The 72089-nt window shown below is 36.1% G+C and overlaps 2 protein-coding genes across 2 annotated transcripts; one reads left to right on the top strand and one right to left on the bottom strand.

Moving 5' to 3' along the window:
• The first annotated feature begins 40898 nt into the window (after positions 1-40898).
• LOC147393080 (reticulon-like protein B22) lies at positions 40899-50050 on the top strand. The gene is made up of 4 exons (XM_086455291.1): positions 40899-41206; positions 41904-42045; positions 48412-48481; positions 49749-50050. Exons 1-4 carry the CDS (start codon positions 41031-41033, stop codon positions 49862-49864), a joined length of 504 nt encoding a protein of 167 aa, XP_086311417.1. The 5' UTR covers positions 40899-41030; the 3' UTR covers positions 49865-50050.
• Positions 50051-51337: 1287 nt separating this feature from the next.
• Positions 51338-57654, bottom strand: LOC147393079 (bZIP transcription factor RISBZ4-like). The gene is made up of 6 exons (XM_086455290.1): positions 57345-57654; positions 53710-53833; positions 52641-52848; positions 52406-52481; positions 51958-52083; positions 51338-51868 (listed from the first exon to the last, which is right to left on the bottom strand). The coding sequence occupies exons 1-6, from the start codon at positions 57543-57545 to the stop codon at positions 51536-51538; spliced, it is 1068 nt and encodes a 355-aa protein (XP_086311416.1). The 5' UTR covers positions 57546-57654; the 3' UTR covers positions 51338-51535.
• Positions 57655-72089: the final 14435 nt, after the last annotated feature.

Below are 72089 nucleotides of genomic sequence, written 5' to 3'. Positions count from 1 at the left end.
CTTCAGTTCTCTTTCTGATTCACATTCGTTTGAAGAGAAGCTCTCTTTTTGGACAGTAACAAGAAAGGAAAAACAAAAATAAAGAAAGGAAAGAAAAAGAGAAAATAGGAAAAAAGGACTTACCTGGGTAGCAGCTATCTTCTTCTCCCCCTCTTGAATGTCCCCAGCAGCAGTAGCTATCTTCTTCTTCCCCTCTTGAATGTCCCCATTTCAACCTTCTATTAGCACCTCTTACAACAGCCCAAACGTTCCCATTTACCTTCTGTTAACAACCCCTATCTTGGCCATTAGAACAGTCTACGAACAGCACCATTACAACCCTATTACAAAGACCATTCCCAACCTTCTGTTAGCTGTCACATACTACCCCTTCTTCATCACGTGTTTCAGCCCTATTCACTTAGCTTCAGTCTGTAAAATAGCCCCTCCTTCATCTTCTCTCTTCCCTTCTCATGCGGACAGCAGCCATTTTATCTTGTTCATTCTTATCATACTCATAGTAGTCCCATCATGGACTCCTCTCATATTTCGTTCTCAAGGCTCCTTTGATACCGGTTCTACTTGAGGTTTTTTCGAGTCATCATTACCACGTTCCTCTAGAGAAGTCGAGTTTTCGAGTTCTTTGAAGGAATCACAATAACCAAGGATTTGGAGGGACTTCTAGTCTTAATAATCAAAGTATGCCTTCATGTGTTTCAAACGTGGCATCAATTTATTTGCTGATTTTTATTTTGAATTTTCTTATTTGACTTAGTTTGCTATAATGTTCATATTAATTTTCGTTTTGATTGAGCATTCATGTCCGCACTCTTAGTCTATGTATGAAGCTTACACACATTAACTTAATTTAGAATATTAATGCTGGAATTTTTGAAAACCTTAATTAGGTGCATGTTTCATGTTTGTGAAATCAAGATAAAGACCAAGTTTGTTAATGAAATTAACACGTGGACTAAGTCATTGATTTTTTGTACACATTGGGAATTCAAAATTGGATCTTTCGATAAAATGGACATTGAATTGATTCATTGATTTGTGTGAGTATGGGAATTTCAAAATTGAATTTTTAATAAAGTTGCCGCGTGAGTTAACTCACTGATTTCTATGTACATTGGAATTTCAAAAGTAATTTATTAATTAAGTGGTCATGTGAGTCAACTCACTGATTTGTGTGAGTATGGGAATTTCAAAATTGAATTTTTAATGAAGTTGCACCTGAATCGACTCATTGCTTTTTTTTTATATACATGAAAATTTAAAATCATTTTTTTAACAAAATGAGCATGAGTCAACTCAATGATTTGTATGCACATATGGGTTTAAAATCGATTTTCTTTTTAATAATAAGCATGTGGATTGACTCATTGATTTCTATATACATTGGCATTCTAAAATTGATTTATTAACAAAATAGACATTGAGTTAAATCATTGACTTGCATGTGTGGATAGGAAACTAAAATCGATTTTTGATAAAATTGATACGTGAGCCAATTCACTGATTTTTGGTGTACATAGGAATTTCAAAATCGGATTTTTTGATGAAATGGACATATGAGTTGACTCACTGATTTTGGTGGACATTGGGGTGTGAAAACATATTTTACTTTTCAAAATGTTGTCAATGAGTCGACTCGCCGATTTGTGTTCACGTGACAAAATGGATTCTTGAAAATTCACAACTTGCTAATTTTGGGGATTTATGGGTTTTTCATTGATTTGGTGATTTTTCTAAAATCATGATTTTCTATTTTTGAAAATTTGATATTTGTAAATTGCTAATTTGGGAAACCCAATTTTGATAATTCTCTAATTGGGAAAATCCCTTTTTCAAATTTCTAATTTTGAACTCCCAATTTAGGAAATTTCTAATTTTTAATTTAGAAATTTCGTGAATTCTCAAATTAGAAGTTTCATATTCTCAGTTTTTCACTTTAGAAAATTTTCACAAATTCCTATTTTGGTCGATTTGGAAAATCTTCACATATTTGGATTTGTAATTGAAATGGTGCCTGCGGACTTTGAAGCATAGACCGAAATTAAGGTTTTTTCATCAATTTTATGCAAAATTCGAGAATCATATGATATTTGGGGAATATTGGCCTTGGGATTCGTTTAACACATTTGATATAATTTGATGATGATGGCGATGATGATTAGACCATAGTCTTGATTTTAGTCTATATCCATTGACCGTAGAATAGTTTAGATCGTAGTAGACCGATCATCTCGATCGGGCGGGTTCGATGCTTAACACCTTTCGAAATCCGTAATCTGACCCCTTACCCATTTCTCTGATCTGTGGACCGACCCGATTTATTTCGGAGTTATTTATGGTTTCTAGACCTAAATTAGGTGGCAACTCCTCATTCCTTAAAAATTCCCCATTTACCAATCGGACCCCTATTCACAATTTGGTGGAAAAAGGGTCGAGGCGATTTCAGTGGCGACTCCACTGGGGACTTTAGGGTCAAACTTGACCCGATCCAAAACTATCCTTAGGTTGACCTTTTGCTCGAGTCAACCCAGTTGACTCAAAGAGACTCTTAGATTATGTTAGATTTTGTCTTTTCTTTCATTAGTTTGTGATTGGATGTAATTAATTATTGTATGCATTGTGATTGGTTTGATAATGGGATGTATGTGGCTTGTATGATTGGATATTTGTGAAAACGCCGCTGGTGCACTTGTCCCTTTGCACACACTCACGAGCATGCATATTCATGTTTGCATCATAACATGTCCTTATAAACCCCCGTAGCCGAATCCAAGCTAACCTGGTCCTTCGGGATACAGGGGATGACAATGAACGCTATAACTTCAGTATAGTACCTTCAGGTATATCAAACTGGAGCACCACGTACTGCTTGACAAAGTAAAACTAGGATAATATATTGGTGTTTCGGGCTGAAGTAACCTAAGCTTTGTCCCAACCTAGCCTCAATCATATAATGAGCTTAGAACCTTGAACCTAAGTGCGGTCCCATTAGGCCATGATTTGAATCGACCATAAGAACTCCCGGGTTGCTCCATTTAATCTAACCAAAAGGTAAGTGGACGGATCGATCCACACCATTCAAATTAAACCTGCAATATCGATCCGACCCAATTAGTAAAATACACCAATCAGTTTGAATCGATTAAACCAGTTGGCCCAATTGGCAAGTTGATTTAACCGAATAACATCAAACCGGTTCGACCAATTGGTTTTTAGGTTCAAAAACTCAACTTAATCTGTATCAAAGAGATGTAATTAGGAGGTCGAACTAACTAGTCTGACCCAAGGTTCAACCCCAACCAGGGGTAGACCCGTAATTAACTTCTTTCACCCTTGTGGTCTCTATAGACTTATAATGCATTTGGACTCAATGTTTACAACCGGACTTGGGCTAATTTATGTCAAATTCCTTTTTATCATGTGGTCAAGAATCCAACCTTCCGAGCCAATAATTGATCTTGATTTACTTTTAATTAGGTAATAATTGCTCCTAGCTGTTCTAAACCAACCGTGCCACTTTGGGTCCGTGAAAAGAGTCGCCTCGCCAAAGTACCTTTATCAAGTCCAAGTAGTCAATCCTTGCCACAAGAAGAAACAAGTATCATGAATGAAGCAACACTTCGTCAAATTTTGGACTCCTTTCAAGCGCAGATTATTACTTCTGTTCAAATAAAAATTGAGGCCCTGAAGACTGAAAAAAAAAGAGATAAAGTTATAGAACCTCAGGCCGTGTTTGACCTGGTTGAAGATTTTGAAGATGATCAAGTGCCCATTGACCCTGTATTAGCTCATCGAATAACTCAGGTAGAAACTGCATCGAAGAATATCAAGGACCCTGACGATCTCGCCCTTGGATTATGGGCAATGACATTATTTCCTACTTTCCGTCTGCCAGAAAAGTTCACAATGCCAGATATGGATAAATTTGATGGGACTGGATGCCCTAGGACTCACTTGAAAATATATGTCGGCATCATGCAGTTGTAGACATGAGAATTTTCACATTTGAACCTCAATACTACGTTGTTTTGAGTCGCCACCATTCTTTTTTTGTAAATGGGTGTGAATGGGCACCCGAATCGATTATTTTGAAAACCATTTTTTATGGCATTGTAGTGACTCTCAATCATGGAAAAGGTATGGTCTACCTAGGATCTAAGTAAGGGGATTCGGTTAGAGAATGGGGAAGGTGTTAAGCACCCCATTCTCTCCACCTAAGGTGGTTACCTTTAGATTTGCCCATTTTTGAAAAGGATTAAAATAACAAGTAGAATGCATGATATGCATGAAGTGGGTGGGTTTGACTTGAGCGGTATGGAAATGGTTTAGGGGATATAATGGTCATGGGTTGAGGGTCTGGCTTTACATGGAGGATAAGAGGTGGCGGACTGGGTTTGACGGTTGATGTAGTGGTGTTTGGGGTTAGTGGGTTGGTATAAGATAGGATGAGGGGTGGTCGGGAGGAAAAACTTGGAGTTTGAGGGGTCGGTGCAGTGTAGGGTATGACAAGAGGTGGTCGGGAAGAAGGGCCTGACGTTGGTATGGTGCAAGGTATAATGAGAGGTGGACGAGCGGTAGAGCTTGAAATTGGTGATGTGTAGGGTATAATGAGAGGTGGTCGTGAAGAATTTGAAGTTTGGGAGTTGGAATGAATGGAGAGATTGGCCAGTCTGACAAGAAGTTGGGATAGTGGTTGGTGGGTTGTATCTTGTGGTAATGCATTGATGCTCGATGATGTTGGTTCTTTTCTCAAATTGACTCTAACTTTAGAGCCAATAGGTGCTATCAAAACTGAAGGGTTGAAGCTCGGTTCATCCCTTTCTATGACATTGACTGTCGGTCCATTGCCTCCCCCATTATGCGTCGGTAGCGGGTTCTGATTGATATTCTGCTGAGGTGCTTGGGTTGCCGGACCATCCAAGATGATTGTTTTCCTGTCGATTAGATTCTGGACTTGGTGCTTGAGTTGCCAACATTGGTCAGTGGCATGCCCTGGTGCCCCCATGTGAAATTCGCAGAATTGATTGGGATTGTACCCTGGTCCCTTTACCGCCTCTGGGTTTGGCTGCCTCTTAGTAAGATATTCTCCCCTGAGTAGTGCTGGGAGTAGTTCGGATAGAGTCATAGGCAGACGAGTGAAGACTCGAGGGACCCTATTGGGTCAGCGCTGCTCGGTTTGATGATTTTGAGCAAATTGTGGGTTTTGCCCAAATACTGGATTTTGTCCGAATTGAAATACTGGTGGAGCCGGTGCAGCTTGAGGTGGGTTCACCTTGAAAGGGACCTGAGGTATTGGCGGCCTCTGGTTTGAGATGAAAAAAAGTTGAACAGGTTGTACATTGTTAACTTGTACTTCTTCTTTCTTCTTGTTCAAGACTACCGGTTTCCGTTGAGTAGACCCCCCTACTGGTGCCCCTAGACTGGACAAGTCGTAGATCAGACCTGACCGAATACCGTCTTCAACTCGATCCGCCACTTGGACCAATGACGAGAAGCTTGCAGTTGTGTGACCCACTAGATGCGTATAGAATGAATGGCCCAGAGTAGAAATGAATATAGTGTTCATCTCTTGTTCAGTCATAGGTGGTTTTACTTTGGAAGCTGATTCCCGCCACCTTTGCGCATACTTTCACACTTTCCTTTGGCTTCCGAGTCATCTCGGCCATGTCATTCCGGTCTAACCCCATATCTGTATTGAACCTATATTCTTCCGAAAACAATGTAGCTAGATCTTGCCAGCTCTTGATTCGAGAATGATCTAATTGAGAGAACCACGAAAGAGCCGCTCCCGTTAGACTCCTCTGAAATAGCTGGACCAACAACCTGTCATCATCCCCAAACTGGCACATAGATCCGCAATAGAGTTTTAAGTGGGACATAGGGCACCCAATGCCATTGTATTTCTCGAAGTCAGGACATTTGAACTTTTGTGGTAATGATGCATTTGGGTAGAGGCAAAGATCTCTGAACCTCATTCCGCTTGCAGAATCCTTTCCTTTCATTCTTCGGATCTCTTCCTCGACTGCCTCGAGCTTGCTTGCGAGTTTCTCCTCTGTGGTACTCCTTACCTCGGCTGCCCTGAATTCACATTCTTCTTCTTGAATGACTTCATGTCATGGTGGATTGCAGTGAATGTGAATCGGTGGCCCTTGATTGGCAGGGATGGTGGGTGGTAAGGTATTCGGTGCTTGCGGATGTTGTTGTTGTGGTTGTTCGGGTATGGCCTGGTTAGAGCCAGAAGCTTGATGTTGGACGGCCTGGATGATACTTGGGTTGGCCATCAGCAGATCAAGAATCTTATCGTGCTTTTTCAGTGCCTTCACTACCAAATCGAGCTTTGAGGCGAGATCCGTTACTACCTCTGTCGTTGTTTGCTGAGGTTGTTCTGACGTGCTCATGGTTGGTTGCGAGCGTAGAAAGTACGGAGGATTATCGGTTGGCAAGTACTTTTTTCTAGGTCGTTTGGCCACCTGCGGACGAAAAGTTAGGCATTAATATATTGTTTACACAATGAAAATGCATGATAATTTATTTAGGTCAGATTGGATTAAATGGTAAAGTTGCATTAAGAAAGCCTTGAATTTGGTTGAGGTTGAAATTTTTTTTTTTTTTTGTTAGCACGGAGCTGGGGTTCGTCGACACGGAACCAGATATTGATCAGCACGGAGCTGGGGTTTGTCAGCACGGAGCCAAAGATTTGTCAGCACGGAGCTGGAGGTTCATCAGCACGGAGCTGGAGGTTTATCAGCACGAAGCCGAAGATTTATCAGCACGGAGCCGGAGGTTTGTTAGCACGGAGCTGAGGGTTCATCAGCACGGAACCGGAGGTTTATCAGCACGAAGCTGGAGGTTTATCAGCACGGAGCCGAAGGTTTGTCAGCACGGAGCTGGAGGTTTGTCAGCACGGAGCCGAAGGTTTGTCAGCACGGAGCTGGAGGTTTATCGGCACGGAGCCGAAGGTTTGTCAGCACGGAGCCGGAGGTTTATCAGCACGGAGCTGGAGATTTACCGGCACGGAGCCGAAGGTTTATCAGCACGGAGCCGGAGGTTTGTCAACACGGAGTTGGAGGTTTGTCAGCACTGAGCTGGAGGTTTATCGGCACGGAGCCGAAGGTTTATCAGCACGGAGCCGAAGATTTGTCAGCACGGAGCTGGAGGTTTATCATAGATTACGGACATGGTTGAGATTGAAAGATTGATAGGGTACAGGTTGGGGATTCGACTCGAAATGGATATGGGTCGTGAATCCATCTGAAAGTGGGTATGGGTCGTGGACCTAATTGGAAGTGGATATGAGTTGTGGATCCGTTAGGATATAGATATGGGTCATGGACCCAATTGGAAATGGATATGGGGTGTAGGCCTATTAGGATATGGATATGGGTTGTGGACCCAATTGGAAGTAGGTATGGGTCGTGGACCCATTTGAAAGTGGATATGGGTTGTGGGCCAATTCGAAAATGGATATAGGTGGTGGACCCATTTGGATACGAATATGGGTCGTGAACCCATTTTGAGAGTGGATATGGGTGGTGGACCCATTTGGAAGTAGGTATGGGTCGTGGACCCATTTAAGAGTGGATATTGGTCGTGGACCCATTTGGATACGAATATGGGTCGTGGACCCATTTTGAGAGTGGATAGGGGTTGTGGACCCATTTGGAAGTGGTTATGGGTCGTGGACCCATTTGAGAGTGGATATGGGTCGTGGACCCGTTTGGACACGAATATGGGTCGTGGACCCATTTTGAGAGTGGATATTGGTTGTGGATCCATTTGAATATGGACATGGGTGAGGTTGATAGTGGGCCATGTTGGGTTGAAATCAATTTCGATAGGTAGAGTGTAAGCGAGCTCCGTTAGGATCAAACACAAACTACGAGTGGTAAGCCCTAAGTTTAACGATAAAAACGATGTATTTAATCATTTTCAAGCCTTAAAACTCAAAAGAAAAATAAAGTCCAAGAGAAAAGTTGTCAAGACTGATGTCATTGACGAAATGAGCAAAATTTTTTTTTTTTTTTTTTATGATGCAAAGCATAAGCAAAGATTTCCCCCTTTACCTAGGGGACATGTAAAGAAATAAAATAAAAAAAAACAAGCCTAAAACCTATACAACTTGCCTTCGTGGGCTAAAAAAAAAATACAAAGTCATCTCCTTGGATTGAAAAAATTACAATAATGAGAGGGTTGATAACTCATTTTTCTAAAATTGTATCCTAAGCTTCTAATCGTATTGAATGCATGCGGCTATAGGTGGCTTCACGGTTACCCATTCTTCAAACCTCAATGCATACCGAAGTACACATGTCTTAGGTTGGTGATTGGGTTGGATGTGTTCGTCCCCGTACCCGAAATAAGCGATATCGAGTCGTGAAACTACTAAGCATCCGGGTTTAAACTTTTATAGGTAGAGGAGGTTTGTGTAATGGGCTATGCAAGCGTAAGTGCACAAGTGCATTTTAAAAAACAAGTATCAACCCCCTTTACAAGTATTCAACCCACAAGATGTTAAAGAACATATTACAACCATTCCCCAAGAATAAGAAGACAAAATATCAAACAAAACACCAACAACAACAATGTTAGAAACACATATTGAAATTTGTTCATTTTTTTTTTGTAAAAATGGCCAAATGGTCATGGTTTGAACCCGCAAAGTCCCCAGTGGAGTCGCCAAGTTGTAGACATGAGAATTTTCACATTTGAACCTCAATATTACGTTGTTTGGAGTCGCCACCATTCTTTTTTTGTAAATGGGTGTGAATGGGCACCCGAATCGATTATTTTGAAAACCATTTTTTATGGCATTGTAGTGACTCTCAATCATGGAAAAGGTATGGTCTACCTAGGATCTAAGTAAGGGGATTCGGTTAGAGAATGGGGAAGGTGTTAAGCACCCCATTCTCTCCACCTAAGGTGGTTACCTTTAGATTTGGCCATTTTTGAAAAGAATTAAAATAACAAGTAGAATGCATGAGATGCATGAAGTGGGTGGGTGCATATAGTGTGTATGTACCTCATTGGAAAAGGTTTTGATGTTGGTGTTGACATAAGAGATATCTTATGGAAAAAAGACATTCTATGGAGTCAACACACTTTTGCATGAGTTGAAATGTTGGTTTATAATTTTAGAGAAGTTCCATGAAAGGAGTTCTCTTAGATCTATAACCTTAATGCATGCATGTTTAGCTAGAAACTTAGTGTTTTAACCCTATCAAGAGAGTTACACATTTCTTCATCATAGCCAACATGTGTGATGTGTGTGCATAGTGTACATTATGATGCATGATATGAGAATGGGTTTAAAAGGGCTTCAACCTCCATCCTTTCGACCAAACCGCCTCAAGCATTCCATGCCTAAGGTTGAGGTTCAATCTACTCGGGATGAAGGAGGGTTCTCCATTACATCCTAAAGGCTTCTAAAAATAAAAAAAAGAGAAGGATAGAAGAAGAAGATGCAACTTAAAAGATAAATAAATAACTATTGTCCCACCTTGTCCCTTTTGGAAGTCTTGAAATAACTTGAGCTTGTGTAATGGACTTGAGAGTTGAAGGATGTGGTTGAGGGTTGAGAGAGTTGAGGGATGAGAGATGAGTAGAGAATTTGGTAGAGTTTTAGGTTGAGAGATGGGGGCTTGAGAGCATGAGTTGTTCTTAGAAAATGAGGGTATTTATAGAGTTTTTGGAGAACTTTTGGGGATAAAGTGGTCCAACCCTAAAAATAAAGAAAATGGACATGAGATTTAGGTTGTTTCTTTTTGGATTTTCCATTTGTATGAGGGTAAAGATGACATTTGTGAAGAAACCCTAAAAGCATGCTTTGATCCTTGGTTTTTTGGTAAATAGAGGTGAGAGAACAAAAGTACTTTTGGGAGGATGAATGGGGGAGTGACATGTGTAAAGGTGGAGTGGTAGGTAAAAAGTAGATCTTGGTTTATTTGTAAATAACTCATAAAGTAAGGGTGGAAGTGTAGTTTTGAAATGGACCAATGGGAAAACAAAAGTACTTTTGGGAAGGTGAATGGGAGCATGACATGTGTAAAGGTAAAGTGGTAGGTAAAAAGTAGATCTTGGTTCATTTGTAAATAACAAATAAAGCAAGGGTAGAAGTATAATTTTGAAATGGACCAATGGGAGAACTCCATGTATGTACTTGAAGATTCCCACCTTTTGAGGGCATAATGGGAAGTTCTCTCACTTTTATAGATTATTACCAAAGACCAAATAACCTTTTTGGTTTGACTAAACTTTTTGAGAAGGGCATTCTTGAGTTTTCACAAAAGAAAGGTTGACTCTCCAATTAGATGATGCATTGGGTGTTGGAGGCTTATGAGGTATCAACATGTGTCATCTTGTGAAGGGGTGAGAGAATGGTCTTGGAATGGGCTTGGTGTTGGGCTTGGGTTTGGGTTAGGATATGGACTTGGGTTTGGGCTTAGGAGGGACTTGGTGTTAGGTTTGGGTATGGACTTGGTGTTGGGTTTGGATATGGGTGATGGACATAGGTTTAAAGTGGATTAGGGACAAGGTATGATATGAGATGCAAATAGTATGTATGTATGCATGAATATGATGCCAAGTGGCAATGTGGGTCCATTGAGAAGTTTAAGTCTAACTCAAAATAAATTCGAGAAAATTTGGACTTTCCTAACGGGTTCGTGCAAATTGGGGTGTCTACAGCTGCCCCTCTTTGCAGGAGTTGCTTGCAAAGAAGTGCAAAGAATAAATTAGACCATTTATTTGCACGAATCCGAAGTAATTTATTGCATGATGATTAAAAACGCCGGATGGATTGAAGATTTTTGTAAGATGTGGCTACCCAAGCACGGGGTCTGATAGGGCTAGCCTTTTTGAAACCCTTAATTTCGTGGCACGGAGCTCCTTTGAAATCTGGATTGATTTTTTATGTTTTTTTTTATTTTAATGATCGACGTTTTAAACCATGCAATGCAATTTTGAGATATTTTTTCTTTTTTTTTCGTCATTGGTTTTGAATTTCGAACTTAGTTTCTCCTTCATGGAAGTTGTAGGATCATCTTGAGAGAGCTTAGCGTAACGTGACCGTCCTTGAGAGAGACTTGCATGATGGTATGATATTTGAGTATTTGGTATGTTGTCATGCCTCAGATATGGAGAGAATCATCGTTGACCAAGCTGCTCAGATCGAAGCCTTAAAGGATGACTTGATGCCTACTACACTTTCCAGGGAAATGCTTGAGTGGCTCTTTGCCCGCTATTCCTTCTTGTACCCTGCTTTTAATGAGAATGATGTAGCACTATTTGAAATGAATGAAATAGGTTTTTTACATAGTGACCTCAGATATATCTACTACTTTCGAAAACACTTGATTTTAAGAAAAGTCCTAGATTCTTCGTCATAGGCCAAAAATAGTAATTTTGATGATGCATTTTTTTTTTTTAGGTTTTAAAAGATTGCCTTTGTCGAGTAATCTGTGACAGACTGTGTTTGAAAACTCTGAAAGTTAACGATCATGGTGCCTTTGCCAAATGTCGAGGATACAAGTGTCAGCTAATCCTTAACTTCTTTAGAGTCATCCCCGAGATTGAAAATTTTGACTGAGTTGTATCAGTTGGAACCATGAAGACTTCGAGATTTTTACCGTTCACAGTTTATACTCTTGCGGGTCAGGAGTTTTTTTTTTTTTTTTTTTTTTTTTTTTTTTTTTTTTTTTTTTTTCATTTTTGCCCCTGGCGCCAATTACGGTTTTCACCTGACCCGATTTCCACATTTTTGCTCATCGACGCCCTTTTTGGGTTTTCATCGTGCCAGTGGTTTTGATCTTGCCATAGCCTGATTTTTTTACTCACAGTGCCCTGATGGGTTTTCACCATGCCCTTTCAGTCTATGCTTACTTTATAGATTTTCACTTTGAATACCTCATTGATTTCTCTGTGCCCCTCATGGCTTGGTGACTCAAGTTGAGCTACGAGATCGAACACTCTACTCTTCTAGTGGCGCTCTTTCTTGAGTAACAAATCTGGACTCCCCTCTCGAGTTCCTCCGAGGATTTTCATGGTACGGTGACTCAAGTTGAGCTTCAAGATTAATGACTCTACACTTCGAGCCGCTCTTTTTTTTCAAATATTCGATCTGGTCTCCCCTCTCGGGTCTTCCAACGACTTTGGTAGCTTGAAATCTGACTTAAGTAGCAAAATCAATTATACCCTGACGATGTTTTTCATGACATGCTTCCACCGTGATCGAGTTACCTTGAGCCATTCCTTGATCTGAAAGGACTTTAAATAGGACAAAACATAGGCTTAGGCTAGGGTTGTGAAAGGATATAAGAAAGGCACGAATTGATAAAAGAGTTCATTGGTCGATATTCTTTTAACACGAAAATTGAACTCACAAGAAGAGATCTAGAAATGACTAAGCAAAAGCCCGGGGAAATCTTCATAGAATTCATTGCTCGATGAAGAGCTAAAGTCGCTCAGTTATGGGACCGACCTCAAGAAAAAGAGTAAGTTAATATCATCCTCAGGAATCTTACTCCCAATTACGCCAAGTACTTGATGCCTCAATACTTGCCTACCTTTCAATCTCTTCTTGAAGCCGAAAACCAAGTCGAGGATGCCTACTCTTCAGGACTCTTTGGCAATTCGTCCGAGTCAAAACCCAAACACTTCAAACCCAATACAAATTCCTTACAAGTGGCCCACACCTCTTTTACCCTAGCTCCTCAAGCCACTCAATCCTTACAAGCCAAGCCTAGGAGACAATTCTCCAATCTCGGGATGTCCCTTAGTGTTGCCTATCAAAAACTAATGAAAATGGGACTGTTGACACCGTTACAACCCAAGTCGTTGCCTAACCCTCTCCCTCCAAACTTGGATAATGGGCAATTCTGTGAATTCCATCAAATGCCCGGCCATATTCTGGATAGGTGCATTACCCTCCGCCATGCTATCCAAGACCTTATCGAACAAGGGAAAGTTACGATACCTACTCCTACCGCGCCTAATATCAAAACTAATCCTTTGCCTACCTTTCAAAATCAACCCTCTCCTACTCTGAATCTAATATCCATGTCCAAACCTGAATCAGTTGACCTAACTTCTTTTATCCGCTTGATTGGTCTTGATAGTGCATCCTTATCGTGCCAGAATGGGCCCATCTGCCCTGAGACAATGATAGAACAGAAAAGCAAGGACAGTATTGAAGCAATGGATCATCTAGCATCAAACGAGCTTGAATCAGAGCATGAAGGTATGGTAAAAGCAGACGAGCCTGAATTATCCCTCGTGAAAATATCCAAAGTGGCATAGACCCCAACGCTATGTCCTTCCATTCAGAGTCATATCCCCGTTTTGAGTCTTCTTTTAAGTATCAGTTGCGTCATTCTTTAAATTTAGATTGGCCAATTTCATTATGTTAGGATTTATTAATTTTTAACTCTTAGTCAAGTTGGTAGGTCCATGTCTTTCTATTCCAATAAAGTAAAGAAACTTTTGATTATCATGCGTGCAATAATAATGTGAACATAAAATCTAACATGAAGAATAACTCAGAGCTCACCAATTGAACTTGATAAATATTGGAATAGGAGAGTACACTCAAGAAGTGCAAGCTGGTACTACATTATCCTCAGAAGAACATGAGAAAATGATGAACTCACTTGAGAAATTCTACAATATTCGCACATGGCCTTATGAGGATATGTTAAATGCGAACACCGTTTTACCTTCCATCAGAACGGATTGCACCAAAATGGATCAAGACTTATAGTCGGGAGTGAACTTCAAAGTCAAAGATCGTGTAGTTGAAACCATCGACAAAGAGGCTAAGATTTGCAAGAAGGGATCCATCATAAAGGATAAAAGATTTTCTCGGAGTTCTAAAAGAAATGAACAGTCGAATACGGAAAATTCAATCATATTCAATTTTACAAAAAAAAGATTGAAGGCGATTCATTCTAAAAAATAGATCTCGCTCGACAAAGTAATCAAGACATCGAGTTTCCAAAACCTTGATCAAATTGAATAGCATTTCACCGAAGGAGGCCTTCTTTGGTCGAACAATTTTCCTAGCTTTCCAAGAAAGAAAAATGACCATCTTTAGTCCCTCGCAGCCTCTAAAATTACAATCAATAGTTTCCTCTTTCTAAACCACACCAACTAACATTGGGAGGGAAGTCTAGTATGAACTACGTTTTGACCTAATCCCAAGAGAAAAAAAAAGATTTGGGATACGTAGGCAACCTGAGAAGTTACTTCAGGCCGAGTCACAACAAAAAATAAAATATACATTCTCTTAAGAAAAGTGTCATAAAAAAAAATCTCCCAAAGAAAGGACAATACCAAAAAAAGATAATGTCAAACTAGGGGCATTGAAAAAATGAAAAAAAATTGACAAAAAATGCCTAACTAGGGGCATTAGAAAAAAAGAGACTCAAGAGAGTTGTCAAAAAAGGAGAATGTCTGAAAGCGCCCTCGATCCGCGGGGTGCGCGGATCCGCTTTTGACCCTTGAGGTTTGGGAGTCGCCACCTAGTTATTACGGTCTAGGAACCAAATTGACCCTACAATGGATAGAAAGAACTAATCTACTATAGAAATCTGAATCCGGGAATCATGTTACGGGGTTGGAAGGTGTTAGGCACCAACCCCGCCCGGCCAATGCCGGTCTCTACTTATCCCAAATAGATCTACATTGCTAATGATAAACCTAGATTAAAAATAAATAAAAAATTTACCTTTTGATCTGCAAAAGTGTTATTCCCTCAGATCTGGTGAGAATGGCTCCTTGTACCGTATTCCTTGCTTCGTTCTATATCTGGATCTGATTCTTGATCTCCGAGGTAAGGTATCCCTTCTTGGATCTGGGTACTTCGAATTTGTTGTGGATTTTTGGGATGTTTTTGAGAGGTTTTTGGGTGTTTTTTAGGCTAAAATCGGAGTAGGGGTGTTAGGGAAGGAGTTGAGGCTCCAAAATTAGGGTTTTGGGGAGGCTATGGAGGCTTCTTTACCTACTTTTGCTAGGGTTTTTTCTTTGATACGAAAATAGGGTGTGGAGGCTCCTATTTATAAAGTTTTTAGAAGCATTAGGGTTTGATTAGGGTTTCTTTTAGAGTTTTGACTTAGTCTTTAGGGTTTTAGGGTTTTGACTTTAGTCTTATGAGATTGACTTGATTAGTTTTAAATTAGGGTTTGGATTTAGGATTTTGACCTTAGTCTTATGAGATTGACTTGATTAGTTTAGATTAGGGTTTTAATTTAGGGTTTTGACTTTAGTCTTATGAGATTGACTTTAATTTTGACTTCAGTCTTGCTTGATTGACTTTAATTTTGACTTAGTATCACTTGATTGACCTTGACTTCAGTCTTGCTTGATTTACTTTTATTTTGACTTTGGTCTTATTTGATTGACTTTAATATCTTGACTTTAGTCTTGCTTGATTGATTTTAAATTTTTGGAGAACCCCTTTCTATTATATCTTTAATTCTTTGGACCCCCAAATGGAGGGGTCCTTAAAGAAATATCCCACGAACCCTCAACAATTTTGCCTGAGAGTCCAATTAATCGATTTTTTAGGTTCAACTTTTTAAATTAATTTCATTAATGTTTCACTTTAATTATTTAATGTTTTATTTACTAATTTCGAATTTTTTAATTATGAAAATTGTGAAATTATCGTTTTGCCCTCGAAGAGGATTTTTTACGTTTTAAGTCGTTTTTCAATGTTCTAAGATGTTTTGGAATCAGTTTTTCGTAAGGAATTCAATGGGAATGTTGGTTTTTGTCGTTTATGAAATTTTTTGTATGAAATGATCGTGAACTTTATGAGGGGTATTTTCGTAATTTTGTCAAATTTTGTGAAAATTGGCGAAGTGGTTTACTTGGTTTCGATTTATTGTTTTATGTGTTTGAGTGGGTTTTCCTAAGCGTAATGCAGGCTCTAGAGTTGTTTTGATGTTAGGGGTATTTTGATAATTTAGTGATTTTTATCGTGAAGCTTCTTTTTTATTTGCAAGATGATGATTTCTATGTTTCTGGGGTCGTATTTTCCTAGCGTAGTGTGGTTTCTAAGTTTTGTCAGTTCGAGATACCTCATCCGGATTTCTGAAACATATCTGGTAACAAAATAAAGCATTGGAATAAACATCCATCATTGGGAACCTTTACGATCGGGTTGACGACTTGATTAATCAGGCGGATGCAAAAATGGGGTGTCTACAGATGCCCCTCTTTGGCAGAGGGTTGAAGCAAACTAGATAGCAAATCTATCTTGGTAGATTAGTGCAATATCCGAATGCCAAAGCTAGTGACAGTTCATTTTGCAACCTGATTTAGCAATTCGTCGAGGTGTTCGGATCCTTGAGGGTTAAACTCTCCCCGAACTAAAAGGTTGTCAGGTCCTCGAGCGAGAGCTCTCACTGATGGCGTCAGATCCTTGAATTTTAAAGAATTCTCCCTGACTAAAAGAACAAGTGTGCAAGTGTGTGCACTGTGTGAAACTGAGTAAAATCTGAGCATAAACTAAGCACAACTGAGCATAAATTGAGCATAAAAAAATTGAATGTCTTACTTTACCTACCATGGGTGAAAGAGTAATAAACAATTTTTTTTGGAAAGTTTTACTCTACCTACTCGGGGTGAAAGAGTAATGAACTATTTTTTCTAGGAGTCCTACTCTACCTACTCGGGGTGAAAGAGTAATGAATTCTTTTTCGGGAGTTCTACTCTACCTACTCGGGGTGAAAGAGTAATGAACTATTTTTTCTGGGAGTTTTACTCTACCTACTCAGGGTGAAAGAGTAATGAACTATTTTTTCTGGGAGTCCTACTCTACATACTCGGGGTGAAAGAGTAATGGACTTATTTTCTAGGAATTTTACTCTACCTACTCGGGGTGAAAGAGTAATGAACTATTTTCGGGAGTTCTACTCTACCTACTCGGGGTGAAAGAGTAATGAACTATTTTCGGGAGTTCTACTCTACCTACTCAGGGTGAAAAAGTAATGAACTATTTTTTCTGGGAGTTCTACTCTACCTACTCGGGGTGAAAGAGTAATGAACTACTTAAGTATAATCTGAGAAAACCCTCGGCGATATCTGACTAAGCATAATCCGAGAAAGCCCTAGGTGGCAACTGGCTGAGCATAATCTGAGCAAACCCTCGGCGGCATCTGAACATAGTTCCGAGAAAGCCCTCGGCGGCATCTGAGCATAATTCCAAGAAAGCCCTCGGCGACATCTGAGCATAATTCCGAGAAAATCCTCGGCGGCAACTGAGCATAATTCCAAGAAAACCCTTAGCGGCATCTGAGCATAATTCAGAGAAAACCCTCAACGGCATCTGAGCATAATTCTAAGAAAACCCTTGGCAGTATCTGAGCAAAATCCAAGATAACCCTTGGCGGCATCTGAGCAAAATCCAAGATAACCCTTGGCGGCAACTGAGCAAAATCCAAGATAACCCTTGGCGGTAACTGAGCAAAATCCAAGATAACCCTTGGCGGAGACTGAGCAAAATCCAAGTTAACCCTTGGCGGAGACTGAGCAAAATCCAAGATAACCCTTGGCGGCAACTGAGCAAAATCCAAGATAACCCTTGGCGGAGACTGAGCAAAATCCAAGATAACCCTTGGCGGCAACTGAGCAAAATCCAAGATAACCCTTGGCGGAGACTGAGCAAAATCCAAGATAACCCTTGGCGGAGACTGAGCAAAATCCAAGTTGACCCTTGGCGGAAACTGAGCAAAATCCAAGATAACCCTTGGCGGAGACTGAGCAAAATCCAAGATAACCCTTGGCGGCAACTGAGCAAAATCCAAGATAACCCTTGGCGGCAACTGAGCAAAATCCAAGATAACCCTTGGCGGAGACTGAGCAAAATCCAAGATAACTCTTGGCGGCAACTGAGCAAAATCCAAGTTAACCCTTGGCGGAAACTAAGCTAAATCCAAGATAACCCTTGGCGGTAACTGAGCAAAATCCAAGATAACCCTTGGCGGCAACTGAGCAAAATCCAAGATAACCCTTGGCGGAGACTGAGCAAAATCCAAGATAACTCTTGGCGGCAACTGAGCAAAATCCAAGTTAACCCTTGGCGGAAACTAAGCTAAATCCAAGATAACCCTTGGCGGTAACTGAGCAAAATCCAAGTTAACCCTTGGCGGCAACTGAGCAAAATTGGCAAAGGAATGAAGAACTTTTGGGAAAGAAAGAATGAATTTGGAAAAGACTGATCAGAGTGAATTGAATAAATCTGGAAGATATTGAATCTGGAAGAGAAATGATCGAATCCAGGAAGGATTGGATCTGGGAATACCATATTAGTTGATCTCTGGACACAGTCAAATGTGAGATCCGAAGTGCTTTTGTTTGAACCTCAAGGATTTATCCAAAAGTTTTATGAATTTAAAACCTGAATTTTTATTTCTTTTGAACCTCAAGAGTTTTTTGAAGAACTGTTATCAAGAGGGTAACCTTAAGTTTGAGGTTTTTAGGATTAACATTGCTCCAAGAACAAAATATCCCTACTTTGACAATAAACATGGCATTGAAAATAATTGAACACATCATTAAAAAATGCCCCTAGTATAAGGGGGGAAATTACATATCTAGAGGAAAAAGAAAAAAATGCCCCTTGTATGAAGGTTTGAAATATTTGATTACCACAAGCGCAATAAAGATCCAACTTTTAATTTTGATTAATTTTATTAAAGATTTTGAGTCAGGCTCAAGAGAACAAAATGTTTCCTTTTGAGACTCATCATAGAATTCACCATTCTCTCCATTGGTTCACTTGGGGAAGTAGGAATTTTCAGATCGATCGTAGACAAGATACTTGTGGATTCTGAATTTATGCCAGGTTTAAGCTGAGTATTGAACTTGATTATTCAGATTTCTGATGTTTCAGCTCGAACTGCTCTCAACTTGGGATTTTCTTTTGTTTTTCTTTGTTGCTCTAACTTTTGCCTAGATCGCCTTTTCAGATTTTCAATCTAGCGAGCTTGCTCTAACTTTTGCCTAGATCGCCTTTTCAGGTTTTCGATCTAGCGAGCTCTTCTTTTTTTTTCTTTGCTCTAATTGTTGCCAAAGTTGTCCTTTCAGATTTTCAACCTTGCGAGCTTGCCTTAATTTTTGCCTAAGTCGCTCTTTTCGGGTTTTCAACTTAGCAGGCTTCATCATTTTTTATCTTTTTATTTTTTTTCTTTTCCTCTGACCTTCTAGAATTACTGTCTGATCATGTTCTACTACCCTCCTTAACCTTTTCACACGGTACTTAGGAGGACTTTTATAGGTAGGCTTGGGACTAGGCGTAAAATGAAAGGGATTTTGAGGCTCAAAAACCCAAATGCCCCTTGTGTGGCATTTCATTTAAACTTTTTCTTAAATTTTCTTCCCCATTCTTTTGAATTTTTTCTTTTTAGATTTTTTTTTCTTCATCGGGGAATCTATTTTTTTAATTTTGGTGTGGTCGGGCCTGAAGTAACTTCTCAGGTTGCCTACGTACCCCAAATTTTTGGGATCAGACCAAAACGTAGTTCGGATCTTCCCTCCCCTAGGTTAGGTGATCGGGCTAAGAAAGAAAAAGGCATAATTTTTCTTTTTGAAAAATGTTGCAAAGGGGTTGAGAAATGATATATTGAACTGGGTAACAGGAGAATTAATTCGGTCAAAGATGGCCTCCTTAAATGTAGTACCGCTTGATCTGGTCAAGGTTGGTTGGTTCTGGTAGTTCACCTCTATCATGATCTTAAAGTCTGACGACTTTTCCAGACAGTATTTCCAATTTAGACTTTCTGCTATAATTGAGGAGGAGTGTCCAATTTTCTTTGAAGTCTGATAGTTAAATCTTTGACTTGTAAATGATGAGCTTTGACCTTCTTGTCAAATGCACGGGTGACTCTTCTTAGATAAGCTTGCACATGGTACAGGGCTTTAACTCGTTTTCTTTGATCAAGTTTAATTCTTCATACTGCTGACGAACCCAATCTGTTTCTAACAAATGATTTTCTGACAAGACCCTGAGAGACGAAATTTCCATTTTAACTGGCAAGACTGCTTCCATGCCATACGCTAAGGAGTAGGGAGTAGCTTCACTAGAGGATCGAATTGAAGTTCGATATGTCCATAGCGTGAATGATAATTTTTCTAACCAATCTCGATGTGATTGTCACATTTTCCTGATGATAGTCTTGAGACTGTTACTGACTGCTTCAACCGTTCCATTGATCTGAGAACGGTAGGGGGATGATTTGTGCTGCCGGATCTTCAACTTTAAACATAGAGTAATGATTTATGCTTTGAAGTACGACCCATTATCAGAGATTAGTTCAAAAGGTACTCCCATATCGACTGATAATATATGATTTGAAACTCAAGATGTAGTGAGGATAGCACTGATACATTTTTATAACATCTTCTTTGATTCCATTGATATAGACGAGTATCCATTCCATGTTGAACAACACCCAAGCTTGTACCTAGCATACCCTCATATGATCACACGAACAAGTCTTTTGAAATTTCTGAGTCAATTCATTATCCCCTTGTGTTCCTCTAGAGATAAGATGGTTTCTATTTGAATCTCTTTAGGAATTTATTTTTCTTCCGAGGTCAATGACCTTTGTTTTCTTGAGCCCGACTCTTATCTTCTTGCTCAGGAGGGGGTTCCTTATTAGAGGAATTTCTCTTTGAAGCCAGTTATTAGTTAACTCGTTAATGCGCTCGAGGTATTCAAAAATTTCTTTTATCCAATCAAATTCAGAAGGGGCGATAAACACCTCTATAGACTCGACGAACTAACTTGACTCAATAAGAAAGAGTAGACTCAATCTAAGGAGGACATGACCTTACTAGGAAAAAGGACTCGAGTTAACCCAAATGACTCATGAAACTCAAGACTACCCAAAACGGGCTTGATTAGAACTGAGACATTGCTTACAACCGGTAGGATTGAAGCACTATGATTTTCAAAGAACAACTGGATGATATTGAGAAATTTTGAGGTCATTTCTGAATGTTGACTTGATATTGACGTTTTACTCTAACTAACCGGATTTACAACCCTAGCTAGACGATAGACGATTGAGCTTAGATACAATGATAACCCTTAACCTCTTTGAAGGTGAATTTAACCAATTTCAGTGTCACCCCCTTGATAACATTTTAAATGAATCCTGAGATTTTATTGAATTCTGTGCACCAATCCATTAAAAAGTTCATCCATTTAATGATTATTCAGAAGAAAAATAATTTTACTACACTCTTGAAAAATATTGACAAATAATGTTTTCATTGAATAACAACTTCAAACATATTTCAATAATTTTTCATGCAAATATATATCTTTTGTAAATCATTTTTCCTTCATTTTCTTTTCTTTTGGAAAACATTTTTTTCGAAAAATATTTTTTCTCTGAAAAATAGTTTTTTATTTGGAAAGTATCTTCTCTTGGAAAATCTTGTTTTTATGAAAAATATTTTTTGGAAAACGTTTTTTCTTAAAAAACATTTTTTCTTTTTAGAGAATAACATTTTTTTTTTGGAAAATATTTTTTCTGGAAAATACTTTCCCTTTGTAAACTATTTTTCTTTTTTGAAAATTTGATTTTTATTTCGATTTAAATGGCCCGGTCCATCAGGATTGTTGGATCGAGTTGGGCTGGGTCATTTGCAAGAGATGGATTTTTTATTGGGTCGGTGCACCCATTTTGATTTTCAAAAATAACATTTTTTATCCTTGAGGACAATCATACATTCTTGATCTCATCATTCACATCACTCACATACATCATTCATCATTCACATCATTCACAACAATCACAAGGTCTCATAATATTCCATTCACTGAACAACCCGGGAACACCCACGATAAGTTCGAGTCGTGACCTACTGGGAAGGTTTCTAGACTCTAAGCTTACTACGTGCAATGCATTTTTATCTGGCCACCCTTGCCCAAGCACACCTATATACCTTTCGATACGTGGTGACTTGGTTTGATATACCGTATAGGTGATAATCTAAAACCTCAATTTACTTCTCTGAAGCCAAAAATAGCCAGTTTGATCTCCAGTTGAGAGGTGGCGCACAATGCTGAGCAAGGGCCCACTTAAATACCTCTCGTCTAGAATAGACGTAGTCTATCCCCCTCGTACAGTAGGGTACAGCGGGGCAAGATCTTGCTTAGGCACCTGTTTTGACCAAGAAGTGCAATTGATATACTTAGATTATCTTTTATACCTACGGGTACGAGTCAAGAGTTGTAGCTTTCATAAATGGTTTAGCATCCCACGAGGGGATCGACCACGTACTAGTACTACGTTGGCAATCGGGACATGTGACTGTGTGGCTTACAATAAGTCAAAGGCTCAGGTCGCTCCAGCCTGGGTGCATCAACATACTTCTCAGAATCACCTGATCAGATGGTATTGATGCCCCCAGTTTGATATACCCTAAGGTACGTGACTGGAGTTGTGGGTTTCATGAATGACGTCGCATCTCCGAAGAGACCGGGCCACGCACTAGTGCCACGTTGGCTAAATGGGACGTGTAAGTGCACAAAACAGTAAACGTGCATGTGGTGTGTGCAAAACAGGGTGGGGTGTGCCCAGGGCCTTTTTCAAACAAATGGGCCCATGGATCCAATCAAACCAATCATACATTTAATCAAAACCAAAATCATTCAAATCATATGAATATTCAATTAAGATCACATTATTCCAATCATATAGGCAAAGATAAGCACCTTAAGCATATACTTGATATTAGCATTTAATCCCGTATTATTTTCTTATGTATTCCAATCGAAGGTTATTTTGGGGTGACCCGAAATAATTTGAAATTTCTAAGGGTATTGAATTGAGGGTATAATAATAATCGATGAAATAGAGAGGATAGTTTAAAAAACACAAGATGAGCCCGATCAAAAGAAATTCAGAAAACAAAAAAAAAAACTTGAGCATATGTTGCCATTAGCAACATTTAAAAATTTTGATTTCATTATTTTTTGAACTTCCTTTTAAAAAACTTTTCAATCTTTACCAATGGGTTTATTTTTTGAACTTCCCTTTATTTTTTTGATTTCGATTTTTCTTTTTTGAAACAAGTTAATTTCCTCTTTTTTTTTTTTTTGCTAACACACACAATCAACATCATGCTTCCACCAACAAAACACGACTCACACTTTTTTTATTTTATTTTTTTTTAGCTAGCGGCACTCACAAAACATTCTAACTCATTTAATTTAATTTTATTTTTTAAATAAAATTGTTGCCACGTGGGGAGGTCAAAGATGTTAGCAAGATTTAAAATCTTACTAACTTTGTGAAGGAAACAATTCCCAAATTTTGTTTACCAACGACACTCGCACTGCTCGCCATTTTTGTTATTATATATTTTTTTTAAAGTATAGCAGCCAGCACACACAACCTATGCACCATGATCACAAAAACAAAAAAAAATAAATTTTATGTGTGTTGCCACCAGCAACATTAGTTCAGAATTTTTTTTTGTTTCTTTTTTAAATCAAATAGAGGAGCACGTTTGCTTTTTGTTTAAAAGTGTGGCTGCCAACACCATCCACCCATGTACCATGATTACAACAAAAAAAATCTCTCTTTTTTTATATGTGTGTTGCTACAGCAACATCAATTCAAGACTTCTCTGTTTCTTTTTGAAACCAAACAGAAGAGCACGTTTGCTCTTTAGACATGAAAGGCGACAGCGCCATTTTCTTTCCAATATTCGAGAATCGTGCACACGAACGATGGATTAAAACAATAATCGAAGAAAACCTGGCCCTTTGGTGAGATGGTTTAAAGGTAGGAAACATTGTTCCTTGAGTTAAAGAGATCCGAAAAAAAGTCTGAGTCCTCGAATCAAATCGAAAAACTAAATCCGATTTTCAGAAAAAAAACGACACAAATTAAAAAAAAAGAAAATTTCCCTTTGATTGAGATCTTACCCGTTCATTTAGAATCGAGAGTTTCCGGTCGATCAAAACCAGCGAAGTCTGAAGTTCTATTCGACAGATGAAGGAGAGACCAACTTCTAGCGAGGTCGTTCGAAATCGGGTTGGTTTCCAAAGAAATCAATGACTTTATGTTCTGTATCTTTCCATCAACATGAATCAAGAATTCTCTCCGAGTGTTTGAGTTCTTAAACCGATTGGGATGGAGGGTTCTGATCGATCTTTAATTCAAACCGGTCGATCAATTGAAGAAAACTGGTTTTTTTTTTTTAATAATAAAAAAAAAATCGATCACCAATAGCTTTAAACCAATGGGACTGATTTCAATCGATTGGATCAGAGAGACTGATCAGATTGAGTTGGCTCTCCAGCCTGATGAAGACGATGAAATGGGTATAAAATTAATGGGGAAGATGGTGCGTACACTTTTAAAGACAAAGTTTTATTTTTGGCACACCAAACATGCCAACAAATTGTTGCTGTTAACAGAACCTCAAAAGAAATTTTTTTTATTTTTTATTTTTTTAACTCTTTTTTTTTTTTAATTTCCTTCTTGCTGTCAATGGACAGCACCCTAAATTTCTTTTTTTAAAAAAAAAAAAAAACAAATATAAAAAATATTGTCGAAGGATGCATCGCACCTTTAAACAAAAAATTTTATTTTTATTTTTTTTAAACAACGATGCTTAAAAAAAGAATCCTAAAACAAAAAGAAAAAAAAACTTCAACATTCATTAATCATCATTCTCTCCTCAATTAAACCTCTTGATTTTTTTTATTATTTAGGATCATTTTAAATACCCTTCGATTGAGCCACAATAATAAAATAAACGAACATACAAAGGCAGAATATTTAGGTTCCAAGCACATGATCCAACATTGAGCAATATGATGAGAAAGAAAACTAAAAAGACAAATAAATAAACAAATAAACTAACCAAACAAATCTAGATCGTTTTAGCAACACTCCCGTACTTAGGGTTTTTCAAGTTTGATCCTCAATGTCCCCAGTGGAGTCGCCACTGAAAGCGCCCTCGATCCGCGGGGTGCGCGGATCCGCTTTTGACCCTTGAGGTTTGGGAGTCGCCACCTAGTTATTACGGTCTAGGAACCAAATTGACCCTACAATGGATAGAAAGAACTAATCTACTATAGAAATCTGAATCCGGGAATCATGTTACGGGGTTGGAAGGTGTTAGGCACCAACCCCGCCCGGCCAATGCCGGTCTCTACTTATCCCAAATAGATCTACATTGCTAATGATAAACCTAGATTAAAAATAAATAAAAAATTTACCTTTTGATCTGCAAAAGTGTTATTCCCTCAGATCTGGTGAGAATGGCTCCTTGTACCGTATTCCTTGCTTCGTTCTATATCTGGATCTGATTCTTGATCTCCGAGGTAAGGTATCCCTTCTTGGATCTGGGTACTTCGAATTTGTTGTGGATTTTTGGGATGTTTTTGAGAGGTTTTTGGGTGTTTTTTAGGCTAAAATCGGAGTAGGGGTGTTAGGGAAGGAGTTGAGGCTCCAAAATTAGGGTTTTGGGGAGGCTATGGAGGCTTCTTTACCTACTTTTGCTAGGGTTTTTTCTTTGATACGAAAATAGGGTGTGGAGGCTCCTATTTATAAAGTTTTTAGAAGCATTAGGGTTTGATTAGGGTTTCTTTTAGAGTTTTGACTTAGTCTTTAGGGTTTTAGGGTTTTGACTTTAGTCTTATGAGATTGACTTGATTAGTTTTAAATTAGGGTTTGGATTTAGGATTTTGACCTTAGTCTTATGAGATTGACTTGATTAGTTTAGATTAGGGTTTTAATTTAGGGTTTTGACTTTAGTCTTATGAGATTGACTTTAATTTTGACTTCAGTCTTGCTTGATTGACTTTAATTTTGACTTAGTATCACTTGATTGACCTTGACTTCAGTCTTGCTTGATTTACTTTTATTTTGACTTTGGTCTTATTTGATTGACTTTAATATCTTGACTTTAGTCTTGCTTGATTGATTTTAAATTTTTGGAGAACCCCTTTCTATTATATCTTTAATTCTTTGGACCCCCAAATGGAGGGGTCCTTAAAGAAATATCCCACGAACCCTCAACAATTTTGCCTGAGAGTCCAATTAATCGATTTTTTAGGTTCAACTTTTTAAATTAATTTCATTAATGTTTCACTTTAATTATTTAATGTTTTATTTACTAATTTCGAATTTTTTAATTATGAAAATTGTGAAATTATCGTTTTGCCCTCGAAGAGGATTTTTTACGTTTTAAGTCGTTTTTCAATGTTCTAAGATGTTTTGGAATCAGTTTTTCGTAAGGAATTCAATGGGAATGTTGGTTTTTGTCGTTTATGAAATTTTTTGTATGAAATGATCGTGAACTTTATGAGGGGTATTTTCGTAATTTTGTCAAATTTTGTGAAAATTGGCGAAGTGGTTTACTTGGTTTCGATTTATTGTTTTATGTGTTTGAGTGGGTTTTCCTAAGCGTAATGCAGGCTCTAGAGTTGTTTTGATGTTAGGGGTATTTTGGTAATTTAGTGATTTTTATCGCGAAGCTTCTTTTTTATTTGCAAGATGATGATTTCTATGTTTCTGGGGTCGTATTTTCCTAGCGTAGCGTGGTTTCTAAGTTTTGTCAGTTCGAGATACCTCATCCGGATTTCTGAAACATATCTGGTAACAAAATAAAGCATTGGAATAAACATCCATCATTGGGAACCTTTGCGATCGGGTTGACGACTTGATTAATCAGGCGGATGCAAAAATGGGGTGTCTACAATGTCATACTAGGGGCATTTTGGGGAAGTTGAGCCTTATACTTTTTCTTTCTAAATCATGTCCTAAGCCCACCTACTAAGTACTCCTGAATCTTAATTGATTTGATTAAGGTCCAAAGAACCAAAGATTGTCGAGTTGAACATCCGAGATCATCAAAAAGAAAGAAGCCCGCTAAGTTGAAAACCCAAAAGGGCGACTTAGGCAGAGTTAGGGCATAACAAAAAAAAAGAGCAAGCCTGCTAGGTTGAAAACCTGAAAAGGCGACCTAGGCAAAAAGCAAGGCATCTTCATAAAAGGAAAAATAAAGCCCGCTAAATTGAAAATCTGAAGAGGCGATCTAGGCAAAAATTACGGCATCATCAAATGGAAGGAAAGATCCTACCGAGAATGAAAATTCATAAGAAAAGCTTACACAGGAGCTGCAGAATGTAGAAAATCGTTTAAGTCAGAACATTCATTTTTTAGTTGAGAACTCACATTATACAATGACAATGTTGAAGAAACTCAGGAGCCTTTCTTTTGAACATTGCAAGATCTTTAGTAGTGTCTGCTAATGGGAAGTATAGAATCATTGATCACTTTGAAAAGGAAGACCTTACATTCCAATATTTATCAAAGCCCAGCTCAAGTATTTTTCAGAAAGAAATTCGAAAGGGAATGATGATGTCCTTATTGCACATATGATAATCTTAAGAGTCTTGAACATTTAAAAGAATGTCGGTCTTTCTGTCTGTCAGAGTCTGTAGCTTCTCATCCACTTTTCAAGTACAATTCATTCTATCAGTTTCATAGTCAAGTTTCAGATATAAGCCAACCTTGAAACTATGGGCATTTTTGAGAATAACTTTGATTCTGAAGTTTGCATTATTGATCCTATGATCAAAAGGAAAAATCTTATTCAAAAGCTTAAAAGTCCGGTGAAGCCTAATCCTAATTATGAATCCAGATGCATGATAAGCCAGTAAAGGCTCAATCTCTCAATCTTTGAACTCGATAACACCGAGTCTTTAATTAATCCAAGCCCGAGAAGTGAGGCTCCATTAATCCTTAGCCAGAGAAGCGTGGCTCCAACCAGCTTGAGTCCGAGAAACGAGACTCTAACCTTTTTGAATCCTAAAATGAATTAACAGGATTGTTTAAGTTCCTGCAAACCTTAGCCCGAGAAACGTGGCTCCATCAAGTTCGAGTCCGATAAGCAAGACTCCAACTGTGACATGATTGTTTAAGTTCCTGTAACCCTTAGCCAGAGTCCAAGAAACAAGACTCCAGCTTTGTTTGAATCACAGAATGAATTGACAGGATTGTTTAAGTTCCTATAAACCTTAATTCGAGTCCGAGAAACGAGACTCCAATTTTAAGATGATTGTTTAAGTTCCTATAAACCTTAGCTAGAGTCCGATAAACGAGAATCTAGCTTTGTTTGAATCATAGAATGAATTAACGGGATTGTTTAAGTTCCTGTAAACCTCAGTTCGAGTCCGAGAAACAAGAGTCCAACCATTTGAAATAGGATTTTTTAAGTTCCTACAAACCTCAACCTGAGAAACGTGGTTCCGATAAGCTCGAGTCCTATAAATGAGACTCAAACTTTCTCGAACTCTTAAAAAAAAATTTATAGGATTTAATGAAATTCCTAGATCACCCAATTCTGATTTTTATTATCTCGTTGTTCAGACTTGCCATAATTTAATATCATACGAGTATTTTCATTGCATATGTGCATTTCAATCTGAATCATTATCGTCAGTAAGAGAAGATCTCAAAGACTTGACATTCGTTATTATCGAGGAGGGTTTAATCTCAAGGATCCGAAAGACTATTTCGTGATCATCACACCATTGCACACACGTGCACTTTTGCATAAGTCAAGGAGAATTTTCCAAAATTTGAGGATTTGACATTTTTAGTCCAAAGAGAACTTACCTTCAAGGATCTGGACACCCCGACGAACCACCAAACCAAGCTGCAAAAATGAAATGTCATTGACTTTAACATTCGGATATCGTACTATCTACCAAAATAGATTTGTCATCTAGTTTGCTTCCACCCTCTGTCAAAGAGGGGCATCTGTAAACACCCCATTTTTGCATTCGCCTGACTTGGCAATCCGTCACCCGGTTGCTGTGAATTCCTAATGATGAGCTCAAAAGAACTCAAAAACTTGTGAGAAGTCTCGTTTCAATTTCCTTTATCTTCCAATTTTATTCTACTCTTTCTCCTCGATACGCGACATAGAATTACGCACGCTTAGGATCGCTACACCATACACTCAACTTAGCAAGCACGTACACTTAGGCTCGCTACACATTTGGACAACTTAGAAACCTTGCTACGCTAGGAAAACATAACCTCGAGATTTAGAAATAATCACGTTGCGATTGAAAGAAACTTCACGTTAAAATTCACCCAAATGGACAAAAATAAAAAAATGACCGTAACGCCCCTATATGTCCGACTCTTAGAAACCTTGACGCTTAGGAAAACACAATTAAATAATTAAAAAAAAAGACTTCAATAAAAATCTAGAATAATCAAAATTAAATTAAAATTTCAAATTAAAATCAATTAAAATTTACAATCAAATAAAAATTTTCAAATTGAAAATAACCATTAAACTAAAATTAGAATTTAATCGACAATTTAAAATTTCATATCAACTTAAAATTCAAATTAAAATTCAAAATTAAATAAAAAATAAATCAAGTTAAAAGCTAATTAACCAATCGCAAAACCCAACTAAAAACAATCAACAAATCAAAATAAAAATTAATCAACTAATCAAAAAATTAAAAATCGATCAACCAATCAACATTTAAATTAAAATTCGATCAACCAATTAAAATCCAATCGATCAATTAAATTAAATTTAAAACTTAATCGACCAATCAATATTCAAATCAAAACATAATTAACCAATCGAATTAAAATCTTAATTTAATCAACCAATCAAGATCGAAAAGTGAAACACAATTAAACTATCAAATTAAAATCAAATCAAAATTAAAAATTATAACTTAATCCATCAACCAAAATTAAAAATCAAAATTTAATCAACGATTATCTGCCAATGTACCATGTGTTGCGAAGTATGGGATCATGATCCATTTCCTTCTAAACTCAAAAAGAGAGATATTCTCTCTATTGATTTGGTCAAAGAAAGAAGTAAATAAAATAAAAAAGAAAAGAAACAAATAAACAAAGAAAGAGAAATAATAGAAAGTAGTAAGAAGATACTATAAAAGGGAGAGAGCTTTCTCTTTTTAAAGGAGGAGATTTTTTGGATATTTGCGAACCCATAAAAAAGGAGGAGGATATTCTTGAGAGAACACCAAGAGGTCTGACGTTTTTTAGAGAAGAGAGGGCTGTTCTCTGTCCATTTTTTTTATTTCATAACTCACATACGGCAGCCAAGGATATAAAGAAAAAATTTTGAAAAGAAAGAAGAAAGATAAAGGAAAAAGAAATAAGAGAGGAGAGGAAAGACTGACCTGGTTTGTCTTCTCCAATATCTCCCTTTACTGTCTCCATGTAACCAGCAACCTCATCACTCTGAACCACTCTCTTAATCCTCAATCTTTCCTCTCAGTCGTCCATTCGCTTCTTCCTTTTCTCTTCAATACATGCTCCTCCTCTTCAGTTCTCTTTCTGATTCACATTCATTTGAAGAGAAGCTCTCTTCTTGGACAGCAACAAGAAAGGAAAAAACAAAAATAAAGAAAGGAAAGAAGAAGAGAAAAATAAGAAAAAAGAGAAAATAGGAAAAAAGGACTTACCTGGGTAACAGATATCTTATTCTCCCCCTCTTGAATGTCCCCAATAGCAGCAGCTATCTTCTTCTTCCCCTCTTGAATGTCCACATTTCAGCCTTCTATTAGCACCTCTTACAACAGCCCAAACGTTCCCATTTACCTTCTGTTAACAGCCCCTATCTTAGCCATTAGAACAGTCCACGAACAGTACCATTACAGTCCTATTACAAAGACCATTCCCAACCTTCTGTTAACTGTCACAAACTACCCCTCCTTCATCACGTGTTTCAGCCCTATTCACTTAGCTTCAGCTTGTAAAACAGCCCCTCCTTCATCTCCTCTCTTTCCTTCTCATACGGACAGCAGCCATTTTATCTTGTTCATTCTTATCATACTCATAGCAACCTCATCACGGACTCCTTTCATATTTCGTTCTCAAGGCTCCTTTGATCCCGGGTCTACTCGAGGTTTTTTCGAGTCATCATTACCACGTTCCTCTAGAGAAACCGAGTTTTCAAGTTCTTTGAAGGAATCACAATAACCAAGGATTTGGAGGGATTTCTGGTCTTAATAATCAAGGTATGCCTTCATGTGTTTCAAACGTGGCATCAATTTGTTTGCTGATTTTTATTTTGAATTTTCTTATTTGACTTAGTTTGCTATAATGTTCATATTAATTTTCGTTTTGATTGAGCATTCATGTCCGCACTCTTAGTCTATGTATGAAGCTTACACACATGAACTTAATTTAGAATATTAATGCTGGAATTTTTGAAAACCTTAATTAGGTGCATGTTTCATGTTTGTGAAATCAAGATAAAGACCAAGTTTGTTAATGAAATTAACACGTGGGCTAAGTCATTGATTTTTTGTGCACATTGGGAATTCAAAATTGGATCTTTCGATAAAATGGACATTGAATTGATTCATTGATTTGTGTGAGTATGGGAATTTCAAAATTGAATTTTTAATAAAGTTATCGCGTGAGTTAACTCACTGATTTCTATGTACATTGGAATTTCAAAAGTGATTTATTAATAAAGTGGCCATGTGAGTCAACTCACTGATTTGTGTGAGTATGGGAATTTCAAAATTGAATTTTTAATGAAGTTACAACTGAGTCGACTCCTTGCTTTTTTTTTTATATACATGGAAATTTAAAATCATTTTTTTAACAAAATGAGCATGAGTCAACTCAATGATTTGTGTGCACATATGAGTTTAAAATCGATTTTCTTTTTAATAATAAGCATGTGGATTGACTTATTGATTTCTATATACATTGGAATTCCAAAATTGATTTATTAACAAAATAGACATTGAGTTAACTCATTGACTTGCATGTGTGCATAGGAAATTAAAATCGATTTTTGATAAAATTGATACGTGAGCCAATTCACTGATTTTTGATGTACATATGAATTTCAAAATCGGATTTTTTTGATGAAATGGACATATGAGTTGACCACTGATTTTGGTGGACATTGGGGTGTGAAAACTTATTTTACTTTCAAAATATTGTCAATGAGTCGACTCGTCGATTTGTGTTCACGTGACAAAATGGATTCTTGAAAATTCACAACTTGCTAATTTTGGGGATTTATGGGTTTTTCATTGATTTGGTGATTTTTCTAAAATCATGATTTTCTATTTTTGAAAATTTGATATTTGTAAATTGCTAATTTGGGAAACCCAATTTTGATAATTCTCTAATTGGGAAAATCCCTTTTTCAAATTTCTAATTTTGAACTCCCAATTTAGGAAATTTCTAATTTTTAATTTAGAAATTTCGTGAATTCTCAAATTAGAAGTTTCATATTCTCAATTTTTCACTTTAGAAAGTTTTCACAAATTCCTATTTTGGTCGATTTGGAAAATCTTCACATATTTGGATTTGTAATTAAAATGGTGCCATGCGAACTTTGAAGCATAGACTGGAATTAAGGCTTTTTCATCAATTTTGTGCAAAATTCGAGAATCATATGATATTTGGGGAATATTGGCCTTGGGATTCGTTTAACACATTTGATATAATTTGATGATGATGGCGATGATGATTGGACCATAGTCTTGATTTTAGTCTCTATCCGTTGACCGTAGAATAGTTTGGATCGTAGTAGAGACCGATCATCTCGATCGGACGGGTTCGGTGCCTAACACCTTTCGAAACCCGTAATCTAACCCCTTACCCATTTCTATGATCTGTGGACCAACCCGATCCATTTTGGAGTCATTTATGGTTCTTAGACCTAAATTAGGTGGCGACTCCTTATTCCCTAAAAATTTCCCATTTACCAATCGGTCCCTTATTCACAATTTGGTGGAAAAAGAGTCGAGGTGATTTCACAATACCTTCTTTCTGAGATGAGATACATTGATATGATACAATGTATTTTATGTATCATAATATGTTGCATCCAGTTCTCTAACATCCTCACGCAATTGCTTGGACCTTTGAAGAAGGAATATGCAATAGGCTTCTTCGAATAATTTCTTTTGATCTTATTAAGTGGTATGGTACTAGATTGTCAAAAATCCAATTCTACTTTTTGATGGTCACTGCTTGTCTGTGAAGTCCATCACTGTTGCATCCTGCTCTTTTTTTTTAAAAGTTTGTTGGAGCCTGTGGTTTACAAGATTATGCCTGCCATGATCTTTCTCAAGAGAAAATAAATTAGGATTGTATGATTTAAATGAGGAGAGATTTTTTTTATAAAGAATGTAGATACGTGAACTTCGAAACTTTTAGAGGTTGAGCTCATCTATACGGATTTAAGAGTCACCACCATTCAATTAAGGTGTACATGGGCACCATAAAAAAAATTTTAAAATCTGTTTTTCTTGGTTTATAGTGACTTTCATATTCAAAGGATAGGAAAATGATCTTTTTAGAGATTCTATGGTAAGGGAGTTCGATTAAGGGACATGGAAGGTGTTAATCACTTTGTCCCTCCCATCCTAAGATGGTTACCATTGATTGACCAAAGATGAGATTAAAAACTCATTTTTTTTTTTTTTTTTAAATAGAGAAAGTTAAGAAAAATTGACTATAATTTCATTTTGAAAAATGAGCCAATTAAGACAATGAGAAAGCCACTACTAGAAGTAAATTTTGTTGGATTTTTTTTGTGAGTTTGAGACTTTTGTTGAAATCCGCATGGATTTCATCAATTGGGTTTCCAAAACTTCAAAACTAGCTTATGTGCTTCTTTAGAAGACTTTATTTATTGGTTTGACCATTTGGTGAGATTCATAACTTGAACTACACCATATAGGAATCAATACTACATGTTTGAGATTTTGTCTATTTTTGAACTATTTTTGTTGGCTCTAAAGGTTAGATATAGATTCACAATAACCTACACCCTTACTTCTAACCTTTTAAAGGTGGGTGTGTGCAAAGTATATGCATGTAATGAATTTATTAATAAAAAATTACCTCCAAGGAGAGTTTACTCTCTATTTCTATTGTCATAAAAGGAAGCAAGATAAAAAACAATTATTCTAAAATTGAAATTGCAAGGAATTGAAAGCATCCATGCTATAAAAATTAAATTGCATAAGAGTAAACAAAAGTAAAACAATTTAATCTAATGCTTTTAAGAAGCTTATTGAGGACTTATTTGGGAAAATTACCTCAAAGAGGGATTACTCTTCCCCCCCTCCCTAAGTCTCTAACTAGAAAATTAAAGGAAGCTATATTATTAAATTAGAAAAATTGTAAATAAATAAAGAAAATGCTTGAAAGTAAAGAAGAGTAGTAAGGATATGGAGATTAAATGGGAAAAATGAAGGGTTTAACCCCACTTTGATCTTCTTCTTCTTGGGTTTTTCTTCTATGAATTTTGAGAGGTGTTTGAAAGAATAGGGAAGTTTAAATTGATCCTAAATCTTCAAGTTCCCAATAATTTTACTAAAATCTTCATGAAAAATCACAAGTACTTTTTATTTCCTTAATTTTGATGGTCTTTCACTCACTTATAAGTATTATCAATCACGATGATCAAGAGATGAGTTTGTAAAAGTTAATAGTTTCTAAAAGAAAATTTATGAGAGATAGGGTGGTCCTAAAACTTTAGTTGAATCCATTGTGTGGTATCAAACCAAATGACATGTAATTAAATGATAGGTTTTTGACATCTATAATCATTTCTTTTGAAAGAATCTCCAACAAATTAAAGATTAAAGAGTCATTAAGCACAAATTCTAGAGAATTCTCTAGGGTGGACAAACTTTTCATGGGTCCTCGAACTTGGTAAAGTCACATTAAATGCCATGGAAGCTCTTTGAATTTTGAATAATATGGGAAGGGCAGAAGTAGGCATCCACTTAATGAATCCTAATAAATTTGGGTTAGGGAGGTAATTATGTAATACCCCAGATTTTCAACTCGTATCTCAAAAAAGTCAAAGGGTGATATTTTGAGGAAAATGTTGAAGAAGGAAATTAGAGTAAAATACTCGGATATTATTTTATTTATTTTTAACGAAAATCAACTCCGTCATTGGATTTAAAGAGGTCGAAATATATACTTTAGCTTGTAAGTAAGTTCGAATTCGAGTTCGGATGAAAAAGTTATAAAATTCTCGAATTTCGTGTTAAGTGGGATCAAAAATAGTAAAATTTTGTTAGAACGAGAATCAGGAAAATTCAACTTCACCGTTAGGTCCGCAACGAAAAATTATTCGAAATTGAATACTTACATGTCATTTTTCGAGTTCGAATGATCGGGATTTCGTCGAAAATAGAACTAAGTAGAAAATGTTAAAAATGCCCCCAACACTTATTTAAAAGAAAAATAATTTTCTTTTATTTCATTTCTTCATCTTTTTTCTAATATTTTCTTTTCTTTTCTTGCCTTCCTTCTTTTTCTTTGAGTCTTCTTGAATCCTTAGTAGAATATGAGAATATGAGAATGAGAAAAGGTGATTAGAGAGAATAGGAATTTTCTTTTTTTTAGTAAGAATTGGTATGGAGTTAATAAGAGACGATTGGTAGACTTAGTGAGAATTGGGGGCCTTTTGGGAAGAGGAAGATGGTATTTATAAATGTTGAGGGGTTATTTTAGGGATATGATGGGGTAAAGTGGGGGAGAGTAGAGAATGGCATATGTTTTAAAGGTGGGGGGTATGAAATTAGGAGTTGGGAGATGGGTAATTATGTAATGAGGGTAAATGAGTTGTGTTTTGATCCAAATGGTTTGGATCTTACCCAAACCATTTGAGTGGAATATTTGGTGAGGTGAGATGATGGGTGTTTAAGAGGGTGGTTGATTGATTGAGTGGTATTTGATTTAAGAGAATGGAGGGTATAAAAGGGTGGTTGGGAGGGTGAGGGAGATGGTGACACGTGACAAGATGTGTGGAAGTTGGGGGTTTAGATTTAATTGATGAGAGAGATTGAGTGTTTGACTTGAGAGGATGAGTGTAGATTTAGGTTGTAGAGATGTGTTTATAGAAAATGATGATGGTAGATTAGGGGGAGGTATGATGATAATAGGTTAGGGGGAGGTGTGGGTTGATGTGTTTGATTTGAGAGAATAGGGGTTATGGAATTATGAGGGTAGGTTAGGGGAGGATGTGGGTTGATGTGTTTGATTTGAGATAATGAAGGTTTATAGGAATAATGAGGGTAGGTTAGGGGAGGGTGTGGGTTGATGTGATTTCTTTGAGAAAAAGTGATGTGAATAGTTAATATTTTAAAGAAAGATGATGAGATGAGTGATTTGATGAGGGAAGTGAGAGGGGATGATGACATGTGTTACCTTTTGATGATAAAATAGTGATTGGTTGATGTGGGTTGTGGTTTATGGGTTAGGGTTGTGGGTTAGATGTGAATTGGACATGGGTTTGGGCTTAAGGGCATTAGGCTTGAGTTTTAGGAAGGTTGTAAGTATTTTGAGATGTGGTAGCGTTGGGTATGTTAGAGATATTTTGGAGTTTAGGTTATGTGGAGTTAGGTTTAGGTTAAGGGGTAAGGCGAGGGATTGATTTTAAAGAGATAAAGGTTAGTAGGCCGTAAATGGGCTTAGAGTATTTTTTATTTCGACGATAGAGCGGTGAGGGATAAGGAAGGTGAAGATGGTCCCAAGTCTCGTTTTACCTTTTTTTATCTTTTTAGGAATTTTTGGAATTATTGGATTGATCGAAATGCCACGTGTTGGCAAATCGGGCTTTTTAGGCCCGTCGGATAATTTCATTGAGAATTCGTCATTTTCGATTTTGGGAATGGCATGGCGAATATTGGGAAAGCGTAGGGTAGGCCAAGTCCTTTTGGTGGGCCCCCTAGACCCTTAGGGGGTCTTAATGGCCTTGATTCGATCAAAATGTCATATTTCGATTGATTTGGGCTTTTGAGGCCCATTGACACTTTTTATTGAAAAATGTGTATTTTTAGGCCCTTTCGAGTAGGGGCCCGTTCATATTGAGGTGTCTACAATAATGAAAATGTTGCATGTTTATTTAAATTTATGTTCGCACAGAGGCTCCGAGACTGTTATTTATTTTAGGCCGGGTGGCCACAGTTGCATGGTAGAAAATTGGCTATCCACTCCCAAACCTGTTCTGCTAATTTATCTTTTGTTTTTAATAAAAATGATATATATATATGTAGCTATTTTGTGAGCTGTTAAAGGATTTGTGAATGTCTGAAGAGATAATGCATCATGTCATCTGGAGTGGTGTACTATTTTGGGATGTACGATGAGGACTACCAAGCTCATATGTGGTATGGGACGCGTATGAGAGTGGAGTCACAACTGGAATCTGGGTCCATCCCCTTATATCTTTACTAGTGAATGTGTATTGTAAAGGTAGTCGTATACGAATGGAGTGTTTATTTTGGGAATCACATGCACGCCTAATAGGCATAGGCGAAGATGATTAGTAAGTGATCACTAACAATCTAGTAGTAGTCGAACGTTCTCACACATAAAAAAGAGACCCATTTCTTACGGTCACGTCAAACGGCCAGCTTGAGCCGAATAAATGGTCTCGTAAGTATGGTAAACAGCGACCCGTCACAAAATTAGGAAATACGATTTTATTAAGGAATATCATGTCCCGACTGAGAGCGATCCAATTGTGAATCTCAACTCTCTAATTCTACTACTCCACCATTATGTATTATGTACCTGTTGCTTTATTTTAAATTATAAACTGAAAAGTATGTCTACTGTTATGTATTATGTACCTGTTGCTTTATTTTGAATTATAAACTGAAAAGTATGTCTACTGTTTCAATGTTGATTCTACTACTCCACCATTATGTATTATGTACCTGTTGCTTTATTTTGAATTATAAACTAAAAAGTATGTCTACTGTTTCAATGTTGATTCTACTACTCCACCATTATGTATTATGTACCTGTTGCTTTATTTTGAATTATAAACTGAAAAGTATGTCTACTGTTTCAATGTTATTATTTAGATTTGTATAAAAACGGAAATGTATAATGAGTACTGACGATTGATGATATGTGATTATTTTAAAATGCTTAATTGCTCATCCCTGACTATATGTACTAGTTATTCGTATTTTATTTTGTAAAGATTTGCATGTATTAAAATGTTCAGTATGCTTATTCGATCATATTTAAGGCAGGTTATTAGTAGGAATTGACTGTGGACTTACTGGATAACCATCCTTACTCACCATTTACTTCCATTTTTTTAGCTTCAGAGCTTGTAACAGGAGAAGTAGTGGTAGAGCCGTCGAGTGAGGATCATTTGGTAGGTTATACCGATGACCTGGGTCCGTTATCCGGGGAGCATTGAGACTACATCTACTAGGAGTCTGTTCGTCCCAGAAGATGTATATAGTTTTTGGGGTTAAGTAATTAGATTCATGTTAGAGTGAAGGTTTTTTTTTGTAATCCTGTATATTGTAAACTTCCACACTTTGATATACTCACGTGTTAGATATTTTCAATTTTCCGCTGTTATTCCTGTATTACCTTTTATATAGTCAGAATTTGTGGTATATTAGATTTCGATGCTTCGAGTTCCGTGGAACGCTAACATAAATGGGGGGAGCCATGTCTGAATTTCGAGGTGGCCTTGGGATTTGTGTTAACGTTTGACGGGGAGTCACAAATTATTCTTGAGTGGGGACCAAGCAAGACAAAGTCTTTGTTAGTAGATTTGAGAAATTACAAGAATACTAAAGTGGAGGAATTATTGGAGAGTTGAAGAGGGGTAAAAGAGTAAAAGAAAAGAGATTTCTTTAGGGAAAAGCTACTCAGAAGAGGGTTAGGGGTCATTTTTCCTAATAAAAATTCAAGCACACATGGGTTTTAATTGTCCAATAGAATTGGCGAAACCTAAGGTTTGGCAAAGTCAAATTTAACCAAAATTCAACCCTAGCCAAACCTAAGGTTCAACAAAGCAAAATTTTAATCCTATTCAAACCTTAGGTTTGATCATACTAGCAATTACCATTGGCGTAGGTGAGGTCATTCCAAGATTAAATATAGCCTTGCCGAAGGTACGGTTCGACCAGGCTTACCTTTGAAAATGGCCTTCGACCATTTGACTTATCGAAAGTTGTGTTTTAAATTTTTTTGAAAAATTCCTTAGGTTAAACCCATTTTCAAAAGGTTTTTAATGTTTCTCGGACTCAGTCTAGGCAAAAATGGGGTGTTTAAAATGAACAAAATGACATCGTAAGAGATGAATGTATAGACATGGGAGATATGTAGAGAAACAGAAGGAGATGTGATTTTATTGAAGAAAACTATAATAATAATAAAGTAAAAAATATATATTTAGGTCCGACGACGGTGGTGGCGTTATTGTCGAAGAATGACACATCAAGATCGATGTGCTTTGGGGAGCCTGAGCTCTAATACTATGTTAACCAACCAACTACTCCAAAAGATCGATTTGATGGAGAAGGGGAGAGCTATGAGTATAAGAGGGTCACAATGCTTAACAGAGGTATGACACACCCAAGAGTGGAGAAAAATATATACTCAAGTAGTTAATTAACATTAAAAAAGCCAAGTAAATCATTTCAGACTCAAATCCGAACAAACTCTTTCTAAGAGTACTAAAGATGGTTAGTTGACAAGATGAGAGGCAAAGGCTAACAAAGATTACCACAAAACCTTATTAACAGAATTTTGATTAAATAGTTGATATTCGAGTGCAAGAGATTTCCATTAGGGTTAGAGATGGTTTCAGATTTTAATTTTTCCCGAGTTTTTTTTTAATAGGTAACAAGAGAAAAGAAGGTGAAAAGAGGATTGATTTCAACTTTCGATGAGGGTTATAGTGAGTTTCAGATTGTTGGGTTTTTTGTAAATAATAAAAAAAAACATAAGAGAGAGAGAGAGGGGAGAGTCAGAGAGGCGAATGAACTTGACGAGAGAAGAGAAAAGCATCTGTGTGTGCATGGGTTTACCAGGGAGATAATATAAACAAATGGGACTCAAGGTATTTTGGTCAAAATCATGTGGATACTGTAGCAAATCTACCGATTTACCATAATACTTTAATTAAAGCAATCCTATTCTTATTTTCTTAAGAAAGTAAACTTGTGATATTATTTGCTAAAATTTCCAATTTGTAATTATAAAAATATTATTAGAATATTTTTTAATTATAAAGTATTATCATTTATTTTTATAAAATAATTTGTAATTATAACACATGTTTAAATAATTTTAGTAGCCTTTTACAATTATGATTAGAATCATACATAAAATCCTAAACCTAAAATATAGAAATCTAGGAAAAAAAAAAGAAGAGAGAGCTTCTATTGGCACCCTATCTTTTATTTATTCTCATTTTGTTTATTTTTAATTGGAGTGTGATAAATAAAATCTGGGGTGCCAATAGCAGCTTTGTTGGGTAAGAAGTAAGAATCTTTGTAGAAGTTGCGGTGGCCTTTGTAACTTATGATAAATAATTTCAAAAATTGGGGTGTAATAATTAAAAGTTGGGATGCGATAACAACTCTCATAATTAACCCTGAATCACAAACTATAAAAATAAAATCATCATAATATAAAAGTAAAAAACTATTAAAAATTTATAATTATTATTTTAAAATAATATAAAATATAGATATTAGTAAAAGTTTAATATAATAATAATAATTTTATAATTATTGAAATTAAAAATTAAAATTTTTTATTATTTTATAATTATTAAAAATTTATAAAATAATTTAAAATTTTACATATTTTAAATTTATGCAAAAATTGACAGTTGAACAGGCAGTTTTCAAGGGGTATGTTCATCCCCTTGAAAATCAACGGTCCAATCGTGGATTTTAAAGAGGGTATTATCGTCAATTTGAAAATCAGCAATCAGACCACTGATTTATAATTTCTAATTTTTTTAATAATTATAAAATAATATATTACTTTTTAATATTTTTTTATATATATAATTGATGAAAACCCAGTCATATGGTTTATTTTGTGCGCGACGAGATGACTCGTCCGAGACAATTCGGTCTCCATGAACGAGGTGAGAGGTCAAACCGAGCTTTGAAAGTTAAAAAGTTGAAACCATGAACCTCTACAACCAGGAGAAGAGAGAGAGAGAGAGAGATGGATTGCAGGAGCGAAGTAGGGAAACCGTTGATTTTGTTAATATGTGGAACCCTAATTTACTATCACTGCGCCTACAGGAATTCGAGTCTTCTCTCACTTGTATCTGATGTCTTCATCGTCCTTCTTTGCTCTCTCGCCATTCTTGGAATGTTCTTTCGTCAGATGAACATCTCGTCCGTACTCTCGTTCCCTCTGATTTGTAATTTGGATTTTTTTAGTCGATCAAGCGTTTTCAATTTATGGTTCTTATATTTGATGAAATTAAGATTCTTCAGTTCTGCATGATTCTTTAATTCAAAAGGTGTTATGTCAGGGTCTGAATTTAGGGTTTCATTTGGTAGTTCAGCTGAAAATAGAAGGTGTTTTAGTTTTTTTTGGTGAAAACATGACTCAATTTTGGGAAATTTTTTGTAAAATTAGGTTTTTAAGTTAGGGTAATTAATTTCCCTTTCTGGGCACCTCTCATTTGAAATTGCTCCATGATCGAGAATGCCATGTTGCGCAATCATCCAAGGATATGTATTTTTTTTTTGCATGAAATATATTTCAAAATGCTTCCTTTTGGTGTGAAATCTATGGAACGTGTCTCAATTTTGAGACAATAGGGGTAAAATTATGGTTTTAAGTTTGGATGATCAATTTTCGTTTCTGGGCACCTTTCAATTTAAATTTCCTCCTTGATCCAGAATGCTATCTTGTGAAATTTAGTGTTTTAAGTGTTAAGGACATGTTTAGATCACCGAAATATACATTGTTTTTTTAATGAAATATATTTCAAAATGCTTCCTTTTGGTGCAAAATCTATGGTCCAAACAAGCTCCAATATTTCTAAAAGTTGATTATTTTTTTTGGTGATGAAATTTATTGTAGGGTTCCAGTGGATCCTCTCGAATGGCAGATTTCTCAGGACACTGCCAATGACATTATTGCATGGTTTGCTAATACAGTAGGGGCTGCTGAGTCAGTTTTGAGGGTTGCTGCAACTGGGCATGACAAGAGACTGTTTCTTAAGGTCATAATTCACATATCCACACTAACACTAGCTTCTTGTTTTATTTTTTTATTTTTTAACATTTTAGTCGTTGAGTTTTATTTTTGTTTGGTGGGTAAGTTGGACTGGAACCCATGGCCTCAAAGTTGCTTTGCAATGTGTCAAACTAACCGAGCTTGTAAAAAGTGATCTAGGGTTTAGAGAAGATAAAGAAAGAAAGAAGATAAGAAATTTCAGAAAAAAGTTATGTTTATTATTTCTTCAATCGTATTTATACAAGTTACATGATAAATAGGAAGTGATGAAAAATGACATGACATAAATATAAATAAAAAATAACTATATCTGATAACACTTTCCCTTAAGTTGGTGCAAAAATATCACACATGCCCAACTTGCTAATAAGATTATCAAAATTGGCATGACCCAAGGCTTTAGTGAGGACATTCGCTAACTGTTGTGAAACAAAGATGGCGCAAATGTCACTGGAAGTAACTTTTTCCCTGAGGAAATGTTGGTCGACTTCAATGTGTTTGGTGTGATCATGTTGAATTGGATTATGAGTTATGTTAATGATAGCCTTATTATCACAGTACAACTGAAAAGGTTGAGGAGGTGAACAACCTTGCTCATGAAGTGATAGTTGTAACCAAAGTAATTCACATATGCCGAGAGCCATGGCTCTGAACTCAGTTTCGATACTTGAGTGAGCAACTATAGTCTGTTTCTTATTGCGTCAAGTTACCAAATTACCACCCACCATAGTGCCATACCCAGAATTTGAATAACGATCAGTAATAGAACCTACCCAATCAACATCTATCCACGCATTCACACGCATATTACCTTTCCTCGTTCATCTTTTTCGATATTGAAGGATTCATAAGGCAGGATCAAGATGTATCGTACATGGGGCATGCATGAATTTGCTAACAACACTTACCGCATAGGCAATGTCTGGTTGCATGAGAGATAGGTAGATGAGTTTACTAACAGAGCGTTGATAACGGCTAATATCTTCTAAAGTTTCACCATCACTTTCACTCAATCGATGATTTGGCTCAATTGGAGTGTCAACTGGTTTAGCTCCAAGTTTGCCAACCTCCTGTAGCAAATCTACATACTTGCATTGTGAGATAAAAATGCCTATCTTGGATCGAGCTACCATAATACTTAAAAAATATTTCAGAAGTCCAAGGTCTTTTACTTCAAAGCGATTTTTAAGAAGATGCTTCAAAGTTTGGATTTTAGTAGGAAAATTTCTTGTAATGACAATATCGTCAACATACACAATAATAACTATAGTATGAGGTCCATTATGTTTGATAAACAATTTGTGATTAATCTGACATTGTTTGTAACCCACATCCTGCATAACATAGCGGAATCGCTCAGACCACGCTCGCTGAGATTGTTTTCAAAGCCATATAAGGACTTCTTTAGACGACACTTTCCCCTCAACATTGGAAAAATGAACTCGTAGAGGAGTATCCATGTATACTTTTTCCTGCAAATTACCATGTAAGAAGACATTCTTCACATCTAGTTGGTGAAGCTTCCAAGAGAAGTTTGCTGTAAAAGAGAGGACATTAATAGAATTCATTTTGGCTATCTGGGTAAAGGTTTCTTGATAGTCTATGCCGTAAGACAGAACCCTTGGCAATCGATCTAGCTTTGTACCTGTCACTCGATCCATTTGACTTGTCCTTCACTATGAACAGCCATTTATAACCAGTTGATTTCTTCCCTGGTGGTAATCATACCAATTCCCAGGTATCATTTTTTGCTAAAGCTCTTAGTTCCTCATTTTATAGCTTGTTTCCATTTTGGATTGAAAATAACTTTTTCACTCTGGATGTGATGGAAATAAGACATAATAGCTACAAAGGAGTGATAGGATGGAGACACATCATGGTAGAAAACAAACTGAGAAATAGAATGCAAGGTACAAGTACGTTTACCTTTCCGATGAGCAATAGGAACATTGTAATCTGAATAAACTGGATGTGAAGTAGTCATGAGAACATGATTTGGCTCCTCAGTGGCGTGACGTGGTGGATCAGTAATGGCTTGTTTTCTCTTTCTGGTGTAAGTTCGTTCAAAAAGATTAGGCACCGACTTGGTTGCACAACTTCCACAATAGATTCTGGAATAATTGGAAAAGGTAGTGAAACTGAGAAAGATGACTCTGGAAGAAACTCGTGATTTGACGATGAAAGAAACGACTCCCCTTGAAGAAATTGCCAATCATGACTAGGAAAGTAACATTGATGCTCAAAGAATGTGATGTCCATTGTGACAAATCGACGACGAGTAGGTGGATGATAACATTTATAACACTTTTGAGAATTAAAATAACTAAGAAACACACACATCGTCTTAGGGTGAAGTTTAGTTTGAGCATTGCTAAAGATATGGGCAAAATAGATGCACCCAAAGACTCATGGAACCATAGAAAATAAAGAACAATAAAAAAAAAGGAACAACAGAAGGGGTTATAAGTGCTTATGAATGTTCATCCCATCAACAAAGCTCTTCCTAATTCCAACAAATGACAATTTTTTCTTTTGACAATATCATTCTATTGGAGTGTAGCAGTACATGAAGTTTGTTGTTTTATCCCTTGAGTAGCACAAAACTATTTCAAGCCCCCATATGAGTACTTTCCTCCCTTATCTAAGCGAATGATTTTGATATTTACTCCAAACTGTGTTAGAACCATCTCATGAAAGTCTTGGAATATGAAATAGACATCATCTTTTGTTTTCATGAAGTACATCCATGTACATCTGCTATAGTCATCTACAAAAGTAACAAAATAACGAAAACCCAACAAAAAAGTAATAATAAGGGATGGACCCAAACATCATAATGCACAAGAGAAAATAGAGATGAATTTCTTTTATTTAAATTTCTTGGATAAGAAGAACGACAGTGCTTTGACAATGGACAATCTTTACACTGTAAGTTTGACAATGACATAGACTAAAACAAAGAAGGAAACAAACGCTGTAAATATTGAAAAGAAACATGACGTAACTGAATATGCCAAACACATTTTTGGGATTTATTGATTACTCTACTACTATAAGAAATATGAGCATGTGGAATGGACTGAGATGTTGAGATGTCGAGAATGTACAAGCCATTTGCTTCACAACCACTGTCAATCACCCTCTTCATTGCTAAATTTTGAAAGACATAATGAGAGGGAAAAAATATAACACTACAATTTAAATTTTTTGTAACACTACTAACAAACATAAGATTAATAGTAAGATTAAGAACATGTAAAAGATTAGACAAAGGAGAACTATGAGGAACCTTGATGGTTCTTTTATCGACTATGAATGATAAGAAACTATAAGCTAGACGGATTTTGTCCTTGCCTGAACAAGGGTTATAGGACTGAAAGAAAGAAGACGTACTTGTCATATTATTTAAAGTTCCTGAATCAAGAATCTGGGATTTGGATTGAGATGAGGAAACACGATGAGCAATGGAAGGGTATCTGTGTGTGCGAAAGGGTAGGTAGCACTAAAACCATCAAATAAAGCCTTTAAACGAATAATATCCTCCTGGGAGAATGATGTACCGCTAGAGTCGATATCTTAGAATATCCAACTGTCCCATAGTCAACTGTCGACTCTCCTCACTTTGAATATAAGAGTACACAATGTTCAAATGAGGTAGATGATCTCTGTTCAGAATTTGAACTCGAACCATATCAAAATTAGGATTCAAACTGACAAGAAATTGGAATGTACGATGTGTCTCAACATGTTTGTTGAATTGTGCAGTCTTTGGAGTTTTCTCAAGTGAAGGGTAAATAGTGATCGAGTTCTACTCACATGCTGCACAATTCAAAAAAGTAACTTGACAATGTTTTCTCCCCCTATTTGAGATGCGATATATTATGTTCTAATTGATAGATTGTAGCACTGCCCTAAGCCTGAGAATAAGTTTGAGTCATTGATTCCCAAATTTCCCATGCTGTCTTCAAGAAAATATATCCTCTATTAATATGAGGTTGCATTGAATGCAACAACCAAGACATAACCAAGGCCTTCTTAATATCCCATTGTTTGTACTTAGGATCTGAGATATTATGTTGTTTCTCTTTCCCGTTCAAATAGCTCGTCATCCGTCTTCCATGGATGGCTAGTTTCGTAGACTGAGCCTACTCGAGGTAGTTTGTGCCATCGAGTTTGACTGTGGTGATTTGGAGGTTTGCATTTTCATCTTTGGCTTGTAAGGATCCAAACCCACCATTGGTAAACTGTCTTGAAGTTACTTAAGACATGACGTCGAAGAACTAAACTACTCATAGACAATCCAGATCACACGAGAGATTACTCGGAAACAAGAATGAACCACTGACAACATAAGATTAAAATCTATCTCCGCATTCTCGATGAAAGGAGAAAAATCTAACTCACCTTGAAGGCTATTACAACTGTGATATTGGCTTTAATAACCAATCAAGTGTGAAGAATTACCCAATGGAGATCCACAAAACCCTAGTAGGTTGGATGAAGAACACGAACGAGGTTTTGAAGGGAAGCGATGGAACTAAGATGGTTTGTGGGAGGTGGCGACAACCCTAGGCGATTGGTAGCAGCCTTAGGAGGTGGCGGAAGTGGCGCAACTGCCCCTAGAGGGTGGCTGCTGCTGATGGAAACAACTCCTCGATGGTGGCTGGCGACAGCCCCCCCTAAGGTTGTAGAAAGGTGGAGATCAAACCCTTCTAAGTGATCGAAACTCTCTTTGATTTTCTCAATCGTCACCAAAGCTCTGATACCATGTAGAAAGTGATATAGGGTTTACAGAAGATGAAGAAAGAAATAAGAGAAGAAGAAATTCCAGAGAAAAGTAATGTTTATTATTTGTTCAATCCTATTTATACAAGTTACATGATAAATAGGGAAAGAACGAAAAAGGACATGACATAAATATAAATAAAAAAGAACTATATTTGATAATAGAGCTATGGTTGTAAGCCCCTCTTCCAATGCTTGTTTGTAGCTTGTATTTATTGATAATCTTTAATCTCTTTCAATTTGTTTATTGTGTTAAAAACTGTTTGTAGTTTTTCCCATGGTTTTAAATGTTGGTACTTATTAATTTATCATTCATTACATCATGTTTCTGGATGGGTATGACACAGTGGGTGATGTATCATATTTTATTCTAATTTATTTTGTAATACACTATCTTATCTTTTTGATATGTTTGAAACTATATCGTCGTTGGGGGGGCACTGTACGCATAGTAAGCAAGTTTGGATTTTGGCAAGCATTCAGTAATCGGTGGGGGTCAGTTGGGTTTAATTTGAATGTATATGTGAAACTTCCAGGAAAAAATGGGTAAAATTTCACGGTAATAAAATTGATGTTTATTGGTTTTCTTCCGAAAACCCATCAACTTCAACCTCCCTAAAAACGCTATCTTGTTCTAGAGATTTGTGGGTTGAAGAATGTAGAATTTTGATGTTGAAGCAGGGTGGCGCAGACAATTAATTGGCAACTCGCCAAATTTCGCGACTCTGACCATACGAACTATAGCAACAATATTCAGTACCATGTGAACGGGAAACACTCCATCTTGAATGACTATCATTTCTATTTCAACTATTCAAACTCACTTGGGACTTTTGGTTCAAGCTATTTCCAGCTTGCCAAATTATGGTAACAATATTCAGTACCATGTGAATGGGAAACACTCTTATCTTGAATGACCATCATTTTTATTTCAACTATTCAAACTCATTTGGGACTTTTGGTTCAAGCTATTTCCAGCATGATTTAGTAGTCAATAGACTCATGTAATTCGAGAGGCAGCTGTTTAGTCCATGCGATAAGCCATTCTTTCTCACTCATTATTGTTTTGAAAGCTGAAACTGTTTGTTGACTTCATCCTTTTTATAGGAACCATGTTAATACGAAGGATTCTGTGTGATTGAATCATTTACCCGCTATTAGTGTAGGTGCCGGGTTGTGAAGTTAGTTAAGTCTGTGAGAGTAGTTACCATAACCTGGGTTCAAAATCCATCTTCACCTACTAACAACTTACCACAAACCCCGTTACCTGTTGAAGAAAACAAGTAAAAGGTGATAAAAAGTGGACAGTTTTGGGGTATCCAAAAGGTGGAAATAGTGTGCGCATGTGCGTGTGTGCATGTGTTCTTTACTTTTTTGAGTATGCAAAGGTGAAAATGCAATATGCAGAGTTATTGAGGTGATAGGTTTTTTATGTTTGTCCTCTCCATCCTATATCATCTGAACTGTCAGTGGGTTATTTTTTATATTAGTTCTAGAGTTAAGTTTACTGAAAGAATGGTCATGCTACATACCAGAAGACTAAAACTTTATTTACCTCTGTTTTAAGGTGGTTGTCATTCTATACCTGTTATCAGCTTTGGGGCGAGTGGCCTCAGGTGCTACAGTTGCATATGCTGGTATGTTTGGTTTCACTTAATTATCTCATTTCTATTACTTTGTTTCTTTTTCGATCGGGATTTGGATCAGCAATGTAGTATATAAAATACTACACTAACAGCATCAGATAATCTATTCTTGCCTTTGTAAAGCATATTTGATCATTGTTGTAATAATTTTTTGAAGCATTTGGGTGTTACAATTCACTCCTTGGAGTACTCCTCTATCCTTGCTAATCGTCCTTAGAACTCCTTTTAAACTAGGCCAGAGCCAGAAAATATGTAACAAGACCACTGTGTTATAGAAAATTTGATGTATTGAAGACACACCAACCTTCTCTATTCGGCCTACCTATGCCTACTATCTATTATGTATTTATGTGCTCAAGATCATCTACTTGGGTGCAACCTGGTGAGTGGTAGGTCCCAAGTCTTCTGAGTGCACATGATGGATATGGTGGGAATCGAATATGTGGACGTTTAGACCCAAGTAGCCCTCATAAATTTAGCTGAGTTTTTATTTATTATTTAATTTTTTTAAAGCATTTCATCTTATTTATGGTATCATGTATAACAACAACGACAACAACAAAGCCTTATCCCTAAGATTTGGGGTCAGCTAAAATATATTTTTTCATCCATTCCACTGTGCCCAGAGTGAAGTCTTCTGTTTTTGAAACTTGGCTCATATCTGCTTTCACCATTTACAGATATGAACCAACTTTCAATAATGGCTCTGGAAAAAGTGGGATGGAACAACATGATTCATTTAGCCGATACGAAATCTTTGGGATAAGGAGGAACAAGATTCGTCGCATATACTTGTGTGAATTAATACTATACCATAAGTGACCTTGTATTCATCCACATCTCCTCGGTCAATGCATGTTGACTAATTTAAGCTTGACTATCCCCTAAATTGGGAGTGGATATCATTCTCAAATTATGTTTGTGATGATATGGGCCTCAGGGGTAGTACTTGGGTCAGTGTGTACAGGAAGTGACACCTGTGTCTAACTCTATTGCTGATGTTGCCATCCTTAGAAGTTACACAATTCGGGACATGTCTACCTCTACACAAAACTAAAAAACTATACTTTGCTGATTGCATTTGTAAATGACTTTCAGTACATAATTTGGATGAAATGGAAAAAAATGTACTTAAAAAAAAAAAAACCTTTTCAGTAGGAAAAAAAAAAAAAGTACCGTCCTTGTCTTAGTGTTAAATATCCAATATGTTGGAGCTATCTCAAAATTTATATTTCAACTATGGTATTTTCTGAAACAGGACTGTGTGTGTTTTGTCTATACATTTTTGCTCAAAGTTCCCAATCAATCAGTGAATGTGCATCTCAATTTCTAAGGGGAAAAGATTCTACAAGTGCCTCGCAAGATACCACGTAGTTTAAAAGTTTCAGTGATGGCCAATGTAAATATCAATTTTGCTTTCTTTATTGGTTGTATAGAGAGATAGATGTAGGTAATACTTGTTTCTTGTATGGACTACTTTGGCTATGGCCTTCTTTTATTGAATGATACGAGTGTTCTTGACTGGAAAAAAAGAATTGCAAGATCTTTACTCTATGTTTTGATATGAAACTTGTTAAATACCATATGAAATTCTCTACAAAGAATTTTTTTTCTTGTGTTCTAGCACTATTGGTTGGGTATTAAGGGATTTGGAAAAGTAACATTTTTAGCTGTAACAAATGGGCTTGAATGATGGAGGTTGAGCTCCGAGAAGTCATACGTATAAAGGATTAGCAAAAAAATTTATTTTGCTATATTTAGTCTTCGCTTTCTGATTTCCCTGTCATTGTTATTTGGGGTCCTAAAGTTTCAATCAAGGTGCCTTTTTCATCTGGTTAGCTATCTTAGGCAGAATATTGGCTATTGATCGTATCATTGCTACAGGTATAACTTGTGAAAATATTTGCTCTTTATGCAAATCCGATGGTGAATCCATTGATCACCATCATAGTCACCAAATTTGTGGACTTATTGAAAAAATCGCGATTAACTTGTTACCTTCACCAATTTAATCATTTTTTTTTTCCAATAAATGTTACTTTTACGAACTTCTCTATTAAATCATGAACTTTCTTGATTAAATCACGAACTTTGTGATTGAATATGAGTAAAATGAAAGATGAAATTGAAGTACTAGAAGAAGAAGATGATCTTGATGAAGATGATAGTGACTATTTTATTGATGATGCATTAAATAATGTTGAGTATGATGTTTTGAATATTTTTATAATTTGAATAATATAAACCTTTAATGTGTTGTGGACATCTTGTGGATGTAAGGATGATATCTATATAGGGGTTTGATGATTTAATATTGTGGTATAATATGAGATTTGGTGATATAGTATGAGAACACAACCTAGTACAAACCATTACACAAACTTGAGCATAGCCTGATTTTCTTATTTTTTCCCTTGCTGACTTATTCCTGAATCTCGACTTGGTGACTATGATCACCAATATTCTGACAATTATTTACTTGTCTTTTTTTTTTTTTGATTAGTCGAACTTATTTACTTGTCTAACAAATTGAATCCCATCTAAATAAAAAATCCTTAAAAAGATGCATTTAAACTCCATAGAAAGTTTACTCCAAAAGAACAAAAACCCAGAATAATAATGACCTTTCAAAGGGAATATGCCTTCCCTTTAAAAATCCTATTGTTTGTCTCCTTCCAAATGCCTCCAAATGAATCCGTAAATTGAAGAAGGAACACATTTTGTAGAGAGGGAAGCTCTTGTCACTCATCTCAGGATTATTACTGTTATTCCCACAACATTCGGTATTATATATTTAAAATCATACTCAAAAGCTGCAATTCTCTCTAACCCTGTTGAAAATCGATAGAGGAGAAGACTTGAAACAATTTAACTGCATAACATAAGATACGGAAGCAGATGATTTGTTGAACTTTGCTAATTACTGTACCTAGAAAGACAAGGAAAACAACAGTGTTCCACACAGGTGAATAAAACAACATAGTGCACAGTCGGGCAAGGTGGGTGTTTTTGCTCTACTTGGACATCTACAGACACATGAGATTGTCATGGCCAAATCTCTGACAAGCAGCTCATAGTCTCACCGACAAATCTATTCTGGATCTGCTCCAAGCTTTCAAGCCTCTGTAATGGAAGTGTGTTCTGACTCAGTCTATGCTTGGCACCACCATTACATGTGTCCACACCTTCCAATCCCAATGCTGGCATGCCAATATATGAGGCCTCGTCTCCTCTAATGCCCAATGCTGACAAGACGTCTGGTGGTGTTATTAAGTCTTGAGTACTTGGTAGTTGGAGTGAACTTGAATAGCTTTGCAGACGATGGTTCAAACCGCAAGTTTGGGAACTTCGAGCAAGCATATTCTCAGCCAACTTAACCTGAAAATACACTATGTTAGGGTTAGAACCCCTAGTTTGAACCACTACAAGGGCAAGATTACTTGATAAATATATTAAAGTAAGCATACCTTCACTCGTAAAGCTTCCACATCTGATTTAAGTACTCGGTTATCCGTTGAAGCTTCGCTGAATTGTTGATCAGCCTCCATGAACTGTTTGCAAAGGGAAGCATTTTCTCTCCCCAATTGATTAACCTGTAGGAAATTTACATCAAAGTTGTGGCAGGAGTTCAAAGAACAAACTACAGACTTGTGCAGGAGAAGTTCAATTTGCCAGGTAAATTAAGAGAGCTGCTATTGCCACACCAACTTTTACTAACAACACCCCAAGATGTGTGTTAATTCTTTGGTTATTTACATATGAGTTGGGGTGCTGTTAGAAAAAGTTGGTGTGGCAATAGAATCTCTCTAAATTAATCAAACATCCTTTGAAATCTTAACTAAACAGGTCTCAGAATTTTCAGTTCTTCCACTAATTGAAAACCACAAAGACATGCTTAGAGAAGTTACTAGATACCAGCAACTCAAGATCAACCAAATGTGCTTGCTTTCTACTTCTCGATCGTTTAGCAGACTCCCGATTTGAAACCATCCTGGAATTACACAATTCAAATGAAGATTACACCCACAAACCACATTTTCTTACAATCCAGAAACATAAAAATGATGGGTTATCAATTATTCCCCACTTTTATTCTGGATGAACAAAGTTATTGTAGAAACCAAACATCCCCTTTTCGAGGACAACATACCTTCTTACGCGTCTTACATCAATGCGATCCATGTTTGGTCCACATGAAATGGCTTCTATCTCTATGTCATCATCGTCGGATTGCTCCCTAGAGGAATTGCTGCTAGTGCCCTGTGCTTGATTATCTCCGCTTTTCAGTTTATGAGCTGAGGTTGGACTTGCTCCTGCTGAGGCTGTGCATCCAAATGTTATACCGCTAGTTGCAGGACCTGATGAGAGCAAAACTGAGCATCAGTGCTACATCATTGGTGTGTAGGTAAAAATATGTAGTAAATAAGGAGTGGGCACAAGTCACCTAGAGATTCATATTAAGCCGGGTGTAGGTAGTAAGACAAGTGTAAAAGTGGTACCTCAGACGGGATGTGATCTTACATGGGATATCTCCAGATCTATTTGTCAGGAGAACCCATCCTCTTGATTGGGATCAAAGACACAAAATTCTCCAAAATTTTGACAAATTCTCTGAATAAGGGATTGGGTAATTAAATGGATGGGTCAACAAATTAATACTGGTTTAGGGAGTAACTACTGAATACGGTATCAATTTTTACCCTTGAAACTCAAAATTTATCTTCTTCAACCTTGAAATCTTAAGAGCTTTTTGGGAGGGGTGAAGATTACAGGTTTTGGGGAAAAAAACCGAAAAACATCATTTTGTATAAATCCAAAAAAAAAAAAAAAAAATTCAATATTTTTCGAAACTTTGCAGAACTTGTCCAAATTAATAGAACTAAAACCCTACTGAATAATTCCCTAATCCAAACATGGTAAATATGGTCACGATGACCATCTAGGAACATAGTCAACAGATCAAATCCTAGAAACTAATAATCTTATATCCATCCCTAAGAAAGAAGCCTAATGGAAGGAAACCACGAAATAAGAATTTAATGAAGTAAATCTTATAAATAGGATGAGAAGATACTGTTCAATGACGATTGAATTTTGTTTATCTAATCAGTATCTAACTTAATAACGGAGTACCTGATGATATAACGAAGACGATGACAAACGACGGGAATGATACATACATATATACACACATACATTAAGTGGAATCGATATCATACCACAAATTGATGATGGTGAATCGATGGTTGCTGAGATTGTTGAATGCTTGGGAGCGAGATTCTGATACCAAACTAGGCTTTCTGTTAATCCATCACCACAACTTGAAAAGTTGTCTATTGTCTCCTGGTTTCACATACAAATGCAAAGACTTCATCATCCTTCTTCTCATAGAAAAACCAAACAGACACCAAACATTAATAAAACAGTTACTTCGAAAGATAAAATGTTTTTCCTTTTAGTGTAATTTGAGAACATCTGGACTTCTAATAAAAATTAACCCCTCTCCTTGGATGATTGGATGCAAGAATAAGGGAGGTAAAAACATGCATGCACACATTTATCCATTGTTCCTCAAGTGAAACAAGCTGGTAGTGTTTCCTTTAGGGTCAGCTGTCCTAGACTTGGATGGCATGACTCTTATCTCCAAACAACCATCTTCTCTGAGAATGTGAATTAGAGAATTTAAAAAAATTAAATTAACATGGGTACTGTTTACTCACATTGGTGCTCTTGGGTGCAAGTTGTCAGGGGAATGTGGAGTAGAAAAAGTTGTACCAGTTCTTGGTATGCCATCATTAGTGACCGATATTTAAGAAATATACGGTACTCTAATTAGTTGATTGAATAAATGGGGCATCATCGTCGTGCTAGTTTCAAATTTTGTTTTATTTTGATAAAGAATTCCCGTAGAAGTTAGAAGTCAAAAATGAGTCTTTAATCAATCTCTTGGATTTTGGAGTTTTGCAGGAATCCAGAAGTAGAAAGCTTAGCAAACATGATTTTGGTATTTCATTTGACAGCATTCAAACTTGATTGATTGTTTTCTCATTATCGACAAGGAATATTATTATAATTTCACTACGTTGGATCGTATCATCAATGTGATGAATGAACAACAAACAATAAATAGGCAAGATTCATCAACATTTCAATTATAACTATTCTATTTTCATTTTTCACTCACATATATGGCAAATGCATCCTATCCTACTAGTATGTACTAATCTTTACTATAAAAAAAAAAAAAGTGGAAAAAACAATAGAAAAAATTACTTAAAGGACTAATGGGGACATCAAATTTTAAAGAGTAGATTTTAATTTTAATTTTTATTTAGATTTCTATTTTAAAACTTTATTTTCGTGTTTTTTGGATTTGTTTTTATGTTTTATTGGCCCATGGTCTTACTATGATATTTAAGGTCAGTTTAATAACTTTACTTGGTCTTTTATTTAAGTTTTATTAGGATTTCAAATATAGGAGAGAGAAAATTACGAAAATTAGGTTTATTTATTTGGTATTTTAATTTTACTAAGGTTCTTAAATTTATTTTCTTTATATAGGGGTTTTATTATTAATTAATGAATAATGAAGATTTTGATGAATAAAGAATGTGTTTCTTTAATGAAGTGATGTGAGTTCTCCATCATTCTTGGTGTGATTTCAAGATATCTTTAATGTGATTCCGAGGTTCTATCTTTCTATCCCTTTCTCTTTCGTTTTCTAATTTTTTTTTAAAATTTATTTTATTATTATTTTTTTTTTATTATTGAAATCCTTTTTTTTTTTAATTTTTGAATTCATTTTCTTGATTCTTGAAACCTACAAACCCCATTTTGTTTTACCCTTTCATTCCTCACTTTCTTTAACACTTGTTTCATTAATCTCCTTAACCAAATTTACCCTATACCCAAATACCCTAAATCCCCTATTTTTCCTAAATCAAATTTCTTTTATTATCTCCCCATACGATCCTGCATCAAGGACTCTCGTGAAAGGGGTTCTTTCTAAATAGTTCCTAAGTTTTGCACAACAATGTTTTTTTATTTAGTGTTGAGTTCACATTTTTTACTATCGACTCACCACTATTAACTGTCGAGTTCACCACTTTTTATTTACTGTTGAACTCGATGCTTTTTTAACTACTATCGACTTCACTGTTTTTAAAAAATAAAAAGTGATGAACTTGACAATAGTAAAACCCACTCATTTTCAATTTTCAATTTTTTCGACTAAAATACATGGAAAGATAGACTAAAAGCTTGAGATAAAGACTTGTTTAAGTGATTTCAACCCAAAAGAACCATTATGAATCGATTTTCATCCAAAAACTAAAAAAAAAAAAAAAAAAAAAGGTGAAAAAACCCTAATTTTTTTAATACATCTTTAAAATGTTTCAAAAAATCCTTGAAAATGACTTCTTCTTCTTTCTTAAATCCTTCGTGAGAATCTTTTAAGGAATTCCACCCCCTCCCCCCCCCCCCCCCCCCCCCCCCCCAAAAAAAAAAAAAAAAAAAAAGGATGAGTATTGTTGATGCAACTACATTAGTTAATTTTTAAACTTATAATATCTTCTTCACTATTATAATGAGATAATACTGAGTATTGTTTATTAAAATCATTATTAGTTAATATTTATAAATTAAAATAGATGACAACATATTCTATAGTCAAGTTTTTATTACTTAAAATAGACTAAAAGAATCTCTCAAATTAATTATAAAAAACCATTCTTAATTTATATAAGTATTAATTTTTGTAAAACTGAACTCTTTGGCAAATGCACATGCCGCCGCTAGTATCTATAAGACAGTCAATGGGCCCGGCCTTACATGGACCACAAATCATAGCCTTAACTCAGCCCATTTAATGTCGGCAAAGTCAGGTCAAATAAAAAAGGCTATGTCAAAGCCGGGCTTGTATGTATTCGAGTCTATTATAGTCCAGGCCAACGTATTATTTTTATTAAAATGTATAATACAAGGAATCAGTCTGGGTCAGGCTTCCTAACGGGCCTAACTCCCAAGCCCAAATCTGAACATGTATCGGACCTAAACCGATCCAGCCCGATAACTAATCAGCCTAATTATACTACTCAAACCCGGTCCATTTGAGGTTGGACCAAAGCCATTGGTTCCGGTTCGGTTCCTATGAATATTAGAACCATAACCACTATATTTTATTGACTCCTCTTCTTACGGAGTTCTAGTTTTAAAATAAGTGGAGTCGAAATCTGAACCGTCAAAAATCATGGGTATCCGTCGGTTTTGATTCCGATTCTCAAGAATCGAACTAGAAAAATTATTTTGAAATCATTATAAAAAAAAATTCCTTCTTAAAAAAACATATTATTTATAAAGTATCAACTTAATAATAATTTGTTCCACTAAACTGATGATTTAATGACTTTTATTTTTAAATATTAAAATTTATTTCCTTTATAAATAACAAATTTAAAAGAAATAACTCATCTTCAGCTCAAATATTTACTTTATATGAAATTTGAAAAACTTTATATTATATATGTTAATTTAAAAATAATGATAAAATAAATGGGTTTCGGGTATGCGGGATACCTAATGGTTTTGATTCTTATTGGTTCGGTTTCATATTAGACCCGGCTCTAATGGATTCCTATAAAAAGGGAAGCCGAACCGGGGATTTTAATTTCGGTTTTGGGTAAATGGGTACCCATTGACACCCTGTATATGGTGCAAACAAACAAATACAATGACCAATAGACTACTACCACGTGGATTTGACGGCTTGTGCACGTTCACGTGCTCTCGGTACTCGTCACTCGTCACGAGCATGTTCTATTTTCTAAAAAAAAAAAAAAAAAAAAGAAAAAAAAACCTGATTAACGAGACTGAAGGTGAGATCGCTTACATGAACGCCAAACAAACTTTCTGTTTCTCCACAAATCCTAGATTTCTGAACCCTAAATTCTCCAATTCCATCTTCTTTCCAACTTTGATTATCGTTATCTTCCATCTCCAACACTATCGTGGGCCTTAGAAATTCTTCCAAATCTAATTCCGAAGCGCTTCGCTTCATGTTGTTGCCGCTGAAGATCGATCTATATTCCAGAGATTTGGCTATCGATCTTCCAAAGAGAGAAAGAGAATGAAAGACAGAAGCAGAAGCTGTTAAAAAAGCATAAAAAAGTGGGTTTTGGTAAAAGAAAGAAAAGCTGATTATCCTACACGATCTTACGTGTTTCGTGAGATGAATTTACTATAATACCACTGTTCCTTAGTTATATTTACGAGATCAACCTTCTTTTATTATGCTCTTTTGGATCTGTACTACTGGTACTAGTATCCTTATGATACTACAGACATTAGTGCAGGGAGATTTATCGGGGCAGAACTATCGGTTGCAATTTTATTCCAAAAACTCCATTACTTTGTCAAGTTTGTAACTCAACAAACCGTACTTTATAAAAATCAGGCTAGCATGACTAACTTAGTAAGATTTCAAATCTCACTAAAGGTTGATTGGGTCTACATGGATGATCAAATTAGCAATCTAACGATACAATCATCCAGATTTCACCAAAAAAAAAAAAAATCCTTTTTAATCTTGATTGAAGGTGTTGAAAATGAATGGCTAATGAATTCCCAAATTGAAAACTAAAATTCAACAGTTTAGGATTTAAGATTTTAAAGTTCTTAGAATTTTGTTCCTTATAATCTGTGGCACCAAAACATGTTTTGGATGCTACTCATCAGTTTGAATTTTATATAGTGAATCCCACTCCAAGGTTTAGTGGGTAATAAACATGATAAAATGACGTTTGGTGGGTAACCAACTTCATAAAGTAAGGTTCGCTTTCCATTGTGATTTTTAATCATATATCTAAGTGAAAAATCACACTTCTTAAGAGTTAATTATATGTATGTTTAATGAGATTATATTTGTTTTCTCAACATATGTTTTATGGGACTTTTAAAAAATTGAATTTTATATTGAAAATATCCTTAAAAAGTTTATTTTTTTTATCGAAATACCCTCAAATTCCATTTTAAAGTGATTTATTGTACGTTAACGAAATCCTAGATTAATGGCCAATCTTCAAGTGGTGTTATTAACATGGCTCAAAGGGCATAGGCGAAGCTAAGATTTTATTGTAGTGGGGGCAAATTATAGTTAATAGTACAATTGAAGAACTTGAAGATGAATGATTTTGGGGGAAAATTTTAGAAGTTTTTTTTATTAGAAATTGAAGATAAATATATTTAGCTCTTTTACAATTAGTTTACGAGAGAAGGTCTAGTCAAGAGGCACTGTCATCTTCAAAAACTAAAAGGGGGGCAAAAAAATAGACGGAGGTGAGGGGGTGAGGGAATAGGGACAAATGAGACATGTAGTTAATTGAAAATACAACATTATCTGAAAGTTCTATGGGAACTCCTTACTAACTCCACCCCTATCTAAGGGCACACCTCCAAAATTTATTTTACTACCAAAATTCCTTTAAAAAAATTTCCTACCAAAATCTCAAATACTTATTTCCAAGGTATTTTAAATGCATCTTAACATGTGCCCTAAGGACAAATGTTAAAATGCAATAAATACATCAAGGGAAATTGAATTTTATATTGAAAAAATGCCTCAAATATTTTTAGACATTGTTGACATGTGTCTATAGAATCATATATGCTATTTATCGAGAAACGAGTGAGAAGCATCTATGATTTTGTGTATGCCAATATCCCAAACAATGTCAATTTCAATATTAATCCAACACGACTCGTTTGATTTTTTTTATTCAAAATATCCATAATGCTTAATCCCAAGGTGTATTTATTGGTGTGCCCTCAGTGCACATGTTAACAATTGCCAATATTTTTTTTTCTTCCAATTAGGACATGAAAGAGATGGTTGTAGGTCCAACAAATAGTCATGTGCGTGTCGAGTACGAGCAGGGAGGGGCATTTTAGCAATTAAGTACAAGTGTAGGGAAACTCTTGGGAACTTCTGTTTAATAGGTTTGATTTGGACTGGCACTGACTCCAAAGCAGATGCTGCCTTACGAATGAAGTTTTTCCCCACTTTTGAGTTCGAGTGTTTAGATTAAATTACAAAAATACCCTTTTTATTTGTATCCCAATGAAAAATCTTGCATGTATGTTTCATACACACCTCCACGTCGGCAAAGTGTGAATTCATGTAACTTTGAGTCACTCCAGCGTTATACTCGCAAAACTATCCTCAAATGACTGGACCTTGAGGCAACTATGCTGGATTAGATCTCCTCGACATGACACTAATATAGAAGCCAGTCAACTCTGGATTGTAGACCATCCAATCAAAGTTTCAAGAATGAGAAGGTAATCCATTTCACAGGATTTGGATCACCATTTTTTTACTTTTTATTCCTTTTGGATGCGAAAAGTGGTGAGACAAAATTTGGTGTGGATGGGGGAGTTATTCTTGTAAGAGCAAGTCTAGTCTTACTAATTTAGTGAGATTTCAAATCTTATTAAGAGTGTTGAGTTCATCTTTTGACATCTAAAAATATGATCCAATGCCACAAGGCTATAAGGAAAAAAAAATTAAAAAAATATGTTACTTCACTATTAAATTTTAATTTTTAATTTGGGAGTTTGATGGAAGATTAGTAGCTGTCCAGTTTAGAATCTTGGATCAAGTCCAAAAAAAGCTTTTTTTTTTTTTCTAATTGAGTTTTTCCATGAAATCTAGAAGTCTGTGGTGTTGGATAGTTAATTTGATAATTCATTTAAGCTCAACCACAATTAATATGATTTGAAATTTGACAAAGTTTTACCAAGTCTTAAGATAATTTTGGGTGGATATAAGAGTTTTTATTTAAGAGTAAGTCTAGCCTTACTAACATAGAAAGATTTCAAATCTTACTAAGGATCGTTGAGTTCACCTTTTGGCATCAAAAAATAAGATCCGATGTCACAGGACAAAATTCTATTAACTTTAAAAAAAGAAAAACTTAAAAAATGTTACTTCACCGTTAAATTTTAACTTGGGAGTTTGATGGGAGATCAGTAGTCATCCATTTTAAAATCTGGGATCAAGTAAAAAAAAAGGTCTTTTTTTCCCTTATTTGACTTTTTCTATGAAATCTAGATGTTTGGGGTGTTAGATTTGCTAATTTGGTAATCCTTTTGAGCTCAATGGACTATTTGTTATGATTTGAAATTTTACAAAATCAACGAGAAAAGTGTTTTGACGTGTAGTCCGGGCAAAAATTTCGGATCGAGTGGAGAGTTGTTATTATAAGAGCAAGTCTAGCCTTACTAAGTTAGTAAGATTTCAAATATTATTGAGGATTGTTAGGGCCACCTTTAGGCATCCAAAAACATGATTTGATGTTACAGATGTAGAGGAAAAAAATTCTATAACCTTTTATAGAAACAAACTTTAAAAATGCTATTTTCACCTTTAAAATTAAGTTTAAATTCGAGACTTTCATGGGAGATCATAGCCGTCCATTTTCAATACTTTGGATCAAGCCCCAAAAAATGTTTTTTTTCTAAGTTTTTCCATGAAATCTAGAAGCCTATGGTGTTCAATTGCCAATTTGGTAATCCATTGAAACTCAACGACCATTAGTATGATTTGAAATTTACTAAGTCAGGAAAGTGTTTCTGTTATTGTTATTGTAAGTGCCAAGTCCTGCGAAAAAACTTCCGGGTGGATTGGGAGTGTTATTATAGTTAGAGCAAGTCTAGTCTTACTAACTTAGTAAAATTTCAAATCTTATTAAGGGTTGTTGAGTTCACCTTTTTAGCATAAAAAACATGATCAAATGTCACAGGCATGTAAAGGAAAAAATTTTATGAACTTAAGAAAGAAAAAAAACTAAAAAAATAATGGCATTTCACCGCTAAATTTTAATTTTTAATTTGGGAGTTTGGTGGGAGATCGATAACCGTTCATTTTAAAACCTTGGATTCATTCCAAAAGTTATTTTTTTCAATAGGAGTTTCTCAATGAAATCTAGAAGTCTGTGGTATTGGATTGCCAATTTGGTAATCCATTTGAGCTCAATGACCATTAGTATGATTTGAAATTTTACAAAGTTAGCGAGGAAAGTGTTTTGATGCAAAGTCCTTGGGGCAAACATTTTGGATGGATGGTAAGAGCAAGTCTAAACTTACTAACTTAGTAAGATTTCAAATCTTACTAAGGGTAGTTGAGCTCACCTTTTGGCATCCAATAACACAATCCAATGTCATAGGGATGTAGAGGATAAAATTCTATATCCTTAATTTAAAGACAAAACTTAAAAAATACTATTTTTCACCGTTAAATTTAAATTTAAATTGGGAGTTTCACGAGAGATCATTAGTCATCAATTTTCAAAATCTTGGATCAAGGCCCCAAAAAATGTTATTTATTTATTTCTATCAAAGTTTTTCCATGAAATCTAGAAGCCTGTGGTGTTGGATTGCTAATTTGGAAATCCATTTGAGCTCAACGACCCTTAATAAGATTTGAAATCTCATTAAATCGGTAAGGAAAGTATCTCTCTTATTGTAGGTAGGCAAAAATGTTGCATGTAATATGAAGTTGTTCATTAAGTTTTCTATCTTTCCAATTAAATTTTTTTTCTAGGAGATTCTATAATTGTGTTATTTCTTAAATGAGTGCATGGTATGTTTGAGATAGCAAATTATATCAAATGAAAAAATGTGTCGAAGATGCAAAGAATGTGCATAACGGTGCTAGCAGGAATTGAACCCAAGTCTATGGTCTCATCAATTATAAACTTTACCTACTAAACTAGTTGGCAACTACTAAAACTATAGACACTACAAAATTATGGGTATTTAGCGACAAAATTTTAGTAGCGGCCAAAATTTCCGCCACTAAAGTTTCTATTTTTCACTTATCCATCTCTACTCCTTACGTATCAAATCACTTCTCTGTATAAAATTTTCCAAAACCCTTCGTGCGAAAATTACCGATTTGATTCGGAATTGAATGTCTCTCTGCATCTTCTCCTCTAATGGTGAAAATTTGTTGAAGACGATCGTCTCTCTCTCTGCATCTTCTCCTCTAATGGCGAAAACTAGTTGAAGACGATCGTCTCTCTCTCTGCTCTCTGCATCTTCTCTCTGTATTTTCGCCGAAAATGAACGTCTCTCTCTACATCTTCTCTCTGCTCTATCTGTATTCTTACCGAAGACGAACGTCTCTCTCTGCTTCTTCTCCTCTAAATAACATTACTTTGCATATTGTTGGAGTCTTATGAGAACCTTGTCACTACGCTGAATTGTACCAAAGAAGATTCTCTCAATTTGGACTCGATTTGAGGTGCTCTTCTGATCGATGGATTAAGAAAAAATGTGTCTTTGAGTAATTCAATTAGAAAATAAAAGAATTTGTGGCAAGAGGTAGATTGAATGCGCAAGGTAGTTCATCAAAATATCATACAAGGTGCAAATCGAAGTTTCAATCAAAGTCGAAGGGTCAAATGATAAAAACATGTGATGGTTTTGTGGCAATTTGGGCCATGTAAAGAAGAATTGTTTGAAGAGGAAAGAGTTGGATTCATTCAAAGATTTTAGTTTGGGAGGTGAAAAGCTAAATGAAGCAAAAGATGAAGCTAATCAATTTGAAGACTCTACTTCAAGTTACATAGAAGAATATGTGTTAATAAATTTGAAGTTATTATATTTTTTCATTTCTTACATAATGAATATATAATTAAACCCCTCAAAATTCATGAAAATACATGCAATTTAATCAGTAAAATATAATTTATGATGAATTAACTATTGTGCATGATTTTATAATTATAACTTTTAGGTTAGAAAATACGGTTAAGTGTTTTATAAAATAATGAAAAAATACATACTTTTAGGCACTTAAATATGAACATTTCGAAGTTCATGAAAAATCTTCTCATTAGTCTCTTGATCATCATTCTACTTGACTCAAACAAGCCAAGTCCAATCATTGGGCTCTACGTGCCTTTTTTTGGGGAATCAAACTCAACCATCGGATAGGCATAGTCTCGTGGGCTCAGATGCTCCATGACCGTCTCTGGCAACCAATGGGTTTGGACACATGATGTAAGAGCGGGGCCTTGCACGAATGGTGAAAGTGTTTCTAGGAGCTCCCTAGGTGCCAATTGGGCCAAGATAGCCCCCATCATCCACTACAATATCCGACACACCAAGTGTGACAAAACAAGTGAATGTGCTTGCTTTATTATGTTATGAAAATTATTGATCATGGTCTTCAAGAGAAGACCTAAAATGCAAAACTGTTTGTCTCGACTCTAAATAGAGTAAAGAATGTACATGTGCTTAACATACATCATAGTCGTGTTTTGGTTGTCGAATAGGTTAGACATGATCCACTATTAACAAAACATTTGGTTCATTTCGAGCTACTTTGATAAAAGATTCATTTTTGTTTGCAAATTTGTTGCTTGTGGAGGTTGGGGTGCGTAATGAAGAAATCAAAGGATAACGTTGTTTCCCATTTCACGTTGGTGATCGAAGTGATTCCAAAGTTCATCGATGTCCTTTGTATCAATGGTGAACTCAATGTCTCGAAAGCGAAGGATAAGTGAAAGAAGCTTGGGATTGATAAATGTGATGGATGAGTAGAATTCCTGGACTAAGGAGTAGACATATTGTTCTTGGCCAATGTAAAACAAAGTGTGCCATCTTCGAGAGGTGAGTTCCCCGACGAACCAAACCCCAAAATTGGATGCAAAGGCATCATTGTAGACTATTTTAGGAAAAATGGTTCAAATGACATGGTTTGCAATGCAAAGGGCAAGGAAAAATGACAAGGTCTGGAGAAAATGGGCTAGGTTGACCGTGGTGCGGAGAACTGCTTATGTGACACGTTAAAAGTAGTTAAGTGGGGGAACCTCAACGCTATGATATTTGGAGTCGCCAATATTCTTTTTTGGAAATGGGTGTGAATGGGCACCCGAAATTATTTTGAAATTAATTTTATCATTGTAGTGATTCATATACATGGAAAGGACGTGGTCTACCTAAAATCTAGGTAAGGAGGTTCGGTTAGAGGATGGTGAAAGTATTAGGTACCTCATCCTCTCCACCAAAAGTGGTTTACCTTGAAACTTGGTTATTTTTTTGAAAAACTTAAGAAAATAAGAAAAATACATGTTAGATGTGGTGTGTGTAATATGTGAAAATGTTCCCTTAGAAAATGGATATACTGTCAATGTGAGACATTAGGGGGGCATCTTATGGAAAATGATGGCTCATATAGCCACATTATTTTTTTATGAATTGAAATGTTGGTTTGAGCTTTTAGAAAGACTCCATAATGGAGTTTCCTTGAGGCCACAACCTTAATGCATGTATGTAAGACTAGAAACTTAGTTTTTCACTTCAACAAGAGGATGATACATTTATTTATCATTGCCAAGTATATGTGAGTGGGTGCATTGTGTACAATATGATGCATGAGATATGTATAGAAAATGAAATAATACTTCAACTCATCACTCTTTCGATCTTGCCTTAGTCCAACTTACCAGAGGTGGGAGAGGGTATGTATTACATCCTAAAGAATTGCTAAAAAGAAAAATAAAGAGAGGGTTAGAAGTAAAAGATGCAAACTTGAAAATAACCTATTTACATCCACCTATTCCTTTGAGGTTCTTTGAATAAGCTGGAGTCTTTTAATGACCTTGAGAATTGAATACTTTGGTTGAGGATATATGGTTGGAAATAGTGGAGATTGTTGGTTGATAATGGAAAGATGAAGGGAGCTCTTGAGTTGACGATTGAGTTAAGAGAGAGTTGGAGAAGTGAGTAGAGATTTGTATAGAGTTTGAGATAGAAAAATAGGGAGCTTGAGAGCATGAATTGTTAATAGAAATTAGGCTATTTATAGAGTTTTTAGAGAACATTTGGGGGATAAAATTGTCCAACCTTAAAAATAAAGATAATGAAAATGAGGTTTATGTTATTTTTTTTTTGCAATTTTCATTTGTATGAAAGTAAATGTGAAATTTGTGAAGAAATCCAAAAAACATTCTTTGATCTTTGAGTTTTTGGTAAATAGAGATGAGAGAACAAAGATTACTTTTGGGAGGGTGAGTAGAGAGTGACATGTGTAAAGGTGAAGTGGTAGGTAAAAAGTAGACCTTGATTTATTTGTAAATAACTCATAAAACAATGGTAGATATATGTTTTTGAAATAGACTAATGGAAGGATTCCATATATGTGCTTGAAGATTCTCATCTTTTGAGGGTGCGATTGGAAGTTCTCTTAACTTTATGGATTTTTACCAAAGATCAAAGAACCTTCTTAGTTTGACCACACTTTTTGAGAAGGGTATTCTTGGATTTTCACAAGGGGGGTTGGCTTTCCAATTAGATTATTTCATTGGGCATTGGGGGGCTAATGAGAGATCAACATGTATCATCTTTTGAGGGGGTGTGAGAGAATGGACTTAGAATGAGTTTGGTATTGGGTTTAGGGGATAGACTTGGGTTTTAAGCTTAGGATATGGACTTGGTTTTAGACTTGGGTTAGGGTATGGATGACAGATCGATTAGTGAAAAATGGATTTGGATTCGGATTGGATTATGGGGGGTGGTATGAAATTAGATTGGATTAGGGATAAGGTTTGAACATGCAAAACTATATGACATGATGCATGTATGCATGAAATGGTGCCAAGTGGCACTACAGGCCCATTGGAGGGCTTAAGTTCTAAATTAAAATCAACTCAGTAAAGTTTGGATTTTCCTAACGGATTCGTGCAAATTGGGGTGTCTACACAACACTTATATAAACCTATCATTTTCACCCTCCTCTTCAAAGTATAGAGGAAGTATGATCATCCAACGGCCAAGATCAAATCTTGATGTTTGATCTAGCAAATACAAAATGCTTCCCAAGTTCCTCACGATGAACTACAACGTGCAAAGTACGCCTCAAAAGCGCTCAATTGCCCTTTCACACAACATATGTCCGGGTGCGTGAACGTGACGACGAACCGCTTAGCAAGAAAGTGTAACTTTTAAAACACATAACTAAATTATTTATTTGAGAGATCTCATATAACCTTAATGAGAGTATTTTATTTTTCCAATGTGGGACTATTTTATTTTAAAAGATAAAATCTTAAGTTTCACACTTTTTCTAAAGTACAAAATATAGAAATAGTCTTCAACTTACAAAATACCCAGTTTAACCCAAAAAATTTAAAAACAAATAAATATATTATTTTTTCTTTTTATTGAATCTAAAAAATATTTATTTTATTAAAATAATAAATATTAATATAAAATGATTTTAAAATTACCTTTCATAACCTTCAAGAATTTGAAATAGAGAGAGGGGGAGCTATATATGCCCGTAAGAAACACGGTTACTCTCTGGTGGGGAGGGTTATCCTAGCTCAGGTTGACCAAAAGATATTTGAGATTTAGAGTTGTTGGGTGAAAAATAATCTAGCTAACAGGATAGTGGAAAGAAGAGACAAGGGCGGATCGGAACTTGTATTGTTTGATAAGGAACTGTTGTGGTTGGTGCAAATCCTGGTAGATGCAAATAGATGGAACTCAGGAAACTCATTTTGGAAGAAATCAACAGTAATGGGGCGTTGTAAGATGACACGAGGATATGTAAACGGATACGGACGCTTTTTGAAAACTTTCAAATTCTTAGGGGAAGGATGGTTCCCATCTTTGTTGATCCCCGAAAGAAATGATGGTATAGGTTGGGACAATTTATCGGAGGCCCTACTGAGAGGAGGTAAAGTTGATGATAGCTTTTGGAGGAAAGGATTTGAAGGTAGGACTTTGCCTGCAAAAAATAAGAACAACCACCAAAGGCCACCAGTATCAACCAATGTGTTTGGAGGCTCATATAAGTTCGGGGAGTGGAGGTGGGAGATTATTTGTGAAACTAGTAATTAGACGATCTCTTGGGATGAGGTGACAAGAGTTGTTAACTCAATGACTACAAACGTTTTCAAAATTACTCTAAAGCCGTGCAGTCTAAATAAGAGAGTATTTTTGTGCTATGGTAAAAAAGAGTTTGAGTTTTTTAGAATAACAGGACGTTGTGGTTAGATTGAGAGCATGGTATGCTAACTACAATACCATCGCGCATAGTTGGGAGCAAGTTGGTACTTGGATAGACATCATCGGTCTTCCTTTCCATAGATGGGAGCCTAAATCTTTTGAATTCATCGGTGGCTTATTAGGCGGTCTGTTGGAAGTCAAAGAATCTACAAAGCTGTTGGTAGACCTCACAACGGCGAGCATCAAGGTCAGATGGAGGGCGTTAGACATTCCCAGATGGGTTAAAATCCCAGCTAGAGATGGCTCGGTTACAGTGGGCATTAAAATATTAGATAATTGGAACATTGGAATGGAGAAGATGAAGCTTGGTGCTAGTAGTAAAGGTATGGTATTATCAGAACAAGCAATGACAGGTGCATTTAATGTCATTTCAATTTCTAACAATGAAACAGAGGGAAAGGTGGAGTTATGTAGAGAGTTGGTACATCAGAGGAAAGGGAAAGTGACAACTGTTGTCAGTCAAGAGGAGTATGAGACAAGCAATCAGTATAATAGGCACGTGATAGAGACAAATGGGAAGCACACATCAAGTTCGCATGCGGACTTGCGAGAGGCATTGCTAGGGCCCATAGTGAACGTTGAGACCAAGCCCACGAAATAAGACCAAATTGGGCTAGGACCTGTAGTGTGCATAAGGGATCGATCCAAGAATAACAATTAGGTTGGGGCAGGGACTGATCTGTCCATGAACGAGGTTCAGATTGGAACAAGGCCTATTGGGCCTATAGGGGTTCAGCCCACGAATGTGGATCAGACTGGGATAGGGTCCGTAGTGGTTGTAGAGGCTGAGCCCACGGACGAGGAACAACTTGGGATAGGGCCTGAAATGTTTGTAGGGGCCAAGCCCATGTACGAGGAACATAATAGGTCGAGATCAGTGAACAAATCTTGTTCAGATGTGGTAGGGACCAAGGCATTGGAAGCTGCTCATCCCGTCAGCGTTATGATCCAATTAATGGACACAACTGGCTCATTAGACACGCTCGTTATAGAACATGGGTCAATGGCTGGTGATAGTGTTCCTGGTAAGGCTCTTGAACTCACAACGACAAAGTCTAATGCTACTGTATTTCTAAAGAGCGGTTTGTTACAAGACATGATGAAATCAGATATTTCTGGGACTGGTGAAACTAGATAAAATCAAATGTAACTTTAGAAGATATTGTTTGTCCAATGAATACATTAATGATAGAGGGAGCTTCGTTGCTGGTCAAAAAAGATGCACCACGATGCAATCGAAAAACGAAAAATTAAAATTAGCAGATAGGGTATTGAAAACGCCCTCGATCCGCGGGGTGCGCGGATCCGCTTTTGACCTTTGAGGTTTGGGAGTCGCCACCTAGTTGTTAAGGTCTAGGAACCAAACTGACTCTAAAAAAGACAAACCAATCTACGAAAGAGAAAAAGAGTCCGGGGATCACGTTACGGGGTTGGAAGGTGTTAGGCACCAACCCCACCTGGCCAAAGCCGGTCTCTAATAACTTCCCAAATAAATCACATTGCTAAAAACCTAGATAAAAATAAAAATAAAAAATTTCATACCTTTCCGATTGCAAGGATTTTGTTCCCTCAGATCTGACAAAAATAGCTCCTTGTACCGTACTCCCTTGCTTCGTTCTGTCTCCGAATTTGATTTTGGATCTCCGAGATCAAGGTATCTCCTTTTTTTTTTATCTGAACTCTTCAAGTTTGTTGCGGATTTGGGGGTGTTTTTGGAGGGCTTTTAGGTGTTTTCTAGGCTAAAATTAAAGGAGAGATGTTAGGTAAGGAGTTGGGGCTCCAAAACTAGGGTTTATGAGAGGCTATGGGGACTTCTAGACCTACTTCTCATAGGGTTTTTTATTTGATACGAAAATAGGGTGTGAGCACCTCTATTTATAGAATTTTTTAAGGGTTGATTTGGATAGAGTTAGTATTTAATTAAAGTTCTTTTAGTTAGAGTTGTGTTTTAGTTAGAATTGTTTTAGGTAGAATTGTTTTTAAATTAGAATTGTTTTAGGTAGAATTGTTTTTAAGTTAGAACTCTATTAGATAGAGTTATTATTTAATTAGAACTCTATTTTGACTTTTGGTCTTATTTGATTGATTTTTATATTTTGACTTTAGTCTTAATTGATTGACTTTCTTGACTTCAGTCTTGCTTAATTGACTTTAATTTTGACTTTAGTCTACTTGATTGACTTTAATACCTTGACTTTAGTCTTCCTTGATTTACTTTTAATTTTTGGAAACCCCCCTCTAAAATATCTTTAATTCTTTGGACCCCCAAATGGAGGGGTCCTTAAAAAAATATCTCACGAACCCTCAACAATTTTACTTGAAAGTCCGATTGATCGATTTTTTTAATTCAAAATTTTAAATTAATTTCATTAATCTTTCACTTTAATTATTCAATGTTTTATTTATTAATTTCGAATTTTTTAATTATGAAAATTGTGAAATTACCGTTTTGCCCCCGGAGAGGACTTTTCACGTTTTAAGTCGGTTTTAAATGTTCTAAGATGTTTTAGAATCCATTTTTCGTAAGGAATTCAATGGAAATATTAGTTTGTGTCATTTATGAAATTTTTTGTGTGAAATGATTGTGAACTTTATGAGGGGCATTTTCTTAATTTTGTCAAATTCTGTTAAAATTTGTGAAATGATTTATTGGATTTCGATTTGTTGTTTTATGTATTTGAATGGATTTTTCTAAGCGTAATGTAGGCTCTAGGGTTGTTTTGATGTTAGGGGTATTTTGGTCATTTTTAGTGATTTTTATCGTGAAGCTTATTTTTGGTCTACAAGATGATGATCTCTATGTTTTTGGGATCGTATTTTCCTAGCATAGCGTGGTTTCTAAGGCTTTGTCAATTCGAGATACCTCTTCCAGATTTCTGAAACATTTTTGGTAACAAAATAAAGTAATGGAAATAACATCCATCATTGGGAATCATTGCAATCGGGTTGACGAGTTGATTAATCAGGCGAGTGCAAAAATGGGGTGTCTACAGATGTCCCTCTTTGGCAGAGGGTTGAAGCAAACTAGATAGCAAATCTATTTTGGTAGATAGTGCGATATCTGAATGCCAAAGCTAGTGACAGTTCATTTTACAGCCTGATTTAGCAATTTGTCAGGGTGTTCAGATCCTTGAGCGTAAAACTCTCCCCGAACTAAAAGGTTGTCAGGTCCTCGAGCTTGAACTCTCACTGGCAGTGTCAGATCCTTGAATTTTAGAAAATTCTCCTTGACTAAAGTAACAAATTGTGCAAGTGTGTGCAATGGTGTGATGCTTACTGAGTAAAAATGTGTCAGGTCCTAGATATCTTCTCTCACTGACAATAATGATTCAAAATTGAGATGCACTTATGCAACAAAAATAATCATGGCAAGGTTTAACAATGTGGTAATTGGAGTCATAACATTGTAGGAACTTCGTTAAATCCTATTTGAAATTCTTTTTTTTTTAAGTTCGAAAAAGTTTAAGTCTCGTTTATCGGACTCGAGCCTATTGTAGCCATACTTCTCGGGCTAAGGAACTTAAACAATCTTGTTAATTCATTCTATGATTCAAAAAAGTTGGAGTCTCGTTTCTCGGACTCTGGCTAAGGTTTATAGGAACTTAAACAATCCTATAAAACATAGAGTCTCGTTTCTCGGACTCGAGCTAAGGTTTGTAGGCACTTCAAAAAGCCTATTCATTCTATGATTTAAAAAGTTGGAGTCTCGTTTCTCAGACTCGAACTTAAGTTTGTAGGCACTTCAAAAAGCCCACTCATTCTATGATTCAAAAAGTTGGAGTCTCGTTTCTCGGACTCGAACTTAGGTTTATAGGCACTTCAAAAAGCCTATTCATTCTATAATTTAAAAAGTTGGAGTCTCGTTTCTCGGACTCGAACTTAGGTTTGTAGGCACTTCAAAAAACCCACTCATTCAAAAAGTTTGAGTCTCGTTTCTCGGACTCGAACTTAGGTTTGTAGGTACTTCAAAAAGCCCACTCATTCTATGATTCAAAAAATTGGAGTCTTGTTTCTCGGACTCGAACTTAGGTTTATAGGCACTTCAAAAATCCTATTCATTCTATAATTCAAAAAGTTGGAGTCTCGTTTCTCGGACTCGAACTTAGGTTTGTAGGCACTTCAAAAAGCCCACTCATTCTATGATTCAAAAAGTTGGAGTCTCGTTTCTTGGACTCGAACTTAGGTTTGTAGGCACTTCAAAAAGCCCACTCATTCTATGATTCAAAAAGTTGGAGTCTCGTTTCTCGGACTCGAACGTAGGTTTGTAGGTACTTCAAAAAGCCTATTCATTCTATGATTCAAAAAGTTGGAGTCTCGTTTCTCGACTCGAACTTACTAAGCCACGTTTCTCGGGCTTAGATTTATAGGAACTTAAACAATCCTATTAATTCATTTTATGATTCAAAATCGAGCTCAAAGTTTGAAAGATCAGACCTTTATTGGCTTATCATGCATCTGGATTCATAATTATCATTGGGCTTCACCGAACTTTTAAGCTTTTGTAAGATTTTCTTTTATCATGTGA

This window comes from Akebia trifoliata, chromosome 10 (genome assembly GCF_017979445.1).
Source record: "Akebia trifoliata isolate Shusen 1 chromosome 10, ASM1797944v1, whole genome shotgun sequence".
Taxonomy (NCBI): domain Eukaryota; kingdom Viridiplantae; phylum Streptophyta; class Magnoliopsida; order Ranunculales; family Lardizabalaceae; genus Akebia; species Akebia trifoliata.
Note: the sequence above shows the minus strand (reverse complement) of the source record. Positions and strands in the feature narration are given on the sequence as shown.

Excerpts from the sequence above, each read along its gene's own strand:
- LOC147393080 (XM_086455291.1), top strand. The coding sequence starts at position 41,031 with ATGGATTGCAGGAGCGAAGTAGGGAAACCGTTGATTTTGTTAATATGT. Across the intron at positions 42,046-48,411 it reads ACAAGAGACTGTTTCTTAAG|GTGGTTGTCATTCTATACCT; the intron begins GTCATAATTCAC and ends CTCTGTTTTAAG. Across the intron at positions 48,482-49,748 it reads TGCTACAGTTGCATATGCTG|GACTGTGTGTGTTTTGTCTA; the intron begins GTATGTTTGGTT and ends TTTCTGAAACAG.
- LOC147393079 (XM_086455290.1), bottom strand. The coding sequence starts at position 57,545 with ATGAAGCGAAGCGCTTCGGAATTAGATTTGGAAGAATTTCTAAGGCCC. Across the intron at positions 52,084-52,405 it reads TGGTTGATCTTGAGTTGCTG|GTTAATCAATTGGGGAGAGA; the intron begins GTATCTAGTAAC and ends AATTTCCTACAG. Across the intron at positions 51,869-51,957 it reads TGGAAGCTTTACGAGTGAAG|GTTAAGTTGGCTGAGAATAT; the intron begins GTATGCTTACTT and ends GTGTATTTTCAG.